The 72,089-nt window shown below is 43.7% G+C and overlaps 2 protein-coding genes across 2 annotated transcripts; both read right to left on the bottom strand.

Annotated features, from left to right (window-relative positions):
- Positions 1-24,919: 24,919 nt before the first annotated feature.
- On the bottom strand, positions 24,920-26,944 carry LOC147863029 (BTB/POZ domain protein, putative (DUF177)). Its single transcript, XM_087321731.1, has 2 exons — positions 26,350-26,944; positions 24,920-25,523 (listed from the first exon to the last, which is right to left on the bottom strand). Exons 1-2 carry the CDS (start codon positions 26,898-26,900, stop codon positions 25,103-25,105), a joined length of 972 nt encoding a protein of 323 aa, XP_087177857.1. The 5' UTR covers positions 26,901-26,944; the 3' UTR covers positions 24,920-25,102.
- A 3,580-nt stretch (positions 26,945-30,524) lies between these two features.
- Positions 30,525-31,577, bottom strand: LOC147863028 (cold shock domain-containing protein 4-like). The gene has a single exon (XM_087321613.1). It carries the CDS (start codon positions 31,510-31,512, stop codon positions 31,051-31,053), a length of 462 nt encoding a protein of 153 aa, XP_087177739.1. The 5' UTR covers positions 31,513-31,577; the 3' UTR covers positions 30,525-31,050.
- Between the last annotated feature and the right edge of the window lie 40,512 nt (positions 31,578-72,089).

The following is a 72,089-nucleotide window of genomic DNA, read 5'->3' as shown; positions in this document are numbered from 1 at the left end:
GGCAAGAGACGAAGTCGATGAAGATATGGTGGACAGACATTATACTCGACCTCATTGGGCACGAGCGACAACAAAGACGCCGGTGAAGATCAGGGAGAAGAAAGAGACCGTGGTAGCCTTGATCGACCACGGCTCGGAGATCAACCTCATGTCAACCGACTTCTACAAAAAAGGAAGATGGCCAATCAATACAAATCACGGATGGAAGATTCGCGCGGCATCAAAGACTACGAAGGACTTGTACGGAGCTTGTCTCAATGTTAAAGTCACGATCGGGGATGTGGAGATGGATCAAGACTTCTTCGTGCAAGAATCGGTGTCGCATCCTGTCATCCTAGGACAACCGTATATCACATCATCTCGGATGGAGACCAAAGTATTCGATAATGGAGCAACCATCGCACGAATAAGGAGTCTTGACTGTTAGGAACTCTATTAAGGCAGAGAAGGAATTAGTACTAAAAGAAGGATTAGTACTATTGTTGGGGAATAGTACTAAGACAGAGAAGGATTAGTACTATGAGAGGTGTCGAACTTTGAGAGAAGGAATGAGTGAGTGAGAGAGAGAGAGAGAGAGAGAGAGAGAGAGAGAGAGAGAATGATGATGCGAAAGATATATGTATTATATGACGGAAGATATACAACAGTAGTTAGAAGGCTTAAGACTGGCGTTGAACCGATTTGGTTCGAACTAATGCCTTGCGCCTCCTTTTATAGTGTCTTCAGGAATACTCCTGAAGTTTCTAGAATGTTCCAGAGAAATCTGGAATATACATCAATTTCCCAATAAAACCTAAATGAAAATAATATCCTTCAAATTACAATTCATAACCTAATGGTAAAGTCTCGACCCGTGTAACAAAAGGTTATGGGTTCGAGTCTAGTTATGACACTATCCCCCCTTTAAAACGACGAGTTTCACGAGTCGTTTTGGATTGAGGACCCGGTTTCTCGGGATATCGTCGATGGAAGTCTTCTAGAAGAGCACGAGCATTGGTCACATTCTCGATCGGTTCCCAAGTACACTCGCTGGGACTATATCCTAGCCAATCGACTAGATAGTAGAGCTTGTTGCGAACAATCTTGGAATCGAGGATGGCAGCGACCTCATACTCAGGTCCATCTTCGAGCTCGATAGGAGGTGGAGGTTGTATAGTACGTCCTGGGATAGTGCTCTCGTGATAGGGTTCGAGGAGAGAACTATGAAACACCGGATGTATCCGAAGTTGCGGAGGTAGCTCGAGACGAAAAGCGACATCATTAATCTTCCCGATAATACGGAAAGGACCTAATCGCCGATAATCCAACTTCTCACATGGGTGAGTAGTCTTGATGTGTCGTCGTAGCAGCCACACCCGATCTCCAATGTTAAAACTGGATGGAAGTCGATGACGATCTGCGTAGTCCTTGTGTGATTGTTGAGCTTGCTGGAGTTGAGTAGATAAATCCGCTTGTATCTTGCGTAACCGCTCCAAACGATCCTCCGCGCAAGGATTTGTGGACACTTCTGGGGTTTCAAGGACACACCACCGGGGATGATATCCCGTATAAGCGTAGAATGGCGTGACTTTAGTCGATGCGTGGATAGCGTTATTATAGGCAAATTCGGCGAACTGAAGAATATCTGCCCAGTCATTCTGATGATAGTTGAGAAAGCACCGCAGATACTGCTCCAGTGTTTGATTTGTTCGTTCGGCTTGACCGTCGGTTTGTGGGTGGTAGCCGGAGGAGAGGTTACAAGTGACCTTCAGCATTTTAAAAAGGTGCTTCCAGAATTTTGACACAAACTGGGGTCCACGATCGCTGATGATATTATCAGGGAGTCCATGATGCCGACATACTTCCCGCATGACAATTTCGGCGGTGTCTTCACTAGATATTTCTTTAGTACATGGTAAGAAATGAGCCATCTTCGTATATCGATCCACCACTGTGAGAATCGCACTGAATCCCTTAGAGACTGGAAGATCTGTAATGAAGTCAAGAGCAATGGATTGCCATGGCTTGCTTGGAATTGGTAATGGTTCTAATAAACCATATGGATGATGTCTTGGCATTTTCGCTCTGCAGCATGTATCGCAAGTCCGAACAAAATCTTCGACAAATTGTCGCATACGGGGCCACCAGAATGATCGTTGTACTAAATCTAATGTTTTAGTACTACCAAAATGTCCTGCTGTATATGTGTCATGGCAGTTTTGTACTACTCGAAGGCGGCAAGAACCATTAGGAACATACAAAAGTTCTTTAAAGAAGAGTAATCCATCACAGTATTTGAATTGCCGATAATCCGTACCTGGTGATTGTGATTGTGAACATGACGCTCGAGAGGGGTCAATTTGTGCTAGTATAGCTTGGGCGAAAGCGTCAGTCTTCAAGTCCTCACGTATAGTATTGGTAATGTCGGAATCCACGGGCATGTCAAAGACCTGTGCTGCTTGCAGTCGTGCTGGACCCAAGATTACTTGCTTCTGGTTATCGAAAGCTGGCTCACCGGGACGTGGTGTTAGATACGAACGCCGTGATAATGCATCTGCCTTCCCTTGGTGCTTCCCCGGACGATATGTAATTTTGAAGTCGAAGCGTGTGAGGAAGTGGGCCCACCGAGCTTGACGTCGATTCAGTACACGAGCATCTTGAAAGTAGGCAAGGTTCTTGTGGTCACTGAATACAGTGACCTGATGAGGAGATCCCTCCAGGAAATGCCTCCATTGCATAAAAGAATCAACTATTGCTAATAGCTCTTTATCATGAATTTCGTAGTTGATTTCGGCGGCGTCAAACTTACGGGAGTGGAAAGCCACAGGATGTAGCTTCTCGTCGTTACCCTGTTGTGACAGAATGCTCCCCAATGCGAAATCCGATGCGTCAGCTTCGATAATGAATGGTTTTTCCGGATCCACATGACCTAAAATTGGAGCTGATGTAAACGCCTTCTTAAGACTCTCGAAAGCCATGTCCGTCTCTTTAGACCAAATGAATGATTGTCCCTTCCTAGTGAGCTGTGTGAGAGGCAGCACAATTTTTGAGTAATTTTGTATGAACTTCCGGTAAAAATTTGCAAAGCCTAGGAAGCATTGCACATCCCGCACTGAACGCGGAGTGTGCCATTCTATCACCGTTTTGACCTTGGCTGGGTCCATAGATATGCCTTCTGAGGAGATGACATAGCCGAGAAACTCCACTTGGTTGCTCCCGAAACTACATTTCTCTAACTTTGCATACAGACCATGTTCTCGAAGTCGTTTTAGTACTAATAGTACATGAGAATCATGTTCTTCTTGGGTCTTTGAATAAACCAGTAGATCATCCAAATAGATGATCAAAAAATCATCCAAGAGATCTCGAAATATATCATTCGCCATGTGCTGGAAGACTGCCGGCGCATTAGTGAGTCCGAACGGCATGACCGTATACTCGAAGTGCCCATATCTGGTGCGAAACGCGGTCTTCCATTCATCTCCTGGTCGGATCCGTACGAGGTTATATGCTCCTCGTAAGTCGATCTTCGTGAAGAACCTGGCACCGTTGATCCGTTCTAAAAGACTTGAGATAAGGGGAAGAGCATACCTATTTCTTACTGTGACCTTATTCAAGCCACGGTAATCTACAACGAGTCGAAGCGAGCCATCTTTTTTCTTGACGAAGAAAATGGGTGCGCCGGCTGGAGATTTCGAATGCCGAATGAAACCGTTCTCCAAATTCTCCTCTATATAGGCTCGAAGGACTTCTAGCTCGGTTGGTGACAAATTGTAGATCGGCCCCCATGGCGGCTCTTTTCTCGGTTGTAAGTCGATGGCGCAGTCGTACGGCCGATGATGAGGAAGTGTGTTGGCTTGTACTTTATCGAACACATCAGCATACTGACGATACTTCTCGGGAAGTTGAACGGTGGACTCCTCTTTGGTGGTGCTGGAGGGTTGTACTGATATTGCGAAGAGAAACATTTCCTCCTTGCGCCCTTCCTCACGCAACTGACGTAGCGAAATGGTTGCAACCTTCTGGGTAGATCCTTGGGTTTGTCGCAACCGGATTTCCCTTGTCCTCCAATCTATGTCTGGGTCATGTAACTCGAACCATGGTAATCCTAAAACTATGGGATGTTCTGGAATACTAATAATATTAAATGATACTACACATGTTAAGTTATCTAGGACAATATTAACGGGTTCCGACTCTTCTATGATATTACCAGAAGCAATGGGACGACCATCAATGACTACTACTGAGGCCGGACATGGGAGCTTTCTGAGAGATATCTGATGAGCTCGGGCAAAATTCCTATCCATGAAGCAAGAATTAGCTCCGGAATCTAGAAGGGCTAAGGTATGTACTGGAGGGGTACTTTTAGTACTAACTGCTACTTGGGCTACGAACACATCACTAACTTGCTTAGAGGGAATGGAACCACTAATGGGCTGCACAGATCTAGGGCTGTCCAACCAAACGGCTCCTATTTTGGCTGGACTTAGTCGTTTAACTCTTCTTCTAATTGGCTAAGGACATCAAATTTGTTTGCGAGATTCGGACTATTAGTACTATTAGGACTATTATGACTATGAGGATTATCAGAGATTCCTACTGAAATTGACTCGGGTTTAGTATAGTCAGAACTAACAATGACTTGGTTTACCTGCCTTCTTGGTCTATGGGGACAGTTTATCGCGATATGCCCTGGTCCACCGCAATAAAGGCATAATCGGTTTGTTCGGCGTCGTTGCTTTTCCTCCTCCGATAGCGGCCCACGACGACGTGTAGTGTCAATTTCCATTGGAGTTGGAGTACTTACTGGAGGCGCATTATGTGACTCCCTTTGAAAAGGTTTCGCTACCACTGAGGCATAGGTAGGCTCGGATCTTGCCCTCGGCATCTGAAATTGTCGTTCCGAACGTCGCTCGAAGAGGCGGTTGTCACATCTGACCGCTCGACTGATTGCTTCTGTTAATGATTTTGGCTCTTCAGGGAATGTCAAGAGTAAATCCTTGACATCGTTGCGTAGACCATAGCGGAACTGCTCCATCAATGCTTGATCATCCCAGGGGATATCGGCGGCGAGTAGGCGGAAATCTGCAGCATATGCGGAGGCTGGACGGTCACCTTGGCGTAATCGCCGGATTTTGTTGATTGCAGTCCTTATGCTGTCAGTATCTCCAAAACATGCTTTAAACTCACTTATGAATTCTTCAAAATTATTTAGTACTGGAGATTCCTTTTCTAGTAGCGGAGCGAACCATGCTAATGCTGAGCCATTTAACAACGTGCCTACTAAACCCACTCGTGATGCATCGGTGGGATATCGGGACGGATGCATTTGAATAACTAACCGTACCTGGTTAAGAAACCCTCTAAACTGCGATCGCGTTCCATCGAACTTCGTGGGAAGGCCAATCTTGGGTTCTTTATGAATCCCTTGTGCTCCGTGCCCTTGTTGTTGCATTGCTACGATGGTTGCTTCGAGTTGTTGCACGCGTAACGCAAGTTCCCCATGCTGTTGTTGCGTTTGCTGCTTTTCTAAGGAAATTTGCTGAAGATCCCCCAACAAGCGTTGATTTTCTTGTTCCAAAGCATGAAACTTCTCTTTCAAGCATTGAAATTCCGAGAAAACGGATTGATACTCTTCAGCGCTAACGGTGGCCATGGGATGAAGGAAAAGGGAAATAAGAGACTAGTAGGAAAGGAGGGAGACAGAAGGAAGAGGGAGACTAGTAGTCGAAATCGGTTCAAACTGTCAGGAACTCTATTAAGGCAGAGAAGGAATTAGTACTAAAAGAAGGATTAGTACTATTGTTGGGGAATAGTACTAAGACAGAGAAGGATTAGTACTATGAGAGGTGTCGAACTTTGAGAGAAGGAATGAGTGAGTGAGAGAGAGAGAGAGAGAGAGAGAGAGAGAGAGAGAATGATGATGCGAAAGATATATGTATTATATGACGGAAGATATACAACAGTAGTTAGAAGGCTTAAGACTGGCGTTGAACCGATTTGGTTCGAACTAATGCCTTGCGCCTCCTTTTATAGTGTCTTCAGGAATACTCCTGAAGTTTCTAGAATGTTCCAGAGAAATCTGGAATATACATCAATTTCCCAATAAAACCTAAATGAAAATAATATCCTTCAAATTACAATTCATAACCTAATGGTAAAGTCTCGACCCGTGTAACAAAAGGTTATGGGTTCGAGTCTAGTTATGACATTGACAACCAAAGATTGGTCCAATTCCTAATGGTGCGAGCTAATCATGAAAGAAATCGAGGTAGTCTTGGAAGCGAATCCCCGGATTTTTAGAGTGGACTATTCAAGCATGGGGCACAAATAGGCCGAGCAATCACAAGTCCCCACAAGAAAGTAGAGCGCGTGGATTGCAAGGAGAAGCAACATGTGTCACACCTAGTGGCGCATGTAAACTAGTACTACCCGACAAGAAGGACAAGCATCGGATACAAAACTTCGAGAAGATGCTGAAAGAAGAAAACATAATAGAAGAAGAAGAGTTTGTGACTCTTATTTTGGAAGAAGCCTCATTTAACAACACCATCGGTGAAATCGAGGACGTCGTGGACTTGAGCTATCTTCACGATCATCACGTGATTTCGGTTAGCTCCATCAACATGTACGTTATCATTGATGAATATCATCGAAGCATCTTGATGAAGGAAATTGACATCAACACAAAATATAAAACCGTGGATAAGAAGGTCAAGCAAATTGCAATTCCACTACCGGAAGATAGCTGGCAAAAGATGAAGGAAGTCGCTAACAATCCAAGCTTAAGAGATCCGAAGACAATAGATCATGTCTTCACTAAAGAGACGAAGGGAAAGCTACGAGTTGGAAGGGAGGATTTCCTTCTCTCTGAAGAGGTGCGAAAGTTTCGCAACATGCTTGATGTCATGGCAAGACTCGAACCCATGACTTTATGCTACATGGGTCGAGCTCTTACCATTACATTAGGAATTGTATTTTGTAGGATATTATTTTCATTTGTACTTTATCATAGAAAATTGATGTATATTCCAGATCTCTCTGGAACATTCTAGAAGCTTCAAGATTATTCCTAAAAACACTATAAAAGGAGGCACAAGGCATTGTTTTGAACCAAATTGGTTCAACGCCAGTCTTAAGCCTCTTAGCCGCTTGTACTTATCTTTTCACATAATATATAGCTGCTGTCATCATCTCTCTCATTCTCGCTATCTCTCTCTCTCTCTCTCTCTCCTCTTCTCACTTCCTCTCTCGGGAATCTTACGCAGTCCCGTCCTCTTAGTACTAATAGTATTGCTGTTCTTAGTACTAATTCCATCTCTGTTTTAGTACTATTCCTGACAGTTTGAACCAATTTCTCCTCTAGCCTACTTGTCACTCTCCCTCATCCTCCTACCCTTTTCCCTATACTATGGCTACTGTTAGCGCCCAAGAATACCAATCCGTTTTTTCCGAGCTACAGTGCCTAAAAGAAAAGTTTGTTGCCCTGGAACAAGAAAACCAACGGCTGATAGGGGATCTGCAACAAATCGCTCTAGAAAAACAACAAACGCAACAACAACATGGGGAGTTAGCGTTACGGGTACAACAACTCGAAGCAGTGTTGCAACAACAAGGATCCAGTCCCCAAGGATTTCATAAAGAGCCCAAGATTGGACTTCCTGTGAAATTTGATGGAACGCGTTCGCAATTCCGGGGATTCCTTAATCAGGTACGCTTAGTCATCCAGATGCATCCTTCCCGATATCCCACTGATGCATCTCGAGTCGGCCTAATAGGCACGCTACTTAGCGGCTCAGCCTTGGCATGGTTTGCTCCGCTTCTAGAAAAACAATCACCCTTACTTAATAACTTTGAAGATTTTATTGGTGAGTTTAAAGCCTGCTTTGGAGACACCGACAGCATCAGGACGGCGATCAACAAGATCCGGCGATTGCGTCAAGGCGATCGTCCAGCCTCTGCCTACGCGGCGGATTTCCGCCTACTTGCTTCAGATATACCCTGGGATGATCAAGCACTAATGGAGCAGTTTCGCTATGGCTTGCGAAACGATGTCAAAGATCTACTTCTAACTTTCCCCGAAGAACCAAAGTCTCTTACGGAGGCAATCAGTCGAGCAGTTCGATGTGACAACCGCCTTTTTGAACGGCGTTCAGAACGTCAATTACAGATACCACGCTCTAGGCCAGAGCCCACTTACGCCGCAGTCGCGGCTAAACCGTTTGCACGAGACACACCTCAAGCAAATACTTCGACACCGATGGAGATCGATACCATGCGTCGACGCGGTCCGTTATCGGAAGAAGAAAAGCAACGACGACGTGCCAATCGATTATGTCTTTATTGCGGTGGACCAGGACATATCGCCATCAATTGTCCCCATAGGCCAAGAAGACAGGTAAATCAAATCGTCGCCTGTACTAAACCCGAGTCAATTCTTCCCTTTGGAGTGTCTGATAGTATTAATAGTACTAATAGAGTGTCAGATAGTATTCATAGTACTAATAGCCCAAGTATCTCAAATAAATTTGAAATCCTTAGTCAATTAGATGAAGAGTTAAACGATTGAGTCCAGCCAAAATAGGAGCCATTTGGTTGGACAGCAGCCCTAGATCTGTACAGCCCATTAGTGGTTCCATTCCTTCCAAGCAAGTTAGCAATGTGTTCCTAGCCCAAGTCATTGTTAGTACTAAAAGTACTCCCCCAGTACCCGTCCTAGCACTTTTAGATTCCGGAGCTAATTCCTGTTTCATGGATCGAAATTTTGCCCAAGCTTCTCAGATATCCTTAAGAAAACTTCCTTGTCCCGCATCTGTAGTGGTCATTGATGGTCGTCCCATTGCTTCCGGGAATATTGTAGAAGAATCAGAACCCATTCAAGTTGTCCTAGGTAGTTTTGTGTGTATAATATCATTTAATATAATTAGTAGTCCAGAGCATCCCATTGTCCTAGGATTACCTTGGCTTGAATTACATAATCCAGCCATAGATTGGAGAACAAGAGAAGTCCGATATCGACCACCCCAAGAATCAACTCACCGAGTTTCGACCATTTCACTCCATCAACTACGCGAAGAAGGACCCAAGGAGTCAATGTTCCTATTTGCCATATCAGTACATCCTTCTAGCACTATTAAGAAGGACTCCTCAATACAACTTCCGGCAAAATATCATCCTTATGCCGATGTATTTGACAAGGTAAAAGCCGGTACCCTTCCTCATCACCGTCCCTATGACTGTCCCATCGATTTACAACCAGGAACCGAGCCACCATGGGGACCAATTTACAACTTGTCACCCACCGAGTTAGAAGTCCTTCGAGCCTACATAGAGGAGAACTTGGCAAGCGGGTTCATCCGTCATTCGAAATCTCCGGCCGGTGCACCCATCTTCTTTGTCAAGAAGAAAGATGGCTCACTTCGTCTTGTCGTTGATTACCGCGGATTGAATAAAGTCACCATCCGGAATAGGTATGCACTTCCTCTTATATCAAGTCTTTTAGAGCGAGTTAATGGTGCCAAGTTTTTTACTAAAATCGACCTACGAGGAGCGTATAATCTCGTGCGGATCCGACCGGGAGATGAGTGGAAGACCGCTTTTCGCACGCGGTATGGGCATTTCGAGTATACTGTTATGCCGTTTGGCCTAACCAATGCACCCGCAGTCTTCCAACACATGGCAAATGATATATTCAGAGACCTCTTGGATATCTGTTTGATCATTTATCTGGATGATCTGTTGATTTATTCGAAGACCCAGGAAGAGCACGATTCTCATGTACTATTAGTACTAAAGCGACTCCGCGAGAATGGTCTTTATGCCAAGCTAGAGAAATGTAGCTTTGACTGCAAGCAAGTGGAATTTCTAGGCTACGTCATCTCCTCAAAAGGCATCGCCATGGATCCAGCTAAAATCCAAACTGTACTAGAGTGGCAAATTCCACGGTCGGTACGAGATGTACAATGTTTTCTAGGCTTTGCTAACTTCTATCGTAAGTTTATACAGGATTACTCGAAGATTATTTTACCTCTCACACAACTTACGAAGAAGGGCCAAGCATTTCTTTGGTCCATCGAAGCAGATATGGCTTTCCGGCATCTTAAGAAAGCCTTTACATCAGCACCGATTCTAGCTCATGTGGATACAAGCAAACCATTCATCATGGAGGCCGACGCATCAGATTTCGCCCTCGGTAGCATCCTTTCTCAACAAGGCGATAAAGAAGAGTTGCATCCGGTGGCTTTCCATTCGCGCAAATTCAATGTCGCAGAAATCAACTACGAAATACATGACAAGGAGTTATTAGCCATCGTGGATTCATTTGTACAATGGCAGCATTTCTTAGAGGGCTCTCCACATCAGGTCATTGTCTTTAGCGATCATAAAAATCTTGCTTATTTTCAGAACGCTCGCGTACTAAATCGACGGCAAGCTCGGTGGGCGCAATTCCTCACGCGTTTCAACTTCGAAATCACATATCGACCGGGGAAGCAGCAAGGAAAAGCAGATGCACTATCACGGCGTTCATATCTTGCACCTCGTCCTGGTGACGCAACATTTGATAATCAAAAGCAAGTAATCTTGGGACCAACACGATTGCACACGACGCGGATTTTTCACACCCCGATGGATTCACGGATTACCGATGACATACGTGCAACCTTGAAGACGGATAGTTTTGCTCAAGACATCCTGGCGCACATTGATACTTCTCGGGCATCCTGTTCTCAGTCTCAACAACCAGGTATTGACTACCGACAATTCGAATATCATGATGGTTTGTTATTCTTTAAAAAGCGCGTATATGTCCCCGATTGCTCCTGTCGCCTTCAAATCGTCCAACATTGTCACGACACCCATACGGCGGGACATTTCGGTAGTACCAAGACGTTGGAGTTAGTGCAGCGATCTTTTTGGTGGCCCCACATGCGCCGTTTTGTCGACGACTACGTTCGGACCTGTGATGCTTGCTGCCGAGCAAAGATGCCACGACACCATCCATATGGCTTGTTGGAACCTTTACCAATTCCAAGTAAGCCATGGCAGTCTATTTGTCTTGATTTTATTACAGATCTGCCGGTCTCGAAGGGGTTCGATGCTATCCTAACCGTCGTCGATCGATATACGAAGATGGCACATTTTGTGCCATGTACTAAAGCCATCACTAGCGAGGAAACCGCCGCTCTTGTTATGCGTGAGGTATTTCGGCATCATGGCCTACCAGACAGTATTATCAGTGACCGAGGCCCGCAATTTGTCTCCAAATTTTGGCAGCATCTCTTCAGGATGCTCAAGGTCTCCTGCAACCTCTCCTCCGGCTACCATCCTCAAACTGACGGACAGGCGGAACGAACAAACCAAACGTTGGAGCAATATCTCCGGTGTTTCCTGAGTTATCAACAGGACGATTGGGCCGAGATTCTCCACTTTGCGGAGTTTGCGTATAATAATGCTATTCACTCCTCGACTCGGGTCTCCCCATTTCTCGCTTATACCGGTTTCCATCCTCGCTGGTCGGTGATCGACACTCCGGAGCTACCTACCAACCCTCGTGCCGAGGACCATTTGGAGAGGCTACGCAAGATCCAGATGGATCTCTCTACTCACCTTCGTCATGCTCAACACACACAGAAGACTTATGCGGATCGTCATCGGATTCCCTCCTCTTTTGCCATCGGAGATCGAGTATGGCTCTTACGTCGTCACATCAAGACTACTCGACCGTGCGACAAGTTGGATTATCGACGACTCGGTCCTTTCCGTATTACGGGGAAGATTAATGATGTCACCTTCCGCCTGGATCTCCCTCCGCAGCTTCAGATACATCCGGTTTTCCATTGTTCTCTTCTTGAACCTTATAAAGCAAACACCATTCCCGATCGTGTGACACCACTGCCGCCCCCGCTGGAGTTGGACGCCGGCCCGGAGTATGAAGTTGCTGCCATCCTCGATTCCAAACTTGTTCGCAACAAACTTTATTACTTGGTCGATTGGCTCGGTTATAGTCCGAGCGAACGTACTTGGGAACCCGTCGAGAATGTTGCCAATGCACAAGATCTTCTTGCTGATTTCCACCGAAAGTATCCAGACAAACCCGGTCCGCAGTTAGCGCCGACTCGTTCCACTCGTCGTCTTTAAGGGGGAGATAGTGTCATGGCAAGACTCGAACCCATGACTTTATGCTACATGGGTCGAGCTCTTACCATTACATTAGGAATTGTATTTTGTAGGATATTATTTTCATTTGTACTTTATCATAGAAAATTGATGTATATTCCAGATCTCTCTGGAACATTCTAGAAGCTTCAAGATTATTCCTAAAAACACTATAAAAGGAGGCACAAGGCATTGTTTTGAACCAAATTGGTTCAACGCCAGTCTTAAGCCTCTTAGCCGCTTGTACTTATCTTTTCACATAATATATAGCTGCTGTCATCATCTCTCTCATTCTCGCTATCTCTCTCTCTCTCTCTCTCTCCTCTTCTCACTTCCTCTCTCGGGAATCTTACGCAGTCCCGTCCTCTTAGTACTAATAGTACTGCTGTTCTTAGTACTAATTCCATCTCTGTTTTAGTACTATTCCTGACACTTGAGAGACATGGGAAGGCTTTCACATTTTTCCCACAAGAAATCGGATGTGTTGATCCAAGGGCAATAGAGCCGATGGTTGGAATTTGAAACCGATACCGGTTCCGAGAGCACACCTACCGAAGTTGATCGTGTCAGGAACTGCACGCTCCCTATGCGCAACGCTCGGCCACAACCGAGCTTAGAATCATACACAAAAAACGGGAAACGAAAAACACACAACACAAAGGAGAGAAGAGTACACAGGATGTTTAACGTGGAAAACCCTGAGAGGGAAAAACCACGGGAGTCCACAGACTCCAAACTATCACTATATCACAATGATTACAATAGTGAGCTCACGGAGGCAACGACCTCGCGCTCACGACCTTCGCCACAGGCGGCGGTTACAACAGAGGCAACGACCTCTTCCTCTCTCTCACTCTCTGTACACTGTTACGAGCTCTCTCTTCTTGCACCAACAAGAATGACAACAACACCATAAGTTTGCCCTAAGTCATATTTATACTAATATGACTTTCCGGCTATTTACAAATATAGCCCCAATGGACTCTCAGAAAACATATTTACGAATATGTCTCTTCATCCGGTGAACACTCTTCACCGGGTCTGCACCATCCGGCTCTCCGTAGCCGGGTACTCCTCATCCGGTTCTCACTGGGTCTGCACCATCCGGCTCTCTATAGTCGGGTACTCCTCATCCGGTTCTCACCGGGTCTGCACCATCCGGCTCTCCGTAGCCGGGTACTCCTCATCTGGTTCTCACCGGGTCTGCACCATCCGGCTCTCCGTAGCCGGGTACTCCTCATCCGGTTTCGGCCGAGGCCGAGTTTGCTCATCAGCACTGTTCTTCTCCCTTCCCATCCGGAGGGACCTGTCTCCCAACAGATCGAGCTCTTAAAGGAGAAGGTGAATATGGGAATTCTGAAACCGTCGAATGCTCCTTATTCCAATAGGTGGTTCACGGTGCCGAAGAAGAATGGATCATTGCGATTCATCCAAGATCTTAAACCCGTCAACAAGGTGACAATTCGAAATGCCGGAATCGGTCCGAGCGTGGACGAATTTGCCGAGGCGTTTAAGGGCTGGTCCATCTACTCCATTCGCGATCTCTACTCCGGATATGACCAATTCCAATTGGCGATTGACAGTCGTGACATTACAACCATCAGGACTCCGATCGGGCTTGTGCGGATGTGTACCTTACCTCAAGGCGCAACGAACTCGGTGGCTCATATGGTGAATGATATGAACAAAGTCTTGAAGGATTGTATCCCAAACATCACGATGCCATTCTTGGATGATATTACGATAAAAGGATGTTCGGATGAGGAGAAAGATGAATCGAAAGATAAGGAAGGGTGTAGAAAGTTCGTCGCGGATCATATGAAAGATTGCGAGAAGGTGCTTCAAAGGCTCGAAGATGCGAATTTGACATTTTCGGGAGAAAATCCGCTTGAGGGCAACCGAAGATCTTGGTGGTAGGTCACTTGTGTGGAGCATACAGCCGGAAGCTTTCGCCATCCAAGGTGAACGCGATCCAAGATATGAAAGAAGAATGAGTAAACCAAACGGAGGTTCGAAGGTTCCTTGGAGCATGCACGTTTTATCATATCTGGATTCCGCACTACGCCCATGTCGTCGAGCCTTTATAGGGGTTGCTAAAGCAAAGAATGAAGTTCGAATGGCGAGACAACCACACGAACGTGATGCGAAGATTGAAGAAACTACTTCTTGAAGCTCCAGCACTAAGAAAGGCCGACTATACCAAAGGGAGGCCAATTTATGTAACTATAGATACGAGCCCAACCGGAATCGGGTGGGTCATCAACCAAGAAGGAGAAGATAATGCGCGGTATGCCATCCGGTTTGGAGCAAAGGTTCTCAACGAACGACAACAAAGATACGCTCAAGTCAAGCGGGAACTTTGGGGTATTGTGTCGGTAGTGAAGACAGACAAAGACTACTTGATCGGGTCGGAAGTAATAATCGAGACAGATTGTCTCCCAATCCTCAGGATGATCTCAGGATGTGCGACACCAGATCTAGCTATGCTAAGGTGGATCGCTTATATCAAATCTTTAAACCCAGAGATCCGCCATATTGCAAGGAAGAAGAACACCATGGTTGACATGTTGTCGAGGGCAAGATTTGAGAATGAAAGTGACATGGTTTCGGAAGATGAAGATGTCACCCTCAACTTCTTCAAGATGGCGCAATTATCGGCGGAAGACAAGGACACACTAACCCTCCATGCCTTCAACGAGGATGAGTACGAAGGAGGAGGGTCTACGATCGGTAGATTCTTAAGAACAATGACGACGGATGCTTCATTGAAAAAGGAGGAGGCTCTACGAATCCGGAAGAAAGCTTATCGCTACTTCTTGAAGGGAGGCTTCATTTGGCGACACCCAAAAAGGAGGACGGGAATACCACGCCGAGTGGTGTTGAAGAAAGAAGAGCAAGTGACGCTGATGACCAAATTCCACGAGAGCAAGTGACGCTAATGACCGAACTCCACGAGAGTGCCTGGGCAGGTCATAGAGGAACATGGGCAACATTCGAAAAGTTGAAGGAAAAGTACTAGTGGCCAAGCATGTACAAAGATGTACTCCATTTCGTGTCCACGTCCAAAACTTGCCAACTACATTCCAACATACGTCATCGTGATGAGCTACGACCGACATACCAGCTCACCATACACTTCAAATGGATGGTTGATCTGGTCTCGATGCCAATGGGAGTGGGACAAATGAAGTACTTAGTGCTGGCAAGAGAAGACTTGACAAATCAAGAGGAACGGCGGCCAACAAGGACGCCAAAAACAAAGTTACAATAGAGTTCAATGAAGAGCCAGATAGTGGCAAGAAAGGAAGAACCGGAATACAATCCGGATGGAAGATGACGAGGTTGGTATTCCGACCCGAATGGAAGCCGAACCGAACGAGAGTTGATCAACCGGGTCCGACCCAACCGAAAACCGGATGTAAATTGACCCAGTTGAAAGTCAATCGTCTGAGTCCGATTCGGCCGTATGCGAATACGGACGAAGGCCGACCAAGCCGGAAGTTGATTGGTCGAGACAGACAGAAGTTGAACCGGCCTAGACGAAGGTTGAAGTAGACGAGCCGCGACACCCGGTCGAGGCTAGTGAGGATAAGGAAAGGCAAGCATGAGACGAGAAATGATGATAAAGGAAAGTTAGGTGACCAAGGAGATGGCCGAGATGAAGGTGGAACATTCATGAGGCTTAAACGATTATCCTCAAGAAGAGAGACAGGTGCCATGATAACAAGTCATGGTAAAGCAAAGAAAAAATGAATGATATGGTGGATTGAGTGGCAACAATGATTCGAGTACAAAGAAACAGACATGCTTGACGTTGAGGAGTCATGCTGATCACTATTGCCGAAATCTCACATTCTCTCTTCTTGGCACGTACCGAAGGACATGCGGTTTGGCTGGGGGTGGATGTCGTGAAGATTTTCGGCAATGGTATGAAAATTGCATAAAACATGTGACATCGAGTACGAAAACAATAATAGTGAAGATATTATTTTATATTAGCTTAATATCTTGGTGCGGGAAGATGGAGTTCTTGAAGAGCTTTCAGATGCACTTTACTACATAAGAAACAGACATCTAAGTGTCAACTTATGTGGGTTTGAAGTTTTGCAAAAGAAAAAGAGAAAACGAAAACTGTGAAATATCCCACATAGATAGGAAAGTTTAGGCTCTAGCTATATAAGCAGATTGAGATCCATCATATTTCATCTATGTGTTAAGAGCACAAAAAAAATAGTTCCACGTGAGCCACTTTTGTTGAGATGGACATATGTGGCTAAGTCGCCGGATGTGGTTAAGTGCATGAACCAACCGGTGAAGAAACTCAAACCAGTCGATAACAGGACTAGAAACCGGATAGAGCCGGCAATCAGTGACCGAATGGATCCGGCAATTGGTGACCAGACGAAACCGGCGATTGTGACAGCATCCGGTGGCCGGAGAACGGCATCCGGCGGCATCTGGCAATGGAGCCGGTGAGCCAGTTCAGAATAGGCGATGGAGCTGGTGAGCCGGCGGCATTCGGCATCGGAGCCGGTGAGCCGATTTTGAACCGGCGATGGAGCCGGTGAGCCAATACGGAGCTGGTGACGACAAGCAGCGACTAGATGAGCTAGTGGCATCCGGCGACGGAGTCGGTGAGCCAGTTCGGAGCCGGCGACGGCAAGCAACGACCGGCCGGTGACCGGCAAATGACTCGGGATGCGGATTGGACCGGACCAAACGGATGCAAATCGGACGGATCAGTCGGGTCGGTTGATCGCGGTGCATGGTGCCTTTAAGATATTTGGTCCAAAAGCCTAATAGTATTTTGTGCATAAAAGAAATAGATGTAAACAAGACTTGAACTTAACACCTCCAAGAAAGGAAGCAATAGGCTTACCATTACGCCAAACCATTTCTTTAGAGAGTATGTTTTTATCATTATAACTTTACAGGTAAATTCTCATACATGAGAGCTAAAATGAGTGACGTGGTTATCATGCACCACATGTAATACATGAGCGCCAAATGGCAAACATGCATTTTATGCATGTCTTGTACCCTCAAATGCATGAGGGCATCTATAAAAGAGGAGAGGAAAAAGATGAAAGGGGATTTTTATCAAGCAAGCTTTGTACTTTATATCAAATTTAATATTAAGATGAAAATTCGTTATCCAATTGATGTATTAATCAAGAAATTAAAAGTAAGAAATTTGATATCCAATTGATGTATCAATCTTGTTCTTCAAATCTAAAGTCAAGAGTTCAATCTTAACCTCTCTCTCAATCTAAAGTCAAGCGTTTTATCTTATCTCAATCTTTCTTAAATCCTTTCTCGCTAAAGCTTGTGCAAACTTCGAGTCCTTCCAGTCCAGAACCTCGGCGGTTCCGCCTCACGATCCGCACGTAGTGACAGATCTTCACGACAGCGTAGTTGGTGAGTTGTCGGCTAGTGGAAGCTGACTTGCGTATCTTCTTCCGGCATTCTTCTTCATGGTGGCCGATTTTTCCACAATATCCGCATTTGACCGATCTTTGTCGGTTCGGACCGGAATGGAAGCTCCCCCTTCTTCCGAAGGTTCCTCGATGGCATCCATCTTGATGCCGAAATTGCGAGTTGTTTTCGTAAGTCAGGCCTCATCCGCCTCGTCCTTGGCCGAATCGGCCTCTTCTTTCACGGCCGCGTCCTCCTCCTCTGTTTGAATGCGTGTAGAGCATATGGCCTTCTGAGGCGTTGCTCCTCATTCGAACATGATTCTCTTCGACCAATAACATGGACTGAAGATCGAAGAAGGAGGGCAGATTCTCTCGTGCTAGTACGGTGGTCCTCATCGCACCGAATTGTGGTGCAAGGCCACCGAGACATACTTGCACCATCTCGTCATCCTCCACATTTACGCTTATTGAGGCGAGTGAATCACAAAGCTCCTTGATCTTCAAGGTGTAGCTCGTGACGGACATATCCCTTGGTTGGATATTATTCAACTCTTGGCGGAGTTGAAGCTTTCTCGTGGTAGTGTTGGCAGCGAAAATCTTTCGTAGATTCTCCCATGCTTCCTTCGGCGTCTTGGCTTCTCGAATGTACCCGAGCATGTGGTCGTGAACACATGTCGCCAAGCAATACATCACTCGGCTTGCCGCTTGCTCCCACGTTGCATAGTCAGCGTCTTTCGGGTTAGGCCGATTTTCTTGTGCTCCTTTGATGTAGCTCCAATAGCCTTGGCCGACAAGGTATTGGTGCATCTTGTACTCCCAAGATGCAAAGTTGTTGTGATCCAACTTCTCGCTAGGGAGAGCGCTCCCCATTTGAGTATTCATTGTCGATGTAGATTTCTTCCTTCGTTTCTTTTCCTTCTCTCTCGAACACGAGCTATGTAGTCGCACTATGATAATGATGAGTCGGTTCTTCTTGAACGTCGACGTAGAGCACAACACGCGATCACGATGAGGCGAGTGGTCTAGATCGAGTTACCAAATCGCTTTGATACCATGTAAAGAATCAGATATGATTCTTGTGTGTGCTCTATGACATGATTTAAAAATACTATATGCTTTAGAGAGAGAGGGTATACATTTCATAATTGCACTCCTTTTAGAGTTTGGTTTTACATGGCTAACACTTATGAGGGGGCTAAAAAGTTTGCTAAGACAATGAAAAATGATCTTAAGTCATGAAAGACTCTTTATTTGAATGACACAACATTGCGGCAATAGAAGCAATGATATGAATTCATTGTTTGCATTACAAGATACTAATCTTGGTGAAACTAATCACCTTAAGTCACCAAACACTCTTGATTTGAATGACACAACATAGCGGCAATAGAAGCAATGATATGAATTCATTGCTTGCATTACTGGAAACTCTTTTCGACTTCAAGTGCTCAACATTAAGGAACAAGATCTTTTTCTTTTTCTTTCTTTTCTTTCTTTTGTGGCACCCAATTATATGTGATAGCGTGTATAAGACAAAGGATAGTTATACACAATATGGGGGCTTCACCAAACCGATTAGATGGAGTTATGAATCATAATATATTATATAGATCAAGGTATCTACAAATTGGAGAGAATGACTCAAGAAATTAAGAAAAAAGATTGAGAAGATGAGTAAGAAATAAGAATGTTCTCATATTCCACTATCAAGAGAATACAAAGGAGATAAAGTCCACTAAAACCAAAGACCTTCCTCTTCTACTAAGACACCTCTTCCTAAGACTCCTCCTCCTCTATTAGGATCCTCTCCCTATTGGTTCCCCCACTTCTTCTTTTATAATTTTCTTCTTCTTCCTCGTTCATGCTATTTTTAGAAGCTTTTTATATCCTATTTTTAGTTAAGACCCAACGACCTTCTAATCGTCATATCTCCCTCCTTAGAGCTCCGAATTTAGTGATTTAAAATGCTATAGATAGCTCTCTTTACAAGCTTTCTAATCCCTATTTAAACATAATATTTGGGTGAAAAACGAAGGAGTTATGACTATTCCTTTTTTACTGTATGGTCCGCTTTTTCTCTTTTTACTTTTCTCTTGGTCTCTTACTTTTACTTTTGACTTCTTCCTAAGGTCTTGGTTCGTGTTCTTAGCCTCCAAATGTGAATTATCCATACTTTATATTCTTCTAATGTTCAATGGCTTAGCTTCTAAAAACACTTTCACATTTAGCCCCCCCCCCCCCCGCTAGAGGCTAAGCCATTTATGGCGAAGCACTTAACGGTAGTACTTAACAAACGAAAGCTCTCTCGCCAATCTCTTGGCTATAGACAATGAGAGAGATATAATAGAAAATAAAATAAAAAGATGTGAGTAAAACCCCCGCTAATCGGTAGGAAAAAAACTCACACTTCTAAACGCACACGCACGCACACGCACATTGACAATTGCCATCACCATCTTTGTCCTTGTCAACACAAAGAAAGAGGTTACTACAATTATTATGTCTTTGTCAACTCTCCATACACAAGTAGGGCCATGGGATACATAGCTCTTGATAAAAGTAAGCATGTCAACATATGAATGAATCTTTTGAGTGAGCGAACCTTTTGCACAAATACCTTCAAAGCTTCGAGACTTGTTAGAATGATTATCTTTTGAAGTACGTTGATCTTTGAATCATCCACATCTTCTTGGCACAACACATTGTTCACACTACCTTGTTTTGTATAAATGACCATTTGATCTACAATCTCATCTCGGAAAGGAAGTGAAATTTGATCTCGTTTGGTCGAATCATTCAAGGGTTTGAAATTGATCTCATTCTTCTTTGGAACCAAAACTATAGGTGACACACTTCAAATCTTCCATCTTATAATTGGAACTTTCTTGTAACCATGCGTTGAACTCTTGCATAAATTCTTCCTTTTGTTCAACACTCAATTGCCGAAGCTTTGGGGAAATTGATACACTTTCCTTCAAGTTGATGTGGTATTTGTTGCAAGCTTCTCCTCTTATCCCAAAACACTTGATGAACACATCCTCCACTATGCTTGTCCAATGCACCACTCCACTATCTACTACAACCACCCTTGCTGAAGATGACCTACTAATAGGAATTCCCACTTTGTTTACTACAAATTCAGAAATCAAGCTTTACCTTAACACCACTATCAGCCAAGGCATCTTTGATGTGAAACCCTTTGATGGAGACCGGGATGGTTGGACATATGTCCTTTCGATCTTCTACTCACATGATCCCCACGTAATGCACGGTCTTCCTACTTTGGTGAATACTTGCAAGCTTTCCCCACTCCTTTCGTAATGTGGGAGATAATTGGAGAAGTTGTGGCCATGTTATCCTTGGTCCACTCGATATCAATTCATGCTTCCGATTGAAAGCTTCTACACCTTCTCCCATAGGAATATCCTCCATCTTTATCTTCCATTTGGAGTGTCTCCTTCTCAATTTCTCCCCTTCCTCATTCTCCTTAGACTTCTTCTTTTCTCTCGAGGCACTAGATTCTCCATCAACTTCTTTCTCCTTTTGCGAGGCTCTTGTCCTTTTCACATGAGCTACTTCACAAGCACTATCACTATCATCAATAAAATTAAGAAGATTCACATTATGAGGAATTGTAGGAACCTGAGTCATATGAAGTGTTATGGATTGGCCTCCTTCGACTCCATTGTTGATAGGTCGTTGTCCATTCCGTTGCACTTCATACATGTCTCTTTCCATACCTCTTTGTTGTCGATGAGGACATCTTGTTGAGATGTGTCCCTCCTCTTGACAAGAATAACAAATTACACCTTGATGCCCGCTAGAGCCACCACCATCGGGAATAGTGTTGCGAATTGCTTGGGATTGTTGCAAGCGGGCCATCACTTCATCAAAGCGCCCATTCACCAATGCCATTGTATCTTGTTCACTCTTCACTTGTTCCACTTCTTGGGATATACTTGTTGGGTTTATTGTTGTGGTGGTATACACATTTGGAAACACTTGTCCACCATGCACAATTGAAGATGAGGCTTCAAAGTTGGCACGAGGCATCAAATTTGCACCCAAAGCCGTCATTTGAGGATCCCCCATGGAACTCATCATCTTCACTCGTCGATCATAATCTTGACAAACTTGGAGAAGAGCTTGAAAAGTCGTTGGATCCTTCAAGCTTGCCTCCAAACGGGAATGCATATCAAGGCCCATCTTAAATTGTTCTATCTTAAACCATTCGTCTTCAATGCCACCACGAAGACGAATCCACGTCGTCCACAATTCTTGGAAAATTCTTTCATACTCTATAAAACCAAAAGGTGATTCCATCTTTAGTCGAAAAAACTCTTCCCTGATTTCCGTTGCACTTTTCCATTGAATATATCTTGTACGAAATTGATGCACCAACAATTGATATTCTCCTTGTTCATTTTGCGGAAGAGAGTCATACCAATCTCGAGCACGACCATAGAATGTAGCTACCAACAAGGGCAACTTTTCGTTGTCGGTGATGCGTCCAATAGAGATGGCATGATGCTCAAAGCATGCCAAAAAGGCACCAGCATCTTGTGTTCTTTCACCTGAAAATGCAAATTGCATAGCAAAGTTAATGTAATATATTAACACAATTAAATGATAACTTCTCCTCCTATACGGAAAGGATCGGCCCTCCCTGCAGCGCCAAAAATGATAGCGTGTATAAGACAAAGGATAGTTATACACAATATGGGGGCTTCACCAAACTGATTAGATAGAGTTATGAATCATAATATATTATATAGATCAAGGTATCTACGAATTGGAGAGAATGACTCAAGAAATTAAGAAAAAAGATTGAGAAAATGAGTAAGAAATAAGAATGTTCTCATATTCCACTATCAAGAGAATACAAAGGAGATAAAGTCCACTAAAACCAAAGACCTTCCTCTTCTACTAAGACACCTCTTCCTAAGACTCCTCCTCCTCTATTAGGATCCTCTCCCTATTGGTTCCCCCACTTCTTCTTTTATAATTTTCTTCTTCCTCCTCGTTCACGCTATTTTTAGAAGCTTTTTATCTCCTATTTTTAGCTAAGACCCAACGACCTTCTAATCGTCATATCTCCCTCCTTAGAGCTCTGAATTTAGTGATTTAAAACGCTATAGATAGCTCTCTTTACAAGCTTTCTAACCCCTATTTAAACATAATATTTGGGTGAAAAACGGAGTTATGACTATTCCTTTTTTACTATTTTTTATGGTTCGCTTTTTCTCTTTTTACTTTTCTTTTGGTCTCTTACTTTTACTTTTGACTTCTTCCTAAGGTCTTGGTTCGTGTTCTTAGCCTCCAAATGTGAATTATCCATACTTTATATTCTTCTAATGTTCAATGGCTTAGCTTCTTAAAACACTTTCACAATATGCATTATACATCTCTTCTTTAGGGGAATTGAAGCCCAACTACTTTTCAAGACACACCCTTCGCTCTAATGTTGTTTTGACATACCCGTTATAATGATTACAGCCCTCAAAATATGACGCCACTAATTATAGTAATCCACAATGACTAGAAGCTATTTGTCATGAATCCTGTAATTGATTTCCACAACTTCAAACTTTCAAGAACGAAATCCAATCAAAAGTAGTTGCTCATCATCTTTGGTTAGTGATATGGCAAACTCAAATTCCCAAGTCCAAAAACAAGGTGCATCATCTTCGAGGATGAAGGGCGTAGTCAAATCAATATGAGCCAAAATGAGTGTAGATGCAAATGCTCATTGTGGGGAAGTTTCAGAGTCCCAAGACCAAAACCATAGGTTTGAAGATGAAGGGCTTGGTCAATCAACATGAACCAAAATGGGTGCATATGCAATTGCTTTGAGGAAGTTTTTCCTCGTGATCAATTGTCGCCACAAGTTAATAAAGCCGAATCAAATTGGTGGACCAATTTAGATAGCTCCTCGTATTGGTGTGCCTTTTCAACACTCATGTGTTGCAAAACTCGTAGCAGCCTCTAATTGTCTTGCTCTAGTGCCAATCAAGCTCTAACAAGACACACAATATTGGTGTGCCTTTTCAACACTCGTGTTGCAAAACTTGTAGCGGCCTCTAATTGTCTTGCTCTAGTGCCAATCAAGCTCTAACAAGACACACAAGTATTACATAGCTTATCCAAAACTCCATATGAAAGTTTGCATGGTTCTCACAAAATGTGTGTGTGCATGGACGGGCAAAGCTAATAGAGTAATTTATAAAGAGAAGACATTATTTGTTGAATCACAAAATGAAAAGCCATTGACTTGATGCATCATATAGACACCCCTGTCCTTATAGATTATATAAACATTCAATTATCCAATTAGAAGACAATTTGTAACAATGGAGATCTAAAATATTGTGCAATAGTTTTAATGATATATTCATTACAAAGTCATGACGGCAAACTGTCAGCAACACCCCTTCTTTCAATGGTAATATCAATACTATGGATGTGCTACTTTGAGAGTATCAAATTCAAAATATCATTAATGAAGCTATTAAAATTACTAATCATTTGAATGACTTTTATGTTTAACTATGATTGCAATAATCTCTGCATTAACCCCTAACTCATAACTAAATTAATATACCATAATAATTAATGTAACTCTATGTGAGAAATACAATAATTAATGAGTATTACTTAGAAACCATTCATAACAACTGTACGAGATCATACACAAGAACAATGGGTGTCGTAAAGGTGGCTTTTATATCAATGATATTTCTTCCGCAACACTAGGGTTGAAAATGGGCAGCCCAAGAATTTATAATAAGAGTTTAAAATTAATAAACAAGTTAAAAAGATCAGAAGGCTCCATAGGATTGATTGGTCCTTGGCATTCAAAAGGGCCGTCAACCAATGCCCATCCATTTCACTCTCATCCGAATCAATGAGGTTGAAACCCATACCCTCCATAAGACAAAATTATCGACCATGTGCAATGAACAAACCTTTTCTTTTTCCTTTTGTCTTGTTTCTGATTTTCACATAACCTCATTACACAGACTTCTGAGCCCTATAAACCTCCTCATTATGTGGAAAGCATTAGGTCTCCATTGTATTGTTGTTTTTACTAAACTTTTAAACTATCACATTGGTTTTGTTTTCCTCTTTTCGAGAGACAATAGTGTTAGTTGTGACCATGAAGTACTGCTCTCTTCAGATCATAAGCCATGCCAAATACTTTCAAAGAAGCTATCCATGCTCATTGCTCAATATCCCTTTTAGAGGATGCCCATGCAGAATCCTCTACTCATAATTAAGAAAGTCATTAAAAACCCAATCACATTTTAGATTTCCTAACATTTCAGGAAACTCGACAACAAAATATTTGACAAGTAGCAACAAAAGAAACAGAAGAAGACATCTCATTCACTTCATCACTAGGGGAAATCTCCTAATTTTTCTCAGATTTTACAGTATAAGACAACTTCTGCATTTGGGGGAACATAAATCACACATTGTGATTCAGGCTTTTGTATACAAACAGTTGCCATTCTCATGGCTGGCCTTAATATCAGCTTCAAACAGCACTAAGTTGCACCCTCACTTTCTAGTTTCTTTTTAAGCTCTCTCAATGGGTCCCATATCGATTGTCTATTCTTTTTATGTGCACCCAAATCACATTTGCAAGAGTCTTGGTTGAGATTGATACCACAATCAATACATTTACCTTTGCAATGAAGATCACATAAGCATTGCAATGGCATCTCAAGATGCACGGTATCACGAATATATTTGGATATATCTATGGATTTATCCGTTCTTGGGAAGTGAAGCTTATCATCAAGATCTAGATCCAAAACATCTTCCAAGTCAATTTCTTCATCTGGCATCATCGAATCACCTCCTAAAACAACCCCTAAACGAGTTTTTGTCGGCTCAACAACTGGATTCTCGGTCAGCAAAAGGCTAAATTCTCCAAATACCCTCTCACCGACAGGAGTCCCACATCTAGTTCATAGAGAGTAGTGGTAGATGTAAGCGCTGGTAATAGGTAAACAAAACTAGTTTCTGATAGCTTAACAGTGCAAGCAAATATAAAGAAATCTATTGATCCATGAAAAACATAAAGATATACCCAGCACACAACTACTAATTCTTCAAATCAAGGGAGCGAATGTGTGGTGTATGCAAGGAACATGTAAAGAAATGCACTGCCACATAACATCCTCTATTTTAAAATCATTCTTCCCTCACCTGATGTTTGAATTACAAAATCATGAAGCAAGCTCATGCGCCTTATGCCTATTAATGCAAGGGCAACACAAGACATGCACTATAATATGTGTATTAATACCACAAATTTAGGTAGCAAGGTGGAAGTAAATAATAATAAAACGCATTGCCGCATGTGACATGTATGAATTAATATCATGATTCATTATTGTGAACACATTGAATGCAAGATAATGCAAGGATTCAGAGAGATATGAAGTGCATGTCCCTGCACTACAGGTACCAATGCTATGAATCAAGTGAATGTAGGCATCTTATGATTGATACTGCAAGGATTCATACAGAAATACATAATATCACATAAGAGCACCCAAGCATCGATACCACAAAGGGAGTTTGTGAATGCTTCATGGGCTGGATAATGCAAAGGCACAAAAAGAAACATATCACCATCCAAGCATCAATAAACACAAAACAAAATAGCATATGCATCGTGTATGCTTGATAATTCAATGACACATAAAAGAAAGGCATTATCTCTTACATGCTTTTACAAGACAGAAGTGCAAATGCTTTGTTTTAACATGTATGTGTGCATTACCTGCAGCAATGGAGAGCTATGGATGTTTTAACAATACCATCAAGTCTGAGGTCCCTTCCTTCTTTGGAAACATCTATAGAAATACACACGGGTGTTGTGGAAGGTGCAGAGTTCGAATCTGGTTTGATTCCCATCGACATAGCCACAGACCGAGACAATTCAGAAGAGAAATCCTCCATTCCTAATGTCTCAAGATCCGTCAAATACTCATAGTGCTTCTGTGTTGAGCTCCTCCTGAACGTTATTGTATTTGGAATAGGCATCCCTTCTTCTCTTTCTATAGCATCCTGCGTAGAAGAAGAGGAAGAAGAAGATGATGATGATGATGATAATGATAATGAGGAGGGGGAGTAAGAAGATGAAGAAACAGAGCTGCAGAAATGAAGAAGGGGGGAGAAAGAGAAAAAAATGGCGTCTTTGCGAAGAGGGGTGCATCTTTTGGAGGGGCTAGAATTGAGGCAGAGAAGGAAGGATGAGGGAGAAGGAGCGGTTGTTCGTCTGGGTTGAAATGAGTAGAGGGGTTGTGGCGAGAACAGGGGCAGCGACGCCATGGCCAGATTCTAAAGCTTTAAACTGTATACAGGTAACAGAACACACTCTCTGTTTCTTCTTCTTCTTCTTCTTCTTCTTTATATGCATATTTACAAAACTAGGCCTCTCTATTTCTCTACACTCTCTCGATCTCCTGTGCTTGTTGTGTGTGTGTGTGTGACTCATGATCCATCCATTGTGAAAGAAGGGCCCCGTGTTGCTGATGTGGCGCAAAATGATTGGTCGGAAAAACAACATAGTGCTGATGTGGCAAAACTGAATGGTCGGAAAACGGCGTCGTCCTGATGTGCAGGTGACCCCATGGTGTTGCCAACGTGGCGGTAAAATAAATGGTCGAAAAAAGGTGTGTGGTGCTAACGTGGAGGCGAACCATTGGCAGCAAGGCCGGCCTAGTTTCCAAAATGGAGATAAATTGATCATTGGTTCCATGAACAACAATGGTGTTATAGATTAGACGTGGTAGAAAACTATTGGCATCATCACAACATCATAGTAGCAAAGGGGGCGTTTGCACGGCATAGAAGGAAAAGCGGTCTACTGCTGACACATTACAAAATTTGTGTTGGTTACGGAAAACTTTTGAACTATACTTAGGCTTTGAGACGATACTTGATGATTCAACGCATACAGGAGCTCATGATGGTAACTACTTGGTTCCAAAGAAAAACATGAAGGGTTGTCCTTATTGTAGACGTGACAAGGTATGAAGCATTCCTTGAGATTGCATGCCTAGCCAAAGTCAATCATATTGGGCTTTCATTTCATAGCACTTGCTTGGCTACGATTACTTTCTCTCGAGTCTCTACACATGAGATGGTTACCTTTCCACGTGATTATTTATTTAGGGATGGAGCGGAACTCATAGAGAGAATATGGCATTGGGAGTGCAAAATTCATACATAACTCATGAGTTGATAAACTTACAAAGAAAAATAATTATCCCTTTCTAAGTAATGGCTCAACATTAAACTGATTGAAATGGAGTTCATTGTGAGATTGTATAAAAATGTGGCTACTAGCTAGAGTGAAGTAAATATTGATGCATTATTGACCACTTTGGGCATTAGATATACATAAATTGTTCCGTATATGGTCTGTGCGGAGTCATAAAACTAGTTGTTGATGCTTTGAATGATAGACATTGAATCACTTCTTATGGGAAACTAAAGCAAAATGTCATTCACATCAATCAAACAAAGTGGGAAGTCTACAGGATCATCAACACATATCCAATTGCATTGATCATCAAACTTGCATCATATAAGATTCAACAAGCCATCACTCATCATCATGCTCACAACTACGGATTAGCTCAATTGAAAGTAGACCTTGGAGACATTTGAAACCCTTCACAAAATATCACGAGGAAGTGCACCTCATAGGGTTATGTAGGCATATATTGCATCATAATTGCATTGATTACTCACAACCTTGTCACAAAAAACATGTCTAGGAAATCCCAAATCCCACCTTCAAACATGCATTAGCATTAGCAACCTATCTTGCATCTTCCATGTTTATTATGCAATATTTTTTCCTTTGCCAATGTCACACTTTATTATCATGTTAACCTACCATCACATCATTTACTAAGGGTATCCCACACACAACATGGTTGAAGTTTATGAAAAGGAAAAAAATGTTGTCCCTTCAACTCATTACTATGTACGGAACGTTTTGAAATGCAAGACTTTTGTTTGAGCTTGCATATGGTAGAGCTTCACTAAGTTTAGTCCTTTCAGAGTTATCCATATGGGATATATATAGTGTGCACATGTTACTAGTCATCAAGAGAATGTATAAGATCACATGTAATATTTGGGACGACTGTATTGAAGGGAACTGTAAATACCTCCCCAAGAACTATTTTCGAGCAACATAGGTCATTGAATACAAAAAGATTATTTGGAGGAAAGTAAGGTTGTGTTGAACATCCATTTCAATATTTGGGAAAAGTCTTTCATTCCCTGTCAACAATACTTGTGGACCATGGTTTCCGATAATAATATACAGCATCTAAATTTGACTTAAGGGAGCATGTGTAGAATCAATGTATACTTCAATAAATTCCTATCCCATTTCATGAGGTTTTGGATATTATATTAGAGCCTACTCTTAAAATGCTTTCTAAAGTCAAATAATATATTCTTCATGGACCCACCATTCTTATTATAGAACTTCACCTTCCGAAACATGACTATACATGCTGCAATGTGGCAAATACATGCAAGACATCTTCGGCCATTCTCTGATTTCTCCGCAATCAAATGTCATTGGCCTTTAAAGGCTAATAATGGTAGCATCTGATTTCTCCACAATCAAATGTCATTGGCCTCTAAAGGGTAAGAATGGTAGCATCTGATTTCTCCGCAATCAAATGTCATTGGCCTCTAAAGGCTAATAAAGGTAGCATGCACGCATAGGCTTACAATTAGAAACACCAATACTCTGGCAATGCATAAAATCCTTGTGAATAAAACAGAAGCTATTTGTCAGTCAGGTTATTGCATCATTGTTTCAAGCAAAATCAAAATTATCACCCAAGACTTGGTGTCTGAAGAAGCAGGATATCACAGAACACCATGTGGAACAACAAAGAGCAGGTTGCTCCAAAGAAATGTTTCAAAGAGAAAAACAATTTGACGTACATAAACTTACACCCAAGAACTTGCACTGCCAAACAGAAATATCAAGACTCTCATGGCAACAACGTGAATGGAACCAGAGATGCTCTATCCACCATGTCAGTTAACTGAAATATTTACATAGAGAAGCATTAGTGGAAATTTAGTTTACATCACCACCCACATAGCATTCACGGGTATATGTAAGAGATGCATAATCCTCTCTGAATACTCACTAGTACTACTACATACACACCTGATTCACCTTCCCTCTACACCTGTTCAAGTTAACCAAAATATTGAAATCCATTGGAAATTTCCAACATGTGCACATTCTTCATATGTGTAACAAAATCCAGCAAACAGTAATCCAAACTCACTTCAATAATTATAATGTCAAATTTGTTTTCTTGAGCCCCAACCATTTCAGAGATGACAGGACCAAAATATATTCCAATTACTCTCACCACTATCGAATAAGAATGTTATATCTCTTCTAAAACAAAAATACATCTCGAATCACCAAGCTGCTCAAGCATCCTTCACATGTAACAGGATCTACTCGAAAAGAAGTTAACAAAATCTTTTCTCAAGACAAATTACATTCTTTTAAACATTTAGAGGCATATGCATAACACAATGTTCTTAGACAGCTGAACGTAATATAATATCTTTATAGAAAAGTTCAGGTCAGTGAGGAAACTTTACAACAAACAATGGTGAAGCATTGCAGAAGGAGACAATCCATTCTGAAGAGTAATTAAAGACATGACGAATAAGAAATAAACAAGAGTATGAGAACAAATATCTTCTATAGTTTTCAATTACTCCCAAATAAAAGCTGATAGTATAATTTCCAAGCAAAAAGAACAAGACTTTGAGACAAATCTCACATATAAGTTGCCAATTACTCCAAACGACAGTTGACAATGTAATTTCCAAGCGAAAGTTACACAAATAACTTTAGTACATATCAAGAGGATGAAGGGAACAAGACAATAATGAGAAATCCAAACTGTGTTCAAAATTTTCAGGGAACAACAACCAGAAATACAAAGGAGAATACCAGAGCTTTTTCTATGAATCACATCAGTTCAACCTCTCCCACACATATCAGAGAGAGAGGGGAACCTACAGAGAACATCTCGTCCAGCTATGGCTTCCTCGCCCGAACCAGATCTGGAATGAGAACCAGAAATTACACGACAAAAATGGCACGCAGGAGTCTGAAAGATAAAAATTATCTACTCTTCCCTCGAGGTGTGCCTGCAGTAGAGATACGGAGACAGGGAATTAAAGCTTTGTAGTGAGGCGATGGAGATCCACCATCGTGAACAGAAGAAGAAACCCTAAAGATGAAGCTTGAAGGAGCGATGGATGGCCACCATGGGAGTGAGATTAGGTAGAGACGTGGCGAAGGAAATGACGAAATACAAGGCTTCGTGCAAAGATAAAACGACAGGGAGGGGGAGTAGAAGTAGAAGGAAAGCCCTAATTTTGCACACCTAATGGAAAGGCGTCAGATCTAGTAACCGCCACTGCCGCCGCGGTCGCCACCTCCTCCTCCTCCGCGTCCTCCGAAGCCTCCTCCACCTCTCCCACCTCGACCCCTTCCTCTCCCGCCGCCGCCGCCGCCTCCTCCTCCATAACCTCCGCCTCCGCCTCCTCCGCCGTACCCCCCTCCACGGCCTCCACGCCCACCGTACGATCCATAACCGTCCCCTCCACCGTCGGATCTGGAGGCTCCTTTCACAGGAGCGCCGTCCGGGCCCGTGACCTCCACGGCCTTGGTTCTCCCATCATCGCCTTGCTCGATGAGGAACTCCACTTCCTCTCCTTCGGCGAGGGATCGGAAGCCCTCAGCGAGTATGGAGGTCTGGTGGACAAACAGGTCTTCGGTGCCGTCGTCAGGGGTGATGAAGCCGAAGCCTTTGGTGATGTTGAACCATTTGACCTTGCCAGTCTTCTTGGCATGGTCGGAAGACATGGCGATGATGGGGGTAGAGATGGCGTGCAGTCGATGCAGGAAGTGAAGATGAAGATGATGGTGATGATGATGACGAAGAAGAAGAAGAAGAAGAAGAAGAAGAAGAGTGCGACACGATGAAGATGAAGAAGAAGAAGAAGAAGAACTGCAGAATGTTTAGGGTTTGTCGAGAGAAGTAGCTAAAACTTAAGAATCCAACGGCTCCCCTTGGCCCACCACCACCCAATCGGACGGCGATGCTTACTTTTACCTCAATCTCTATGTCCTCTCTTTTCTCGTTCACATACATATATATATATATATATATGTATATATATATATTATATGTATATACATGTATGTATGTATGTATGTGGACATATGTATATGTATATACAGCTCGTGACTAACTACTACCAAATACTTAAGAGGGCAAGTGAGGGAATCGCGGAGAGGGACGGTGCAGGTCGCACCGCTGATGGCGCGTTCGATCTCCACCGTCCAAGATGGATAAAAAGCTGACAGCGTCTATCACCAAGAGCCCGACTCTCAGACAGCCTCTGTACGCAAGAGCCCGACTCTGTCAAAAGGAGCCCCGTTGTTTGACAACCTCTGTCATCAAGAGCCCGACTGACTCATGGAAGGGAGCCTGACTTAAAAACAAACATCAAAAACTCCAAAAAATGGTAAGTGTACAACAAATATTTGCCATGAAAATGATCATAAAATTTCTCAAATAAAACTAAAGATTCAAATAACAAGTCTTACATAAAATATTAAAACGTCAAATGTTGACAACCCTAAAATGAAATATGAATATACACGTTACATATTAAGATTAGGGCTCATGTCGGGATGATTGCAAGATGCAACCACAATTTTTACAACATGTAACATTCGAGTCCCTTGAAGTCAAGGTCAAACCATCGCAACACAAACACCGAACCTTCTCATGGTCACCTATTGGCAATCGCCTCCTAGCCCAACTTGCACCTCTTTATAGTTTTCGGAAGTGGGATTTGGAAGTGTTTGGGGAGTTGCCAATAAGTTCTTGCGAGATGTCTATTGTTGCACTTCTTTTGGCATCGATTTGTTGGTTGCGACTTATTGATCTGCCATCTTCTTCATTGGTTGATTTTGGTGCACCAACGCGATACACCTTCTCAGCCACATCTTCCAATGTTTGTATACCTTCGAAAATAGTTGCACGGTCGAAGGTTCCTAACCCTTGCTCAAGACATTTAAGTGCTTTCACGACTGTTTGTATTTTGGACTTGAATGATTCAATCTCGGATGTTGTGGGGTTTGTCTCCTCGACTCGTTCTACCTCTGCCTCCACTTCTATTTCTGTATTATGGTCTATTCGCATTTGGGTCGCGTGATCTATAAAAGGCAATGAGCCACATAAATGTGGCATATGCCTCTCAATAATCATTCGGATGCCGAGTAAATGCTTACATTTACTCACAATGTCTTGGCAATCACAATATGAGCATTGGAGTGAGACATTATACCATAGAGTGGGAGTCTTCATGCTCAAGATTCTAAACCAATATCGGGCCTTGTCGACAATTTCCATTATGGAAGTATCATCAACATACCTTTCCAATATTGTCTCCACTTCTTTAAGTCGGGACCTTTGATCCCTACAATTCGCACGGGGTGCAAACCGACCACTCACATATTTCTTGTCGTTGCTTGTACCACTCTATTACTGTTCCTCCTATGCAAGTGCCAATTTCACTATCCCCGATTAAGACATGCAGAAGGTCGGTAATTGATCGGTTTATTCTTCCTCTCAAGGCAATATACTTGATAAACTACCAATGTCTTTCCACAATATTGGTAGTGTCAACGTGTCCATAGTTGAACATTCTACCAAACTTGGGCCAGAGTTTCCTCCACACACATGTCAAACCACACCATCCTCCTTCTATATATTGCCAAACACCGGGCTTGTTTGTATATTCTACCTTTAACTCCTCACACATCGCATTGAATGTGGATTCAGTAATGCATTGCATTAGTTGGCACATTCGTTGATAAAGATGGCTTCTCTGAGTTGCACTTACTTTTGGCAACAAGTTGTCCACCCATGACTTTTTGGCGTGAAACTGACACAACCAAAAGTGTTGTCGGCGTACTGTCGACTAGAACACTGTCTACCCACAGTCCTTCGGGGTAGGCGTCAAGGGATTGCGTTACAAGGGATAGAGAGGCGTACTGCGTACGTCCATACCTCACTTGTTACTGAATGGTACGTATCTACAGGGCGTGAAGGTTCCTGGCTACAATCGAAGGAACGATGCATAACTACGCTAACATGCTTAACCTTACGTTTCCAGTTATGCACTTCTTAATAGCGTATAACCCTCACTAATTATCACATTGGCACTTACATAGTAGATCAGGGGAGATAGTACTATATTAGAAAAGAACTCTCAAAACAACGATAACCCTTTACACAAGATTTCTGCCCTTTATATACACAGGGCGTCTCGTCGGTTACGCTCCTCGTGTGAACCGTTACATTCGTTTCTTACAATATTTTAATTTATCCCACGTTATGTCCGGTGGTTACTATTCTGACGGACAACACCTAGCAAACTTGTGGGACAGTGCCATGGCACGTCGAACCCGTCCGTCTATTCGTCATCCAAAGTGTCCAAGATGTTTGGCTCTGCCCGTGTGTCGTGGTCCGAGGGTGGCGTGAGGGTCGTAGGGGCGTCGCTGTTTGGCTCAATTGGTGCTGCAGTTTCCGCTCTCTCTTCTTTGCCGAAGGTCGGCTGGGCTTGCTCTGCTGGTGCTTCTTTGGGGACCACCTTTTCCAGCTCTGTCGAGGGCTCTTCTTGGCATGGTTCCCCCTCTAATAGCCGCTCCTCTGTTGTTTTGGCACTCGTTTGATTGCCCACCGTCGTGACTTCAGGCCCGTCATTGGTCGGGGACTCGGTTTTCTCTATGGCGTGATTGTCCGGCACAGTCATTGCCTCCGCTTTTTTTAATTCTTCCACCCTCTGAGTTTCGATGCCCATGTCCATCAATTGTCGAAAGGTCTCTTCCTGGCTTTCCGTGAACTCCTCCATCAGCTGTGTGAGTTCCTATGAGTGTTGATTGGCTACCTTGTTGTCCTTTCGGCGGTTCTCCTTATCCGTGCAGTATGTATGTAGCTCCACGGCCTACGTCGCCCATCCGGCCCATCCTTTGTCCATAGCCGCCTTTGGCTGTGTATTAAATTTCTCGTGATTGGCTTGTAGGATGGTGCGGATCCGGTCTGTCATCAAGGTGGCGTGTACTTGGGACTCATCTAAAGCTTTCGTTAGATTCTCTATTTTACGCTTATTTGCCACCACGGCTTCTTCGTAAAGACTCTTCATTTTGGCCCATAACTAGGACTCCTTTAAATGAAGTTCCTCAAGCCGTCCCATCTCATTGTTTGGGCATACCTGGACTTCATGCGTCTCTACGCGCTCATGTACCAGTTGCTCGTCGTACCATGCCTTCTTTTTCTTCGCGAGCTCCCATAATCCCGCGATTGCAGCGTCCTTCTTGTTTGCCTCTTCACATAGCTTTTCATATTCCTCCTTCGTTCTGTTATGCATTGCGACGTCCACTTGGAGCTTGCCTTCCAATGTCTTGACCACCGGACGGCCTTTCGCCCTAACATCTGCTTCCCTATCCGAAGACTGGCGAAGTTCCGCTCGGAGCCGATCAATCTCTGTTTCAGCCATTTGAGTAGCTTTCTTTGCTGTGGCCACTAGGGCTTGCTATGCTTCGAGGTCTTCTCGTAAGGTGTTTGACGCGTTATCTGGGATGGTCGTTGCCGTCGTCGTGCTATGTTCCAACTGTGTAATGTGTTCCTTGGCCTTCTGGAGTTGGTCCTGTGTCAGTGTTATTGTTTTCCAGGCATTCTTATTCTTGGTTGCTATATCCTTGGCGCCTATGCTAACTTTGGCCAACTCGTGGTGTACTTCGACGAGGGTCATATTCAAGGGAGGTAGCTCAATGCCCATTCGGTGTATTCCGGCATTCCGTTGTCTGCCTACCTTGGCAAGCGGCCCCTCATCCTCACTTTTCGTCGTTCTTGTTAGTGCCCACTCGATCATTTGTTGTTCTGCGTGCTCTTCGGCCATCCGTTGAGAGACTTTTATTTGTTGTGTTGGCAAAAACCCCATGAGTTTGTAGGTAGTTGCAAATTGTAATAGTGTGCCGAACTCATGGGTTGTATCCATACTGGCCGGATACCTTAAGACTTCGCTCTCGGCTGTGAGCACGCCCTTGCCACGTTGTGATTGAGCCGTAATGATCGGTTGTGGCTCACAGATTAATTCCAATGTGGTTGTATGCTCTGTAGTGGCGATGTTTTCGACTGGGGCCATTGTATCTTTTACCAATCCCTCCCTGTCTTTTCGATCCAATCTTCGCCATTTGGGCCTGGGACTGCCTTGGGCAGGCTCTTGTTCCTCTGTTGCTGTGGAGGTTTGTGTCTTGGCGCACCTGGCCGGTGGCTCCGGCTGTATCGTTGGCTTGGTGGTGCGGGGCGATTGTGCCTCTTCTTCCCATTCGGTGGTGGCTAACTCCGCTAGCTGTCGTTTTGCGGATTGTGGCGGAGGCGTCTGTTTGTTGGTTGGGGGGGCGGGAAGTCTGCAAGGGGGAAATAGCACAATAAGATATTGTTGAATGATTGGCCGTAGTTTCTTAACAGCCTGATACGCATATAGTCCTTCCCGTAATGTCGGCCCCGTGATTACACCCCAATCGACAATGTGCCTGTCACGGACACACCAAGTGCGAACTAAGACGAAGCACGGATGATGAGGCTACGACGGAGCGATGACGGAATGACACAAGAGCATAAAGATAGAGATGAAGATTAAGGAGAGAAGATGGGCGAAATGAGAATACTAGATTGATATGTCCATGACTGGCGTTGTTCACCTTGAATTCCTTCAAGGTGAACTCAACTATTTATACTAAGTGGCATGCATACCTGTTGCACGCATGTGATACAATAGAGCATGTAGGTAGTAGGTACGCATGCATGTGCCAAGTGTTAATAATACAAGGGAGAAATTATGCACATAATGCTAGCTAAAACCTACAATGAGGAAGTATATACATGATTATATGCTAGATGTGTGGTTAACACATAACACTCGATTATAACATGGTCATGTCAAGAGTTTGAATCTTGACATTATCCCCCCTTCAACGATGCCTTCCCAAATCGTTTATCGGCTTAAGGGGATATTGTTGATGAAAATCTTAGATCACCTCCAAAGCATTTTGTAAATCTTAGACAAGGAGTAACCCTTCCACAAGATGAGGTATTTAACACCAACGGGCATGAGCAACCATGTGTGGTCCTCGCCTAGAACTGGAATACAAATATCAACGGGTGTGAGTGACTGTCAAGACTGAGAGAGAGAAAGAGAGAAAAAGAGATAGAGAGATAATTGAAAGAGAATTATTATATTGAAGCGTAAAATGGATTACAAAGAATAGGCTACAAAATGGCATTGAACCAATTTAGGTTTGGGATGGGTGGTAGATCCCTATTTATAAGTAATAGAGAACATTCTAGAATATTCTAGGTTATCCTAGAATGTAGAGTAATCTAGAAGATCTCTAGAGTATTCTAGAAGGTTCTAGTGGTATAGAACAATGTAGAATATTCTAGGTCATTCTAGAATGTAGAGTAATATAGAATATTCCTATGATATTAGATTTCATATTCTAGAGACTATACATATAAGAATAGTAATACAATGGTTAAGGATTTGTCATGTGTACAACAAGGTCGTGGGTTCAAATCCTTTTGAGTCATAATGTGAGTGTCATGATCCTTTTGATGCATGATGTGAGTGTTATCATGACACTATCCCCCTTCTTCGACGACATGTCTCACGGGTCGTAGGGTTTGTATTAGGACCTGATTTACAAGGATATTGGCGATGAAATGCATTGACGAGTTCTGCAGCATTGGAAAGATTTGCGGCAGGTTCCCAAGTTCGATCATTGGGGGTATAACCTAGCCAATCGACTAAGTAATACAGCTTGTTTCGCACGATTTTAGAATCGAGAACGATAACAACTTCAAATTCAGGCCCGTCCAAGAACTCGACAGGTGGTGGGGGTGTCATAAGTCAGCCCGGAATTGAACTTGTAGTATAAGGTTCCAAAAGGGATACATGAAACACCGGATGAAGATGCATGTGCGGAGGGAGGGCAAGACGAAATGCAACATCACTTATCTTACCAGTGATCATGTAAGGGCCAAAACGTTGGTAATCCAATTTACTGCAAGGTCGAGTGGTCTTGATGTTGTGTTGGAGAAGCCATACATGATCCCCAATGCGGAACTTTTTTGAGGAGTCTAGACGATGACGATTGGCAAGCCTCTTGTGTGTAAATTGAGCATCGTGCAAATTGTGGAGAATGTTAGCTTGAATTTCTTGGAGGCGACTAAGACGATCCTTGGCAGCAGGGTTGGTAGGAACTTCTGGATGCGCATTCATCGTCCACTGAGGATGACAACCCGTATTTGCGAAAAATGGGGAATATCCTGTAGAAGAATGGGCTGAGTTGTTGTAAGCGAATGTCTGGTTGATAGTTGATGAAAACAACGAAGATATTGTTCCAATGTCTGGTTGGTACACTCTGTTTGGCCATTTGTTTCAGGATGATAGCCCGAAGAAAGCTTAACTGAAATGTGGAGAAGTTTGAACAAGTGCTTCCAAAACTTTGAGATGAATTGTGGACCACGATCACTAATAATATCATCCGGCAGACCATGATGCTTAAATACCTCCCGCATAACGAGCTCAACCGCCTCTTGACTTGTAATCGACTTTGTACATGGCAAGAAATGTGCCATTTTCGTAAATCGATCAACCACTGTGAGAATTGCATCAAAACCTTTTGAAACTGGGAGATCAGTAATGAAGTCCAAGGATATAGACTTCCAAGGAGTTTCCGGAATGGGAAGTGGTTGTAGTAAGCCATAGGGTCGGTGACGAGGATTCTTTGATAGACAACATATATCACAACTCTGAACATACTCCTCAACAAAATGACGAAGGCGAGGCCACCAATTGTGTCGAGAAATTAATTCTAGAGTCTTCTGAACTCCAAAATGACCAGCCATTGGTGAGTCATGGCAATGTTGCAAAACTTGTAGCCGTGGGGGACCATCAGGAACATACAATAAATTTTGTCGCAATAGAAAACCACCATGCCAATAGAACTGACAATAGTCATTACGAGGATTTTTCGACCGTGAGCAAGAAGCACGATCCGGGACGATATTATCCAAAACATCCTTGGTGAAATCATCAGTGGCCATATGATCTCGAATGGAATCAAGAAGAGTGGAATTTTCAAGAGTTGTTATGGCGTTAACTACCATTAATCGTAATCGATTAGGACCCAAAAGGATTTGTTTTTGATGCTCAAATGCAGGTTCCCCTGGACGAAGTTCCATATAAGAGTGCCGAGAAAGAGCATCTGCTTTGCCTTGCTGCATCCCAGGGCGATATATGATGATAAAATCGAAGTGAGTCAAAAATTGCGCCCACCGGGCTTGTCGCCGACTCAAGACTCGAGCATTTTGGAAATAAGTCAGGTTCTTATGATCATTGTAGACAATGATCTGCTGAGAAGAACCTTCTAGGAAATGTCGCCATTGTTGAAACGAATCCACGATTGCAAGAAGCTCTTTGTCATGGATCTCGTAGTTGATCTCTGCAGCTTCAAACTTTTGTGAATGAAAGGCGATAGGGTGTAGTTGTCCATCATCTCCAGTTTGCGAGAGGACACTCCCTAGTGCAAAATCGGATGCATCGGCTTCGAGGATGAAGCGTTTTGTTGGGTCGACATGTGCTAAGATAGGTGCTGTTGTAAATGCTCGTTTTAAGCTTTCGAATGCCTGGGCTGCATCTGAACTCCATATAAATGGTCGATCTTTATGTGTGAGCTGAGTAAGCGGAAGCACAACCTTGGAATAATCTTTAATAAATTTTCGATAAAAATTTGCAAACCCGAGAAAACATTGCACATCACGCACTGGAAGGGGCGTTTGCCACTCTAAAATTGCTTGTACCTTCATGGGGTCCATAGCAATACCATTTGACGATACAACATACCCCAAAAATTCCACTTGATTCTAGCCGAAACTACACTTTTCTAATTTTGCGTAGAGACCATATTCTCGGAGTCAACGCAGTACCTGACGCACATGTTCATCATGCTCCTCTTGGGTCTTTGAGTAGATTAAAATATCATCTAGGTAAACTATAGTGAAGATATCAAGAAAATCTCGAAAAATATCGTTCGCCATATGTTGGAAAACAGTAGGTGCATTCGTGAGACCGAATGGCATCACTGTATACTCAAAATGTCCATAGCGGGTGCGGAAAGCTGTCTTCCATTCATCCCCCAGGCGAATCCGAACTAGATTATATGCTCCACGAAGGTCCAACTTCGTGAAATATTTTGCACCATTGAGACGTTCCAAAAGATTCGGGATTAATGGTAGAGCATATCTATTCCGGATAGTCACTTTGTTTAGCCCTCGATAATCCACAACCAATCAAAGAGTCACATTCTTCTTCTTAACGAAGAAGATAGGTGCACCAACAGGGGATCTAGAATGCCGAATGAATCCGTTTGCCAGATTCTCATCAATATATTCCCGCAAAGTTTCTAGCTCTACAGGGGAGAGATTATAAATTGGACCCCATGGAGGTTCTTTCCCTGGTTGTAAGTCAATAGGGTAGTCGTATGGCCGATGCTCCGACAATGTATTGGCCTTCACCTTATCAAAGACATCTGAAAACTCCTTGTATTTCTTTGGTAGTTTAATATCCGCCTCACGTGAAGTGGATGATGGAGTTGCTATTATTGCGAAGACGAACATGGCCTCGTTCCCCCCTTCCTCCCGCAACTGTCGTAAAGAGATGGGCGATAACTCCGGGGATCTATTATCACATGTAGGAGAGAGGGATGCAGGGTTTGTGCTTTTTTCCCGGCTCTCCGCAATTGTTCTTTTCATCCAATCAATCTTCGGGTTATGTAGTTCAAACCAGGGGAGACCTAGAACTATTGGGTGTTCCGGACTACGAATAATGTTGAAAGAGATTATGCTTGCCAAATTGCCAAGAACTATCCTAATTGGCTCGGACTCCTCGACTATATCTCCTGATGCTATGGGATGTCCATCAATGACTCCTACGGCTACTGGGCTGGGAAGCTTATTCAAGAGGATGTTTTGTGACAAGGCAAATTCACGATCCATGAAACAAGAGTTGGCTCCATAATCTAGAAGGGCAGAGGCTAGGACTCGATGACATGTAGATGTGGTAAGCTCGACTTGTGCTGAAAAAACTCGACTCACTTGATTTGATGAAATGGAACCACGACTAGGAACTAACTCTACATAGCTAGGATGGTCCAGCCAAATGGCTCCTATTTTGGCCGGACTTACTCGTTTAACACATCCTCTAATTGACTCAAGACATCGAATCTATTCTCATGGCATGGACTATGAGGCTTATTTATGTTACTGCGGATCTTCAGGGAAAGTAAGAAGAAGATCTTTGACATCATTTCTCAAACCTTGGCGGAATTGATCCATTAAAGCTGCCTCATCCCAAGGGATATCGCATGCCAAGAGACGGAAATCGGCTGCATAAGACAACGCGGGACGATCTCCTTGTCGGAGCCTTCGAATCTTGTTTATCGCTGTCCTAGTGCTGTCAGTGTCTCCGAAACTAGCTTGAAACTCTTTAACAAATGCCTCGAAATCCTCCAGCAATGGTGATTTCTTCTCGAGAAGTGGTGCGAACCATGCTAACGCCGTACCGCATAGCAAAGTTCCCACTAATCCCACACGAGCAGCATCAGTTGGATACCGATTGGGATATAGCTGAATAACTAGACGAACTTGATTCAAAAAGCCTCGAAATAAAGACCTCGTACCATCAAACTTAGCAGGGAGGCTGATCTTTGGCTCTCTAGGGGAGTTCTGAGCTCCCGACGCTTGCTCACGTAATGACAATATAGTCGCCTCGAGTTGATGAACCCGTTGTGATAACTCTTCATATTGTTGAGCTTTTTCGGCGCTCACGTGTTGTAGATCTCCAAGTAGCCTTTGATTCTCATGCTCTAATGCCACAAATTTATTCGTGAGCATGTCGAGCTCAGAAAGAACACGCACGTATTCTTGTTTGCTCACGGACTCCATAGCTTACGAGAGGAGAGGAGAAGGAAGAAGAGAACTTGTTAGGATTTGTGGAAGACGAAGAGATGAAAGGAAAAAAATTGGTTCAAACTGTCAAGACTGAGAGAGAGAAAGAGAGAAAAAGAGATAGAGAGATAATTGAAAGAGAATTATTATATTGAAGCGTAAAATGGATTACAAAAAGTAGGCTACAAAATGGCGTTGAACCAATTTAGGTTTGGGATGGGTGGTAGATCCCTATTTATAAGTAATAGAGAACATTCTAGAATATTCTAGGTTATCCTAGAATGTAGAGTAATCTAGAAGATCTTTAGAGTATTCTAGAAGGTTCTAGTGGTATAGAACACTCTAGAATATTCTAGAACATTCTAGAATGTAGAGTAATATAGAATATTCCTATGATATTAGATTTCATATTCTAGAGACTATACATATAAGAATAGTAATACAATGGTTAAGGATTTGACATGTGTACAACAAGGTCGTGGGTTCAAATCCTTTCGAGTCATAATGTGAGTGTCATGATCCTTTTGATGCATGATGTGAATGTTATCATGACAGCGACCATGTGCGGTCCTCACGGGGAGCATGAACACCAAGGGGCATTAGTAACCATGTAAGGTCCTTGCCGGGAACTGGAACGGTCCTCGCTGAGAGTTGGAACACGAACACCAACGGGCATGAGCAACCATGTTGTCCTCACCGAGAAATGGAACACGAACGAGTGAGTGACCATGTGGCCCTTACCGGGAACAAGAACATGAATGGGAGTAATCGACCATGTGCGGTCCTTACCAGGAACTGGAACATGAACAACGACCATGTCGGTCCTCACCGGGATTTGGAACACGAACAATAGTTGGAGTAAGCGGCCATGTGTGGTCCTCACCGGAGACTGGAACACGAACGGGAGTGAGCGGCCATGTGCGGCCCTCACCGGGAACAGGAACACGATGCGGCCCTCACCGGGAACTCGAACACGAACGTGTGTGAGCAACCATGCGGCCCTCACCGGGAACTGGAACATGAACACCAATGGGAGTGAGCAGCCTTGTGCAGCCCTCATCGGGAACTAGAACATGAACACCAACGGGAGTGAGCGGCTTTGTGCGGCCCTCACCGGGAACTAGAACATGAACATGAACGGGAAAGAAACTAAAAAATAGAGACAATGAAGCGATGTTGATGATGGTACGGTGACGATGGTAACTCTAGATGTAAGGGCGATGACGGAGACGGGTGATGGTTCTAGTTGGAAGGTGAACAAACTGTCACGGATACACTAAGTGCGGACTAAGACGGAGCACAGATGATGAGGTTACGACGGAGCGATGACGGAATGACACAAGAGCATAAAGATAGAGATGAAGATGGGCGAAATGAGAATACTAGATTGATATGTCTGTCCATGACTGGCGTTGTTCACCTTGAATTCCTTCAAGGTGAACTCAACTATTTATACTAAGTGGCATGCATACCTGTTGCACGCATGTAGGCAGTAGGTATGCATGCATGTGCCAAGTGTTAATAATACAAGGGAGAAATTATGCACATAATGCTAGCTAAAACCTACAATGAGGAAGTATATACATGATTATATGCTAGATGTGTGGTTAACACATAACACTCGATTATAACATGGTCATGTCAAGAGTTCGAATCTTGACAGTGCCCTTCGAAGGTATCGATTATGACGCCTGCTTTCTATTTAGGCATCTCGTACGCGTTAACGTGTATGCACCCAACCTCCAATAGGAACTTGGCGACTTCCCGAAAGAAGGGGTTTGGAATGTCCTTCGTTCTTAATGCCTTTGCCGATACCGAATACTCCCCAAAATATTTCTCGAGAGTTTCTGTAGGGGAAATATCGAAGTGTTTTCCCCTATTCGCGGACAGTCCTAATTTCTTCCGGATGGTGGAGTTCATCATTGTGTCCACGTTGAGTTTCTTGGCTATCTCCAGCGCGTCAGGGTGCGATGGTGCTTCCGCGACCTTGATATATCCCTCAAATCCTTTTTCCATGAGCCACCTGTGTAAGGCTGCAGAGATGGCGATCGACATCATGGGGAAAGGGGGGAAGGGTCAACTAGGTGAGGTTCGCAAGCCGTGGTGATTGGGCACTCTCGTGGTATGGTGGGGAGTGAGGAGAGCGGGAGGAGCGAAGAGAGCAAGGAAGGTTGAAGGCGGAAGTCTATTTTCCGTGATGTGCAGAAAATCATCTGTAACCTTCTTTTTGTTCCCTAGGGTTTATTGGCTTGTGTGACATCGTGGTGTCGCGTGTTCTTGATCTTGAAGTTTGTGCATGCATAAAAGCCCTTTTTAATAGTCGTGACTGTCTTCCCCCCCCCCCCCCCCCCCCTTTTTTTTAACGGTACAGTAGAATATTACTGTTACACTATATTACAAGTAGGTCCCAGATATTAATTAATCGTGGGACCCTTCAGCCGCGTCATCTACGACGTGAAACGGGTTTGGTGGCATAGGTCCCAAATAAGGTTTTAACCTGAATCCCTTCACTTTTTGGCATAGTATCTCTCCAGCGAGGGTCCCTAATTGGAAAGTGCTTTTTTCCGCTGCAACTATCTAGTATGGTCCCGTCGAGCGAAACTGCAACTTTCTTGGCATTTGACCCATGTGTGTTTGAAAGACCAACACGGCCTTCCCGACTGCGAAGTCCTTCTCCCACGTGACCCGATGTTGATTGACAAATGCTTTACACCGTCTCTGTTCCTGCTCAAGTATGGTCATACTACTGAAAGGAATACGGTTTCCTTTGCTATGCTCGGCCACAACTCAGACGTCGGATCAAGCACAGAAAACAGGGATGTGGTGAGATGTATCTACACACGAAAAAACAGTAAAGAAGAAAAGTGCACTGGATGTTAACGTGGAAAACCCAAATCTGGGAAAAACCACGGCAATACTCAAACTGCAAAATATCTCTATATCAAGATTACAACAATGGGGCACAGAGGCAACGACCTCTTGCTCCCTCGCTTCGCCACCAGGCGGTTACAACAGAGGCAACAACCTCTTCTTCTCTCTCTCTCTTCTCTGTACATAGTTACGCTCTGAATTATCACAACAATGATAATAACACAACCAACTCTACATCATCCTAATATTAAGTTTGCCCTAGGTCATATTTATACTAATATGACTTTCGGGCTATTTACAAATATAGCCCCAGTGGGCTCTCTGGAACATATTTACATATATGTCCCTTCCATCTGATGAGAAGTTCTCACTGGGCCTGCAACATCCGGTTCTCATCGGGTCTTCCATTGCCGGGTACTCGTCATCCGGTTCCCACCGGGTCTTCCGTTGCCGGGTACTCCACGAGTTGCTCATCAACACTGTTCTTCTCACTTCCCATCCGGAGGGACCTGTTTCCTAACAACTACGTACCCAAGCTTCGCCTAATTCAAGGAGTTGTTGTAATCGTAGCTGCTCAGACTGGCCTTCTGCTAGTCGTTCTCATACTTGAATCCGCAAACTGGGCACTTGAAATTCGATGGGCATTACAGCTTCTAACCCAAATGCCAACCAGAATGGCGTAGACTGTATGCTAGTGTTGTAACTGGTCTGATACGCCCACAAGGCATTGTGCAATTTAGTATCCTAGTCCGTTCTATTCTCATTCACGATCTTCTTCGGTATCGTCTGCAAGATTTTGTTCGTAGACTTTGCTAGTCCATTCACCTGTGGATAGTATGGCGTGCTTTTCTTATGAACGATTGCGTAATGGTGTGTGAGCTCGTGGATGACTGAATTCAGAAAGTGGCTCCCTTGATCACTGATAAGCTCGATGGGGCAACCGAAACGACACCAGATGTATTCATAAAGAAATTTCGCCGTTGATGCCGTTGTGTTGTCTCGTAGCGCCTTTGCTTCCACCCACTTAGTACAATAGTTCGTGGCTACCAAAATATATGTATTGCCTGTTCGTGTTACTGCCGGCTTAAAAGGACCGACAAAATCAAGACCCCACTTCTGGAATGGGTCCAACGGAAGAACGGGTTGGTGTGGCATCCTCGCGCCCTCCGTGGGTTGACCCAATCGTTGACATAGATCGCACTGCCTATAGTAGAGGTGCACGTCTTTTTGCATGGTGGGCCACCATAGACCTGCTTGGCATATTTTTCTGGCCATAACATCTCCCACATAGTGCCCCCCTGCCGTACCGTAGTGGATTACCTGGCCGATGTTGGATTACGAAGTCAAACTCTTGGAGTAGTAGCATCCATCTGTCCAGCTTCCCTGTTAGTGCCTGTTTTTCCACCAAGTACAATAACGTCGCGTGATCTACGTGAAACGTAAATTTTCATCCTAGTAAATAATGCCTGAATTTGTTGATGTTGTATATCATTCCCAACACCCCCCGTTCTATTGTGGAGTAATTTCGTTCCGTAGTAGATAGCTTACGACTAGCATAATAGACAAGTCTGTACCAATTCGGTTCCGTGAGCTGCATCAACGTGCTGCCTATTGCTATATCTGAAGCATCCACAAAGACATGGAATGGTTTCGCCCAATCAGGTGGTTGTACGACCGATGCTTGAGTTAACATTATCTTGAGTGCGTCATATGCTTTTTCTTTAGTTGCCGTCCACTTGAAGGGTGTGCGATGCACATTGGCGTGTAACGGGGTAGCAAAATCCGCCAAATACCGTAACATACGGATTTGCCCCAAAAAACGGCTGAGCGCTTTGGCAGTAGTTGGAGTTTTTGCTTCAATTATCGCCGTAATTTTCTTAGGATCCACTGCTATCCCCTCCTTGCTTACGATGTGGCCAAGGAGGGCTCCATTGGTAACGCCAAATGCGCACTTTGTTGGGTTCAAGCTTAGGCGTGAAGTACGACAACGTTCCAAACAGAGTCGGAGATGGGCCAAATGTTCGGCTCCTATTCCATATACCGCAAAATTGTCAAGAAAAACTTGCATAAAGGTGGGTACTCCCCAAAAATCTCTATGATCGTTCACTGGAAAGTAATTGGCGCCGTTTTTAGCCCAAACATCATGACCACTGCTATGTAAACCCCCCAATCCGTGACGAACGCAGTCTTGTCTTGGTCGTCAAGATGCATGCATACCTGATTGTACCTGCTGAAGCCATCTAAAAAACTGTACATGTCATGGCTTGCGACCGCATCTAGTACTTGTCAGTAAAGGGTAAGGTGAATGCATTCGTGATTGCCACGACATTTAACTTGCGATAATCTACGCAAACACGGATTTTGCCATTTTTCTTTGGCACTACGGTCTTAGTCACGTAGCTTGCTTTACCGACCGGATAAATCTTGCCTTGAGAAGTTTGTCAATTTCCTCTTTCACGCGAGCCGCATAATTCAGGTTCATTCGATACCGCCGCTGCTGTACAGGTTTCGCGTTGGTGGATAAGTTGATCTTGTGTTGATAAAACTTTGGGTCCAACCCTTTCATATCTTCATGGGACCGTGCAAAGTCATCCTTATATTCTTTGAGCAGTGCTATCATTGCCGCCTTCTGACTTGGGAGTAAGTCTTTCGCAATCGAGAGTAATCGAGGATCCGCTGGTGTTTCGACATTGATTTCTTCTAATGATGAGGCGATGACACACCGCGAGATTTCCATTTCCCGTTCGAACAAGGCACGTGCTATGCTTAACTCCATGATCGATTCTGGGTCCAGTTCGTATGCCTCCTCCTTAAGCGTTGTAGTGGGGGCATATTCCGTGGCAGTTTCTATTATGTCAATTTCGAATAATGGGACGACCCGTGGGTGATCATCAAGGTACGCTTCTAGCTCCGTATCCTCCACTCCTTCTAGCATATTTATGTCTTCCGTGTATAATGGTGTTATGCCCTTGGTGAGTGGTGCCGTTTCTTGGGTGGTTACGCGGATTTTGCTCCGTCCTCGTCAGAAACTAATGCAATTATGCCGCCAGTTTTGTTTTATGTCGGCCGAGCGTAACCACGGCCTGCCAAGCAATATTGGGTATGCTCCTAGGGCGTCTAATGCGAGTACAACCGCCGATATTTCGAAATGATGGCCACCAACAACAATCCCTAATTTCCGAATCATCCCTAACGGTCTGACAGAACGAGTGTTGGCCATGCGGAGCCAAAAAGGGCACGCTTCCCAATCTGGGATTCCCAATCGTGCGCATGTGGTTGTATTAATGACATTGACACCTGATCCCCCATCAACGATACATCCCGTGATTTCCTGTCCCTGTAATACCAGCTTAATGGCTAGATTGTGATGATCGATGACTGTTGGATTGGTACGAGTCTCCACAAAATTTGCTGAAACTTCTACTCCAGGCATGCCCGTCATGCGATTTTCAACTGCTTGGTAGAATCGTGGTACTAGTCGGAGAAGCTTCTCCATGGTCATTGTTATCTCGTAGGCGGCCAATGCTTGCCATATGGAGTTCAGTGATGCCGTGTCCTCCTCTATTGGCGAACTGGTGCGTGTGGACTCCTGCTTCATACGCTCCACGTTTACAGAATTTGCTTTTTCTACCCAATCCTTGGTTGCTTTGCGTATCTCATCTTGTTCAGTCCAGTCCGCGTTCTTTGCTTGTTGCCGTGTGGTGACCTGTTGTACTTCTGCCGCGATTGTATTCACGGCGGTCTCTTTGCCTTTGCGGTGTGGGCACCGCATCGCGTAATGTCTAGGTTGTTGGCATACAAAACAATGTACGATGGACTCTCCTCTTTCCACTACTGGCGGTGTATTCGTATCCGCAAGTGCAACTTGCTCCTCCCGATTTTGCTGCGTTCTCCTGTTATTCCGGGGTGGTTGACGTTGGTCCCGGCATGACTCCTGACGTTGGTCATCCTCCAAACTCTCGTCATAACGTTGTTGGTCCCTATACTGTTGGTTGTTTCCGTGTGAGCGAGGCCTGTTGAATCCCCCTCGATTGTTTGCCGAACGGCGATTGTCGTAACGACGCCCCCCTCGATTATACTGATTAGCATTCCTATATTTGTCATCCTCCCGATCTTCTTCCTTGGAATATGGGTCGTTGTTACGACGATTTCGGAATGGGCGCTCTCCGTGTTGATATTGGTCTGCATACCGAAAGTGATCCTCTTGCCATTCTTGACCATTCCTGCGATATTGCCGTTGTGGTTCCATGCACCATACAACGGGTGTCGATCTATTAAGCATATTGTAATCACATTGCTCCACTGTGTGCGCCTTTGAGTGGCAAATAGGGCAATGCATTCACATGTTGCATTCCACCGCGGAATGCCTCGAGTTTAAGCAGATTGTAGATTGAATAGCCTGGTGGAAGCGATGTTCCTCGTTGTGCGGCAATGCTTGACATAACGATGACATGGAAAATCCTTCATCTTCCGCTTCCAATTCGAGAGTTAATGCTTGCTCGATAACCATATCGGCTATTTCCCCTTTCCCACTATGCGTGTTAAGGGATTACTTTTCCGGCGGACAACACCTGGCACTTGACTTCTAATCAAGGGATTGTGGGTTCGTCCAACCAAGCGTGCCAACAGTGTCGTTGGCGTACTGTCGACTAGAACACTGTCTACCCACAATCCTTCAGGGTAGGCATCAAGGGGTTGCGTTACAAGGGATAGAGAGGTGTACTGCGTACGTCCAGACCTCACTTGTTACTAAATGGTACGTATCTACAGGGCGTGAAGGTTCCCGGCTACAACCGAAGGAACGATGTGTAACTACGCTAACACGCTTAACCTTACATTTCCAGTTATGCACTTCTTAATAGAGTATAACCCTTGCTAATTATCACACTGGCACTTACACAGTAGATCAAGGGAGATAGTACTATATTAGAAAAGAACTCTCAAAACAACACTAACCCTTTACTGTTTGGCGGGAGATCCTGGTTCACCAGGCAGGTAGGGTTGAACATGAGCCACTTTCCCAAGATCTCGGAGTGCATAGGCATCTTGCATCATCAAAGCCCAATCAACCTTAGTCATGACACTCCCGATTTTTAACCTATTTGCCATGTGATGGACCTCCTTTGGTATCATAAAGAACCGATAGCTAACAAGCTCTAATGGATTAGCCTTGGACTTATGATATGCTTCCTTACGCATGCTCATTCGTGCCACATGTCTTGTACACCCAACATCAAATAGGTCATCTTTGCAACAACTTATGACATTGGGGTGTACTGGCAAATGGTACACATCTGACCTACTACATGGTACATGACCACTATGAGGTCCATATATTGAAATGGTAACTGTCTCATTGTAAACACCGTCATTCATTGTAACGTCCACATGGAATGTGCACCCACGGTGTGCACCTACGTTGTCGAGTGGAATTAGATGCAAGTCGAGATGTCCCAACATGATGGCAACTATACCTAGTCACATGCATACCCTTCTTGACTCCTTTCCTTAAACGTGTGTGGTACTTGGTTTGCAAATCTATGAGTGCATCATCTAACTGGTGGGTTTCTACCTTGATCACTTCTATGGGTAGGGTCTTGTTATATTTGGCCATGCTTGATCCCAAACCTTCTATCGGGTCGACATTCGATACCATTTGGCAACCACAACTTGTAATGAGTGCTTTTACGTACTCTGGTTGGATGCCATAATCACGTACATCAGTCGCATAAACTAGCTTTAACTCTTTAAGAGTCTTTGAAAACGTGTGATGGGATGTGTCACCATGTGATGCTAATACTACTTCCCTCCATTTCTTGACGTATAATACTTGAAGATTAGGTGATGCTTTAAGGTAAATTGCACTCTCATTCCCGAGTATGAGACGACACTTCATGCGCCTCCATGCATGAAGTGAAAGAGGTGCTCCCCTCGCAACATCATGTAATGATTCCAATGTTACCTTAACTTGTCCCAATAAATCTTTAACCATCAAATTATACGTACCTCTTGAAAATGCAAAATACCTAGGGGAACAATACATGAAGGGATCGACAACCTCATCCTCATGATCGGAATCTGATGACTCAAAAGGAATATCCAATTCGTCCTCAGATACAAACGATGCATTGGACGACCATGACGTATCCTCCAATTCATCTTCCGACATGGTGAAGACACCATGATGCATTGTGCTCTCCATAGCAAATACAATATGGTCGAGAATGCTAGTGATTGAGGTGAATGAAGTGAATGTGAGAGATTATGCGAATGAATGAATTCAAATAATTCACATGAATGGAGTGGATTATTTCAGCTCTTCTTCAATGAATTAGTTCGAGAATGTTTAGGGCTATTAGTGAACGATCGAGAATGAGGGTGAATGAAATGAGTGCGAGTGATTAATAGACTGTTAAGGAAGGGAATGAGTTCAATCCTTAGTGAATGAGTCTACCTCTTAGTGCATGCTACTGAATTTGGTGAATCAATTTGCTGTAGTCATTAGTATGATCGTTGAAACGCCATCATTACACGTAGTTGGGCAATTGGCTATTAATGAGTCGGGCTCCCTCTTTTGTAACGAGTCGGGCTCCTCATTAATTAGTCGAGCTCATTAATTAGTCAGGCTCCCTCTTTTGTAACGAGTCGGGCTCCTCGTTAATCAGTTGGGCTTCTCATTAATTAGTTGGGCTCATTAATTAGTCAGGCTCCCTCTTTTGTAACGAGTCGGGCTCCTCGTTAATCAGTTGGGTTTCTCATTAATTAGTCGGGCTCCCTCCTATAACATTGTTGTACATTGCTTTGTCTACCTTCTCCATTATTGACTAGTATTGCATTATTGTACATTGCTTTTGATACCTTCTCCATTATTGACTAGTATTGCATTATTGTACATTGCTTTTGAATAAGATTCACTTTGGGTCACACACTAACTAGAATGAGATTCAAATTGAGTCATATACAACCAGAATGAGATTCAAATAATAAGACTCACAACCAGAATGTACATCAAATTGAGTCATATACAACCAAAATGAGATTCAACTATTGATTTGATATTACAAAAAGGTTGGCAATCCGCATGAGATAGTACATCGAGATCATATGTTTGATGTTACAAAGTACAACATGCTAGTGATTAAAATAACCCTATGCCCAGAGTCCTTCGTGTCCATTTTGCCATAATTTTCCGAAGGAGCTCCACGTCTTCGAATCCAAACCATTGCTCCTTACCCTACACCACAAGATGCCATCAACCTAAGCCCTTCCAAAAACAAATGCTCAAATTCAATTCTCATAAATCTTACAAATTGATCAGACTCAAATCCTTGAATGAACTCCTCGACCAACATACGAATGGTTTGCATCACGTAATACCCACAATCCGTCCCATTAGGTTGTGTTGGGATATGCAATACCTGGAACCGTTCGTTGTTGATGATGCAACGGTCATGTGTGGCGCTAGAGATATGTCGTACATCCAAATCACCCAATGTATTCATGCCGGCAGTCGGATGATTATTTAGTGGATCACAAAAAACAATTGGGCTTCTCACCTTGGCATCGAGACCTATAGGAGTCTGTCGCATCTTCAACCAAAGCACCCAATGCCCTGAGTGCAATATTGGAATGAAGACATATTCCCGTTCAGGGACCCGAGTGAGTATGTCTTCACCCTTATCACTTTGGCCTTCTAGTTGTACCCATAGTGGATCCACAATATGAAACCGCTTGTTGATCTCGGGGGGCAATGAGTACTCCATCCATAAGTGGAAGAGGGTCATCATCCATGTGGATGCCATCTCCCCTACAGTGCACAACGAACATAGTTCTACCTCCATCAAAAAGACCGCTAGATCTAGTCGTCCGCAAGCCACCTGAAACCTGTTTATTAGGCAAGATTAGTAACTACAAAAAAACATGAAGTTAACTATTGATCTCATGCCCCCACCATAATGGCATACCTAGTGAACTTATTTCTTGTTGTGTTATCCCATGTTTTCGTGATTGTCCCAGGACCAACAAAGGCAATCCCAATGTCCGCACCCTCATCTGTGTTAGATGATGTAAGGAACGACAATTTACCAGGGTCCAATTTTTTCTTGCGGATTTGGATTTTAGGACTCCTTGGTTGTCGGGTTGTCGATTCTAACAGTTGGTCTTGACCACCATCGATCTCGACATGTGCCTTATCTTCTGGCATGGGAATTCCATGATTCTTACATAAGATTCACATATAATCATTCACACACTAGATTTAGACTCACATAAGATGCACACATAATCATAAACCATACTTACATAAGCTTTAGACACAACCACAATCTTCAACTTCAATTTTGCCACCCTATGCTCCTTTCCCTCGTCATACCTGGCCATCTCTTGGCTGACGAATTGGGCAATGAAATCGGCCTCCTTGGATGTTCGAAGTGTGTCCGGAGTGGCTTTGAAGATCTTAATCACTCTTGTCCTCAACTTCCTCATGTGTGATTGGTGTGATCTGTTGTACTTTAGCTCCGGATCCAAAAAACGCTTTATTGATCGTTCGTAGTGGCTAAAGAATGACGTGGTTGTACTCCTCATGGAGGTCAATTGCTCTTCTTCTTCTATCTTTAGCCCTTGATGCAATATTACACGGATGCCATGTGCCTTCTGTAAGTGAGCCTCCATGTCAGCTTTTTTTGCGAAACCATCGTACCTCTTTTCTACATGAATCTCCAACGATACATGTGCGACATTTGATACATGTCGAGTCTCTTCCTGCCTTGAAGAGGGACATAGGGTCCACTACAACAATGGTGTGACATTTGCATTAGAAAAACCCAACATATACTTACTTCAATAATGATTATAAGAATGTACATCAACTCACCATTTACACTGATATCTTCAACACCTGGCCCCACATCATGTATGGGGTTCGTATCCATGTTTGAGTCTTCAGTAATGATGTTTTCAGCATCCATATCGTTGGTTTGGGGCACCTAGCACCCTTTCTTACAAAAACCCTAAACCATCATTCAAGTCAGCACACAAACATCACTATTTATACACGATATATAGTTGAGAAATGATTCAGGCCATACCTCCCTTGATAGGGTATTGTTTCACCCCAATCCGCATCAAAGTGTATGAAGGTCTTGGACCAACTAGCCATCTGTACAGAACACATGCCATCTTCAAAAACCACCAATGGATCTACGATCATATTTGGACATCTAAAAATAACTTAGAATTACTACTGATTGTATCAATCTTACTTTATAAGACATCCCAAACTAACTTGAATGGTTTTTATAAATCAAATTGATGCAAAAAATTGACCCCTTCATTGTAAGGATAATAGTCACATCACTTTCATTGCTTCCAATCGTTAAGCTTTTCAAAAATTAAGAATGCAACCAAATGTAGAGACAAGAAGAATTTATAAAGGGGCTTTAGGACTGTGATTATGCTATGCCCATAGAGAAGCTCATTGTGGTTGCTTTAGTGGACAACTTAAACACTTAACCTATCATACTTCAAACTATGCAAGAGAACAATTACATGACTATGCCATGCTCATAGAGAAGCTCATCATCATATTTTACAGACAATCTAAACGCTTCAAATTATGTGAGAGAACAATTTCATCACGCTTCAGAGTATTGCAACATGGCCAAAATTGGAGAAGACTATTTTTGTCTGGGTTGATTGAATACAAAATGGAGTAGGATACACTATAAGAACATTATTGTTATCTCATGGAGGATTTTAAGTAACATAGTTGCTGTCACATTAGCATGCATAGCCTTCTAAGTAGTTCCTCATTCATAAAAAAACCGAGTACATAGAAACGGTGTGAATCAGCTTAATGGCTAGAAAGACTCGTTTAGGATAGATATCATATAAATTGTTTTCTCCAACAATTCCAAGAGAAAAATACACGGGCATGTCATCTTCAGTAAATAGGATGAGATTTCTGAGCTTTCACAAATTGAACACACAAATCTTAATCAATTCATAAATAGACAATAAATATGATACATACCTCTGGACAGCAGGACAACAGGTGCTCGCGGATAGCAGGACAACAAGTGGTGTACCTCGCTGAAGAACCCTAAACCCTAAACCTTTGGCTACTTATTTGTAAACAGGCAAAAATGACAGGTATGGGTTTTTATACTCAATCCTAAACTAATGAGTCGGGCTCCCTTTCACAGAGTCGGGCTCCTTCTTTAATGAGACGGGCTCCCTAAAAATTGGACTTTTGATGGCACGCTTTTTCACGCTTTTTCTTCCTCCACATTGGACGGTGCAGATTGCACGCGCCCTCATCTAGCGACCTGCATCGTCCCTCTCCGCGATTCCCTCACTTGCCCTCATAAATATTTGGTGGTAGTTAGACACCACGGTATATACATGATACATCTATGTTTGTATGCTCGTGTCTATCTCCTACCAAATCATAAAGAGGCCATGGCGAGGGAATTGTGGGCACGCACGGACGGTGTGCAACACTTAGTTGATGCCACGTGCAATATGCATCGTCTGATCCTTATCCAAAACAAGTGCGCCACTCAAAAAGCTGTCACCAGGCGCTCGACTCTGATATCGCCCGACTTTTTTGACTACAGGGTGCCTAACCGACTCAAAGGCAAGCGCCCGACTCAAATCAACCACCCCGACCGACTCAAGGCAGGTGCCTGACTCAAATTCAGACGTCAAAAACTACAAAAATTTGTAAGTGTAAAAAAAATATAATTTGACATCAAAATCTTACACCAAAATTCTACTAAAAAACCAAAAACTTCGTACCTTAAAACAATAATCTTCAAATTACACAAATTTCTAGCCACAAAATGTTTCTAACATCACAAAATGTCCATAATTCAAGTCCCTAAGCCTAAAGATGAAATTGAATCCGTAAGTAAGTAGAGATTGTGGCTCATGTGGGGATGATGGCAAAATGTAGCCACAATTTTTGCAACAATCAATGTTCGAGTCCCTTGAAGTCAATGTCAAGCGACTCCAATGCAAACATCGAACCTTCTCAATCTCAAATATTGGCAACCGCCTCCTACCTCGACTTGCACCTCTTTGTAGTTTTCCGATGGCGGAATTGGAAGTGTTTGGGGAGTTGCCAATAAGAGCTTGCGATATGTTGACTGTCACTCTTCTTTTCACACCAATTTGTTGCTTCCGACTTATGGATCCTATGCTTTCTTCATTGGTTGATTTCAGTGCATCTAAACCATACATCTTTTGCTGCATATATGTCATTTGTTGTAAACAATCCTCAACATCAGCCTGTTCGAGAGATCCTAACCCTTTCTTGAGCCATTGAATAACTTCCTTGGTTGTTTATATTTGAGACTTCCATGCTTCCATGTCAGATGGTGTAGGGTTTACCTCCAAGCCCAATTCTACCTCAGTATCCACTTCAACGACCCACATAGGGATGGCATGTGCCGCTTAATAATCATCCGAATTCATAGTAAATGCTTAAATTTACTTGCAAGGGCTTGACAATCACAATATGAGCATTGGAGCGAGACATTATACCATAGATTGGAAGTCATCATGCTCAATATTCTAAACCAATATCGGGCCTCATCCACAATATGCATTGTGTTGGTATCAACCACATACCTTTCGAGTATCCTCTCAACCTCTTAAAATCTTGACCATTGATCCCTACAATTTTCACGGGGCGCAAATCTACCACTCACATACTTCTTGTTGTTGCATGTACCATTCTACGACGGTCCCTCCGATGCAGGTGTCAGTTTCACTATCCTCGATTAAGACATGAACAAGATTGGTAATAGATACGGTTTATTCTTTCTCTCAAGGTAGTATAAACACCAGGACATTTGAAACATGTAATATGTCACATTCCTTTATTGATAAATACGTGAGATGTCAAGAATTACCATTTTTGAACAAACATTCAAGAATCTATGATTACGCATGTGCATACTATTTTTAAAAACATCACTCAAAAAGGCAGTTAATATTTTTAAGATTAAAAATTTAACCAATATTTTCTCAATTCATACACAAATTTATCCTAACCTTAGATAAGATGGCATGAATGCATCCAACTATAATTATAATATGCTTCATTGTACATAATATGTAATTCGAATCCAACAAATTTAGAAATACAATTTTATTACTATATTTGTCTCTAAATCTTATAAAGATTGCTATGTCGATTTTGTAAGTAGGATTTTTGGATTAATTAGAAAAATATTCACAAACGAATATCTCACGATATACCACACATGCCCAAAAACCACTACGAACATTATATGTCAATCATACATGAACAACGTGAATGTATTATCATGTGAGCAACGACGTTGACTTAATATTATTGTGTTTACTCGAAACTAAATTACCAAGATTGAAGACAACATAAATCATAGAATAAAGACTAAATCCAATTATATTAATCAAGAAACAATTATAACCAACATTTGTCATACAATCGATAAGTTAAAATCATCTATTCAATGGAAGTTATACTTAACCACATACTTTACAAGTCAACATTTGTAAACATATGATAGACACATAAAGTTCGAGACACCAATAAGATAGATTAAAGAAATTAAAGAAAGTTCTTATATTTCAAAACAATTTTACAGTTACAAATACAAAGTATTATACAATTCACTCCATTAGAAGGCCTAGAACAAGCTGCTCTCCAAGATCACCTGATAGTTGTGTCATATCCAACTTGTTCCTTTTGCTCAGTTGAATCTTGTCTTTGTTCAGACTTTAGTACATCTTCGAGGTCGACCAAGTCCCCTCCTTCTTCGTCTATAGGTTCCATCGGTTCTCTAGAGGTCAACTGAAACATCTCAGTTTCATTTATATGTTTTGCCCCAACCACTTGGTCTTGGTCGGGACAATCCTAGATACTTTGGATCCTCATTTTAATAAAATTTACTTGGGAGGGGTCCTTCTCCAAGGCGACGTAGTTCCTAAACAATTTGAGAGCGCACACACTCGTTGTTCTTGAATAAACAATCATACATGCAGAAGTAAGAAAACAAAGACGAGAAATTCTAATTTATTTTAAGATAGATTGATCACACTTATGAGAATACTTGTTCTAGAGAATAAGTTGAGCACCCAATCATTGGGGTTGGAGAACAACTCGACCAATCGATTAATTAATCGTTGGGGCTTTTGATATGTGTTTACTAGACACTTGTCGCCAGAAACATGGTGCAATTTCTTCGTTACTGCTGGGCACATGATATAATTGACGACGTTCCGCTCATTCACATGTGCCAGAGCCTTCTTCTTTGAAATAGCATCGTAGTACCCCACACATATGCCCCACAGGGCTCACCATTCGCTCGCCCGAGGCACGAGTTATGTTCGTTTTAATCCTATTTGTAATGGAATGGAAACAAGTCAATATCTATGTAGTAAGTACAATAGAAGCCATTATTAAATATATTCAAAAGCCTGACCCATACTATGAAATATTACTATTCGCCATAATGGAGCCATGGTAAACTATGCAAAGTCTTTCACCATCTTTTCTATTTGCGGATATTTATATGGTACATCATCGTATGTGGACCCTGGTATTCAAAATCCATATGGTATGCTCGCGACAGGCAATGTATAATGCCTCTTGGGGTAATATGTCAAGCATATTACCCACATCACCATTATATACACTATGACATATTACCCACATCACCATTATATACACTGTAATACAATTGTTAGAAAGGATCACCCTTGTGCAAAAAACTTTTTACCGTGTCCAAGTCTTCGGGCACCTCTAGCTCTTTTCCTTTCATCATTCGCTTTTCATTTTTGGCTCGTTCCAAATGGGTGATGAATGCACTCAGAATGCCTTCATTATTGTCACCCACTTTTTTGAGCGAGGTGGTTTCTGCAATTATAAGATTTATAAGAAAATGCACATTATCTTAATATCAACTATAGAAGATCTAAACACACTTACCCATTCTCTAAATACCAAGAAAAATTCTTCAAGAGTTGGTACGATGATGTTTTTGGGCATGATTGCTCCACTTCTTCCCACGTAGGCAAGGTCAACTTTTTCATCATCATCTCTTGTATCTTCATATAAACCTTATGGCTAAAAAACATTACACATTAAGTTTAGAATAAAAAGAAAATTAACAAAGTAATCCAATGAAAAACAATCATCACATAGAATACTCACTTTTGAAACTCTATGACCATTTCATCTAAGTTGAACTCCTTGGCGGCCACTCTTAATAAAATAGATATTAATAATCTATCACCTTTTATCCCTTGCAATGACTGCCAAGGAAGCAACTTCATGTTCTCGGCTAATTCTTCTATCACTAAGTCACTTTTACGTGACTTAGACTTTATCTCCCCTTGAGGGTCCAACTTAGCCTTCTTTGATCATTGGCCCTTTATCTCTTTTTGCTCCCACATATTGAAAATTCGATCCTAGAGGTCCCACACCTCCCCTGTTATGAAAGCAAGTTGAAACAATGAGTCATACTTCCTTAGGCCTTTAGACTTTGTGCTTTCGTCAACTGCTATCCCCACTTCAAGCAGACATTGTCGACACAATCTAGGATGCAGCCTAGGACCAAATTTTTGCAAAGTATCAAGGTACTCGTGATGAAAGAACCTCATGCACTCTATACATGACATCTTTTGCCTATAGTCATTATCATTATTGTGGTCCCAAGCTAGCAACTTGGCGTCTTCATGTGTAAGCCCAAGATACACTTTACATTCTGCATATTTGAAGAACGGGGTAAGAGGATACTCCTTGACAAGTTGACGTTGGGCTTCAGTAGAGTGGTGTGCGGAAATAATGGTAGGCCACAACCGAGTCTTCAATAAGGAATAGAAAAGATCAAACTAAAACCGAGACGACACAGGATGTTTACATGGAAACCCTAAATGGGAAAAAACCACGGGAGTCCACGAACTCCAACTATCATTATGAGGGGAGGAATACAATGTGAGACTCAGAGGCAACGACCTCGAGCTCTATGTCTTCACCAACCGGCGGTTACAACAGAAACTCGTTCTGTGTGTGTGTGTCTCTCTCACTCACTGTGTGCACACTCTATCAACAACTCTCATCATTACTAAAGTGATTGCCTTAAGTCATATTTATACTTTTATGACTTTAGGGCTATTTACAAATATAGCCTCGATGGGCTCACTATGAAACATATTTACACATATGTTCTTGGATTCGGTTTGCACCGGATCCATCCGAATTCACTCGATCCGGTTTCTAGGTATCATCCGGAACCCTCCCAGATCCGGTTCCGTCATCCGGCTCGTCCGGTTCTCATCCGGATCCCATATGAAGGGACCGAATTCCCAACAAACTCCCCCTGCACTCCGGCATGGTATTTCTCGTTAATCCGATCCGTCTTCGATACGTGTCTAGCTTGTCGGTTGAAAGCACCTTGGTCAGCATATCCGATCCGTTCTCCTTCATGTGGATCTTCGTCAGCACGAAGTCTTGATCTTCTACCTTCTCCCGAAGCCAGATATCGCGAAGCCAGTGATATCTCTGTTGGATGTGCTTCGTCCGGGAATGGTAGGCTGCATTGTTCACAAGGTGGATGGCACTTTGACTGTCACAGTAGAGCTGGAATTCCTCCTACCAGATCCCTTGCTCTCCGATGAAGTTCTTCATCCAGATTATCTCCTTGTCGTCTTCCACAACTGCCATGTACTCCGTTTCCGTTGTCGACAGTGCAATGGACTTTTGCAGCCGCTTCCCCTGCATAAGTCATGACATATTCGGATGTAGACCGGTTGGTATCCGCATCAGCTGACATATCTAAATCCGTGAATACGTCCAGTTGGGGTTTATTGGAGCCAAAACGGAGGCACATGCTCGAGGTGGCTTTCAGATACCGGAGTATCCACTTGACCGTGCCGACTGACTACTCCGACAACATATGCAATATCCGGCCATTAGACTTCCGACGACAGAGGCATATGGTATCTTCGTCATATCTGACTTCTCTGCCTTTGTCTTCGGGCTCTGCTTTCCGGACAACTTGCAATTTGCCAGAAGTGTCGATCCGACCGGTTTCTTCTCCGACATGTTGAACCTTTGAAGCACCTTTGTCACGTACTTCTCTTGTGACAACCACAACAACTTCTTAGACCGGTCTCGGATGATGTGCATCCCCAAAATCTGTCTTGCCGGACCCAAGTCTTTCATTGAGAAGGTCCGGTTTAGGGCTTTCTTCAACATTCGCATCTTGACTTGGTCTCATCCGACGATCAACATGTTGTTGGGAAGTCAGTCCCTCCAGATGGGATCCGGTCATGATTGAAGAGGACCCGGTGAGAACCGGAAGAGAAGACATATTTGTAAATATGTTTTGAGTAAGCCTATTGAGGCTATATTTGTAAATAGCCCTAAGTTCATATGAGTATAAATATGACTTAGGGCAATCATTGAATGTTGTTGTCATATTGTTGTAGGTGTATAGCTGTTGTATAGAGAGTGACAGAGAGAGAGTGAGAGTGAGATACAAAACGATTTCTGTTGTAACCGCCGGTTGGCGAAGATACAAAGCTCGAGGTTGTTGCCTCCAAGTCTCTGATTGTACCTTTCTCATATAGTGATAGTTTGGAGTTTGTGGGCTCCCGTGGTTTTTTCCCTATTAGGGTTTTCCACGTAAACATCTTGTGTACTCTCTATTGTTCGTGTGTGTACGTGCGTTCACTCCCTACTTCCGATTTTTGCGTTTGATTCTCATTGAAGTGATTCAAGACTCGGTTTTAGGTCGAACAATATTCCGTGCTATTCTCTTCAATTTGGTATCAGAACAAACAACATAGGAAATGGAAGAATTGTTCGGCGGTATGTTGAAGCTCACCGGCTCCAACAACTCAGTGTGGAAGTTGAAGATGAGGGATATGCTCGTGGTAAAAGATCTTTGGTTGCCGGTTCAGTTCGGGGACAAGAGATCGGATAAGATCGATGCCACAGTGTGGGAGGTGATGCACATGAAGACAACGACGTACATCTGGTGCTTCATCGACATGAACCTTTACAACAACTTCAATGAAGAAAGTAAGGCTCATGAACTCTGGGAGAAGATCGGGATCATGTTCCAGAACAAAAATTTTGTTAATTGGGTTTTGGTATTCCGGAAGTTAGTGAGGCTCTGGTACCAAGACGACTCTAGTATGGCGGAGCACATGAATGCCTTCAAGGGGCTAATACACTAAGCAACCTCGTTGGAAGTACCTCTCGCCAATGGGGTACTCGCATTACTCCTGCTCGGTTTCCTCCTAGATAGTTGGGAGACGTTAGTTGTCACGTTGGGCAACACTAGGCTAGACGGAAAACAATTGTCACTAGAAAGGGGTAAAATCAAGCTTGCTAGATGAAGAAGCTCACTGAAAGGATCGGGAGTCCGAAACCGATTTGAAGGCCTTGGTTACGGAAGATGACCACAACCGGGGAAGAGGTTGGTATCGGAGTCCCCAAAACCGGGACAAATCGGGGACGAGGTCGAAGTCAAGGGGGAGGCCTACTTGCTTCTACTGTGGGAAGTCGGGGCACTTCCAGAAAAACTATCAACACTTCCAGAAAGAGAAAGGAACAAGAGACTGAGGCAATGAAGGTACATGCCGAATTGCTGGTGAGCTGTGGCACAAGAGATTGTGTCATATGAGCCAAAGGGGGATTAGAAGACTTGCTGAAGACAACCTCATTCTGGAGGTGAAAGACGTGCATCTTGAGAAGTGCACCGATTGCTTGGACGTCAAGCAAAACCGAACCTCCTTCCGGTCAAGACCACCAATGAGACGGAATGCACCACTAGAGCTGGTGCATACCGATGTGTGCCAAGTGGACATGAAGTCACATGCCGGATCGCAGTACTTCGTGATGTTCAAAGATGACCACAACCGGAATCTTTGGGTCTCACCACTGAAGACGAAGGATCAAGTGTTATCTGTCTTCAAGGAGCTCCACACGAGAGTGGAAAGAGAAACCGACTGGAAGCTGAAGGTGGTTCGAGCGGACAATGGAGGAGAATACCAGGGGCAGTTTGAGGAATACTGCCGGTCGAAGGGAATCCGACTCGAATTTACCATGCCGAAGATGCTGGAACTAAACGGGCTGGCCGAACGGATGAACCGGACCGTGATGGAGAGAGTCTGGAGCATGCTGGCACATGCAAAGTTACCCAAGAAGTTTTGGGATGAGGTGTTGATGACGATGACCTATGTGATAAACAGATCACCCTCAACACCCTTGGAAGGAGACTTACCGCAGAAAGTATGGACCAATAAAGATGTATCTTACCAGCATCTGAAGGTGTTCGGGTGTCTCATATATGTGCATGTTGCAAAGGACAAGAGAGCAAAGTTGGATCCGAAGTCCAGGCCATGCATTTTCCTTGGATTGTGGGATTTGGTCGACAAGAAGGTGTTCCGGAGTCGGGACATAGTCTTTAGGGAAGACAGGACCATTGCCAATTGGGAGTCGGAGAAGAAGATGATGAACCCTGGATCATCCAATGAAAACCGGTTTGAGGACACAAGGACCTACCCGGTTGAAAACCGGATGTTAGTCGGTAACCGGATGACACTCGACGAACCAACCGGATTTGTAGTAGAAACCGAACCGACCGAAGAAGAAGAAGAGGATGCTGAAACCGGAACCGGACAAGATCCCGAATCGGATTTAGATTCGGAACAAACAGAGGAACCGATTGCCAAAGACCAAGGATGGAGATATCTTCTCCAAGAGAGATGAGCCCCCCGGAGATTTCCGGATGCAGAGCACATTGTCGTGAAGATTTCCGGCTACGGTGAGAAAACCGGGAGGGACAAATAAATGGGGATGTGCAACATTGCACATGCACTTGTAAATTTGTATGATGAGAATAAGATAACAAAATGTAAGGGGAAGGGTAATAATCTAAGGTGCTAAAGGTGCACCACGAAGTTCGTAGAGGCATAAATGTGATGTGCCCTTTGTAGAGTAGAATGAGTAGTGTGCATTGAGGGTGAATGTGATAGGAGAGAGAGAGTTAAGGCCCACCAATTTAAGATCAAGGGAGATATTCCCCATTAAAGGAAAGGGGATTTGACTCCCTCTTGTAATGTGCTCACCCCTTACTACTATAAAAGGGAGTGAGGGGTCACTTGTGAAAGGGTTGCCTATTTTTGAGTGTGAAAGGTATACCACATAGTTTTAGGGTTCTTCTTCTTCCCATTTCGGTTTAGGGTTAGGGTTTCGCTTAGGGTTTCCTTATTCATCTTCTTTACTTTACTTATCCGGTTAGGGTTTCTTGTAGTCGTTGGGTTTTGGCCTATGCCGCCATGGTTGTATTTGTTTGTGTTTTCTTAATATAACTTGTTGAGTATTTTGCCTCCATCCATCTCTTGTTCAATCTTCATGTCATATTCATTCTCCTCTCCTCTTGAGCTAAGCTTCCATTTCGTGTCTTATTCCTTCTCCTCAACTCCCTAGTTCAAGACCCCTACGATCCCGCCTCGAATCCTACACGTGCTCGCGGAATATCGTGACAACGTATTGCTGACCGATGAGGGGGAGCCGGAAAGCTTCAAAGAAGCAAACAAAGACACCCACAACCGCAAGTGGTAGAGTGCCATGCAGGACGAAATGGATTCCTTGCATGAGAACCATACGTATGAAGTGACGGAATTGCCAAAAGGAAAGAGGGCACTTTGGAACAAGTGGGTGTACAAGCTAAAACTGGGAGATGTTGGAAACCCATCGAGATACAAAGCCCAGATCGTGGTGAAGGGGTTCCAATAGAAGAAACGAGTGTATTTCGATGAGATTTTTGCTCCGGTAGTTAAGATGACTTCTATTCGGACGATGCTGAGCATAGCGACAAACATGGACCTCGAAGGTAGAGCAACTAGACGTAAAGATTACGTTCCTCCATGGTGACCTCGAAGAGGAGATCTACATGCAACAACCAGAAGGATTTGTGAAGAAAGGGAAGGAGCATTTGGTGTGCCAGTTGAAGGAGAGCTTATACGGACTGAAGCAAGCTCCCCTGCAATGGTACCGGAAGTTCTACTCCTTCATGACCGACCAAGGGTACCACAAGACGCAGGCCGATCACTTCGTGTTTGTGAAGAATTTTGACAGAGGAGATTTCCTGATACTTCTCCTATATGTGGATGATATGCTGATCATCAGACGAGACCAAGGCAAGATTCGGATGCTAAAGAAGGCTCTGAACTGGACCTTCTCAATGAAAGACTTGGGTCCGGCAAGACAGATGTCGGGAATGCACATCATCCGGGACTGGTCGAAGAAGCTGTTGTGGTTGTCACAGGAGAAGTACGTGACAAAGGTGCTACAATGGTTCAACATGTCGGAGGCGAAACCGGTCGGATCGACACTTCCGGCAAACTGCAAGCTATCTGGAAAACAAAGCCCAAGGACAAAGGTGGAGAATACGGATATGATGAACATACCATATGCCTATGCCGTCGGAAGCTTGATGTACGCGATGGTATGTATCTGGCCGGATATTGGATATGTAGTTGGAGTGGTGAGCCGGTTCATGAGCAATCTCGGAAGAGAGCACTGGAACGCGGTAAAGTGGGTACTCAAGTACTTGAAAGGCACCTTGAGTATGTGCCTTCGATTCGGCTCCGGTAAACCCCTCTTGGAAGGCTTCACCAATTCGGATATGTCGGCTGATGCGGATACTAGCCGGTCTACATCCGGATATGTCATGACTTATGCAGGGGGAGCTGTTTCGTGGCAGTCGAGGTTGCAGAAGACAGTTGCGTTGTCAACCACGGAGGCGGAGTACATGGCAGTTGTGGAAGTCGGCAAGGAAGTAATCTTGATAAAGGACTTCATCGGAGAGCTAGGGATCCGAGAGGAGGAATACTGGGTCTATTGTGATAGTCAAAGTGCCATGCACCTTGCGAAGAATGCGGCCTACCATTCCCGGATGAAACATATCCAATGGAGGTACCACTGGATCTAGGGAGAGAGTAGAAGATCAAGAGTTTGTGCTGACGAAGATCCACATGGAGGAGAATAGGCCGGATATGCTGACCAAGGTGATGACAACCGACAAGCTGGACACGTGCTGAAAGCGGATCGGGTTGATGAGACATCCCATGCCGGAGTGAAGTGGGAGATTGTTGGGAAGCCGGTCCCTCCGGATGGGATCCGGTCATGAATGAAGAGGACCCGGTGAGAACTGGAAGAGAAGACAATTTGTAAATATGTTTTTAGTAAGCCTATTGAGGCTATATTTGTAAATAGCCCTAAGTTCATATGAGTATAAATATGACTTAGGGTAATCACTGAATATTGTTGTCATATTATTGTATGTGTATAACTATTGTATAGAGAGTGACAGAGAGAGAGTGAGAGTGAGATACAGAACGATTTCTGTTGTAACCGCCGGTTGGCGAAGATATAGAGCTTAGGGTCATTGCCTCCAAGTCTCTGATTGTACCTTTCTCATATAGTGATAGTTTGGAGTTTGTGGGCTCCCGTGGTTTTTTCCTTATAGGGTTTTTCATGTAAACATCTTGTGTACTCTTAATTGTTCATGTGTGTACGTATGTTCACTCCCTACTTCCCATTTCTGCGTTTGATTCTCATAGAAGTGATTCAAGACTTTGTTTTAGGTTGAGCAACATTCCAGGCTATTCTCTTCACACGTCATCCATGTATAGGAGCAATTTCAGGAAATCTCCTTCGTCAAATTTCTTCACAAACATGCAATGATCGACTTGCATCTTGTGGTACCCTTGGTTGGTCATGAAGGAGTTGAAATTCCGGTACCATTGCCGGGGAGCTTGCTTCAATCCGTATAAACTCTTCTTTAGCTGGCATACCAGGTGCTCCTTCCCTATCTTCTCAAATCCTTCCGGTTGATGCATGTAGATCTCTTCTTCGAGGTCGCCATTTAGGAATGCCGTCTTGATGTCTAGTTGCTCTACCTCGTGGTCCATGCTTGCCGCTATGCTCAATACTGTCCAGATGGATGTCATCATTACTACTAGGGTAAAGATCTCACGGAAATCCATACCTTTGGTGGAAACCCTTCACTATGATCCGGGCCTTGTACCTCGGTGGATTTCTTGCGTCTCTTGGTTTCATCTTGTACACCCACTTATTCCGGAGTGCCCTCTTTCCTTTTGGTAACTCCGTTAGTTCATATGTATGGTTCTCATGTAGGGAATCCATCTCGTCCTGCATGGCAGTCAACCACTTGCGGCTGTGGGTGTCTTTCTTTGCTTCCTCAAAGCTTTTCGGCACCCCCTCATCGGTCAGCAATATGTGCTTTGCATCCGAAAATCTCCAGGGGGCTCTTCTCTCTCTGAGAGGGTATCTCGGTCCTTGGTCTTCGGCAACTGGTTCCTCTGTCTGTTCCGAATCCGAATCCGATTCGGGATCTTGTCCGGTTCTGGTTTCAACTTCCACTTCTTCTTCTTCAGTTGGTTCGGTTTTTGCTTCAAATACGGCCGGTTCGTCGAGTGTCATCCGGTTACTGGCTAATATCCGGTTTTCAACCGGGTAAGTCCTTGTGTCCTCAAGCCGGTTTTCATTGGATGATCTGTAGTTCATCACCTTCTTCACCAACTCCCAATAGGCAATGGTCCTGTCTTCCATGAAGACTATGTCCCGACTCCGGAACACCTCCTTGTCGACTAGATCGCACACCTGGTAACCAAACTCATCATCGTCGTATCCAAGGAATATGCATGCCTGGGTCTTTGGATCCAACTTTTCTCTCTTGTCCTTTGCGACATGCACATATGCGAGACGACCAAACACCTTTAGATGCCAGTAAGACACGTCTTTACCTGTCCATACTCTCTGTGGTGTGTCAACTTCCAAGGGTGCTGAGTGTGATCTGTTTATCACATAGGTCGCCGTCATCAGTGCCTTAGCCCAAAACGTCTTGGGTAACTTGACATGTGCTAGCATGTTTCAGACTCTCTCAATTATGGTTCGGTTCATCCGTTCAACCAACTCATTCAATTCTGGCGTCTTCGGCCCGGTAACCAAACTCATCATCGTCGTATCCAAGGAATATGCATGCCTGGGTCTTTGGATCCAACTTTTCTCTCTTGTCCTTTGCGACATGCACATATGCGAGACGACCAAACACCTTTAGATGCCAGTAAGACATGTCTTTACTTGTCCATACTCTCTGTGGTGTGTCAACTTCCAAGGGTGCTGAGTGATTTGTTTATCACATAGGTCGCCGTCATCAGTGCCTTAGCCCAAAACGTCTTGGGTAACTTGACATGTGCTAGCATGTTTCAGACTCTCTCAATTATGGTTCGGTTCATCCGTTCAACCAACTCGTTCAATTCTGGCGTCTTCGGCCCGGTAACCAAACTCATCATCGTCATATCCAAGGAATATGCATGCCTGGGTCTTTGGATCCAACTTTTCTCTCTTTTCCTTTGCACATGCACATATGTGAGACGACGAAACACCTTTAGATGCCAGTAAGACACGTCTTTACCTGTCCATACTTCTGTGGTGTGTCAACTTCCAAGGGTGCTGAGTGTGATCTGTTTATCACATAGGTCGTTGTTATCAGTGCCTCAGCCCAAAACGTCTTGGATAACTTGACATTTGCTAGCATGTTTCAGACTCTCTCAATTATGGTTCGGTTCATCCGTTCAACCAACTTGTTCAATTCTAGCGTCTTCGGCACGGTAAATTCGAGCCGGATTCCCTTCGACTAGCAGTACTCCTCGAATTGCCCCCAATATTCTCCTCTGTTATCTGCTCGAACCACCTTCAGCTTTTGGCTGGTTTCTCTTTCCACTCTCACGTGGAGCTCCTTGAAGATGGATAGCACATGATCCTTTGTCTTCAGCGGTGAGACCCACAACTTCCAGCTATGGTCATCTATGAACGTCACGAAGTACTATGATCCGGCATGTGATTTTGTGTCCACATGAAACACATCGGTATGCACTAGCTCAAGTGGTGCATTCTATCTTATCAGTGGTCTTGACCGGAAGGAGGTTCGGTTTTGCTTGCCGGCCAAGCAATCATGGCACTTCTCAAGATGCACGTCTTTCACCTTCGGAATGAGGTTGACTTCGGCAAGTCTTCTCATCCCCTTCTGGATCATATGATACAACCTCTTGTGCCACAACTCAACGGCAGTGTCGAATGCTATGTTCACTTCTTCCTGGCATATCTGGGCATGCATAAGATATAACGTTGTCGTGCCTTTCGGCTGCGGATCGTTGCGTGAGTCGGGTGGGAACCACAGAGGTCTTGGACTAGGAGAAAGAAGTTCGTGAGATAGAGATTAATTAAGAGTAAATAGCAAAGAGAAAGATAAGAAACTCGTGAATCACACGAGTATACTATATTAATTGGTACTTAGGGTGTTAAGAGAGAAGTAGATGTATAAATCGTGAATCCCACGAATAATTTTTGTATTGATTAATACTTAATCCAAATAATCAACAACCCTTTACATATTTCTCTCCTCCTTATATAAGGAAAGAAGAGCTAAGCGTGGCTTCATGCTTTTTTTTTTACAAAAAGTGTTCATGTCCACTAAATGTGCATGTGATGCTTTTTTATTTCCTAAGTATAGGGCTCATGCACGCTAGATGTGCATGAGTTATTTTTAGTGTCTCGTGTTTTTTCTTTTTCATATATTAAAGAAATACACGATTTACCTTTTAATAAAGGTATGCATAAATAAAGGTCTTATACATATTAAATCTATATTTAAAACACTTAAGATAATTTAATGTAATGGTAAGGTTGGGGTTTGTCAACGTGGAGGTGCAGAGTTCGAATCACGCCTTGCGCAGTAGTAAATATTTCCTTTCTTTTTACATTTATGTCTCTTTATCCGGCTCTTCCTTGCCGGTATGCCGTTTTCCTCCTTGCCGGTATGCCGTTTTTCCTCCTTGCCGGTATGCCGTTTTCTTCCTTGCCGGTTGCCGTTTTCTTCCGGTTCTCACCGAGCACTCCATTCTCTACCCGGAGGGACAAAAATATAATTTCCACATAGTGTGCAACCTACACTACGACACTCGCCCCCTCCAAACCCGCACATCCTCCGGTATGTGCCGAAGTTCTTGATTCTTCGTATCCGTCTTCATCCGAAGCTTCCTCCGATTCTCCCCTTATGTCGACTATGAGTTGTAATCCACTTTCTTCGCTTCCCGCATCATTGTGGTCTTCGTCCGATTGCTCCTCGTTGTCGGCCTCGACTTGGATCACATAAGGTTTGTCGTCGGTCCGCTTCTTAAAAATCTTCACCCGCTTCCCGGCTATAGGCACTCGTAGTATTGTTCCATCCAACTCGGACAGTCGGTACATCCCGTTGTCGAAGACCTTCCGAACCTCGTACGGCCCGAACCACCTTTTCGCGAATTTCCGCATCGTTGTATGTTGATGGTCCAAGCTACTATCATATACGATCACCCAATCTCCTTCTTCAATCCTCCTCGGTCGTAGTCGGTGCTTTGTGTCGAACCGGCTTTTGTTCCGGAATCGTGCTTCTTGTTGTCGGCGTGACGCTTCCGCTACATCTTTCGGTCTTCCCTCCAGTTGTCGTATCCGGACCGCTAGTAGTTCTTCCCGGCTCATCTCTTCCTTCCACGGTAGTATTGTCCATGTTGCGATTGCGGTTTCCGTTGGCATTACCGGTGCTTGTCCGGTCATGAGTTCTCCGGCATGTAACCGGTCACGGAGCTATGCGTCGTCCGATCCGCCCATAGTGCATACGGAAGCATTTGTGGCCAATCCTTCACCCTCCCGTCGCATGCCTTCGCAAGTGCTTTCACGATCGGACTATGTCCTCGTTCGATCTTCCCGTTGGCCTCCGGATTGTAGGCCGTTGTCAACGTTAACCGAACTCCATGTTTGGCGAAGAATCCCCTAGCTTTGTCCGAGTCGAGTTCTCCCCGGTCCGCAATCACTTGTCCTACGCAGCCGTACCTACAAAACACTTCTTCCAAAAGAAATTGGCACACCGCGGCACACGTTTTCCTCCGAAGCGCTCGACCTTCAACTTGGTTTGTGAGATCTTCTCGAGCTAACACCAAGTATTTCTTTTGTCCAATCCCGGTCGGCATAGCTACAATGTCGACCATCCACTTGAAGTTGATTGTCGGTGAGAATGTCGGATGCAGCTCATCTCGGTGTCGGACCCCGGAGTAGACTTGACATTTCTCGCAGCTTTCTGTGAACTCCGCGACATCTTTATACATGTTCTTCCACCAATATCTTTGCTTGATTTTCACAAAAGTTGCCCATGTTCCTCGATGTCCAGCCCAATCGGATTCGTGGAACTCGGACATTATCCGGTTTCGTTGCTCTTTCGTCCCGACTACTCGAAGTGGTATCCCATCCGGTCTTTTCGGCGTCCTCCATATTAAACCGTTTTCCAAGAAGAACTTTTGGACTTGCCTCTTCTTCCTTCGGATCTCGGCTCTCCTTTCTTTATCATTGGTTGAATCCTCGACCTCTTGTAGCATCTTCCCGACCATCAAGGTTTCCCCCTCGTATTCTTCTTCCCGGAATTCTCGGATCACGTTCACTCGGCATATGTGTTCTGACGCGAAGTAGTCTTCGGAAACTTCTTCATTATCTGATTCGGTTATGTCGTCTTCAAACCGCGCCCTCGATAACATGTCCGCTACCGCGTTGTCCTTCCCCGAGATGTGTCGAACCTCCGGATTAAGTGACTTGACATATGCAATCCACCTTAGCATAGCCACATCCGGTATCGTACAACACCGCATCATCCCGAGTATCGGAAGACAATCCGTCTCGATCACCACTTCAGCTCCGATCAAATAATCCCGATCCGTTTTTATCGCCGACATGACTCCCCACAATTCTCTTTTGACTTGTGCATATCCGCGTTGCCTTTCGTTGAGGACCTTTGCTCCAAATCGGATCGGATACCGCGAACCATCCGAGTCGGCTTGATTGATGACCCACCCGATACCGGTTGGACTTGTATCAACCGTTACTATGATTGGCCGCTCGTAGCTTGGCTTCTTAAGTGATTCCGCCCTCCATAGTGTCTTCTTGAGCTTCCTCATGGCTTTAGTGTGTTCCGGTTTCCACTCGAATTTCTTACCTTTCCGCAACAAGTGATAGAGCGGGTCCGCTATATGTGCATAGTGTGGAATCCATATGTGATAGAATGCACACGCACCCAGAAACCTTCGGACTTCCGATGTTGACTCACATACTTCCTTCATAGCTTGAATCGCATCGATCTTTGTTGGTGACGGTCTTCGGCCGTAGGGTCCACATAGATGTCCGACCACCAATATTTCTTCTTGCCCAAATGCCGATTTCTCCCCGGAAAGTGTTAGGTGCACATCTTCTAGCTTTCGCAACACTTTCTCGCAATCATGAATATGGTCGACCACGAACTTTCGGCATCCCCGATCATCCATAGTCTCATCTTTTTCTTCCACCGCGCATCCTTTCATCGGAATGTCA

This window comes from Azolla caroliniana, unplaced genomic scaffold (genome assembly GCF_043228905.1).
Source record: "Azolla caroliniana isolate FFs.n. ecotype wild unplaced genomic scaffold, voAzoCaro1.0.p SCAF_6, whole genome shotgun sequence".
NCBI classification, from domain to species: domain Eukaryota; kingdom Viridiplantae; phylum Streptophyta; class Polypodiopsida; order Salviniales; family Salviniaceae; genus Azolla; species Azolla caroliniana.
This window is presented reverse-complemented; position numbering and strand designations above follow the sequence as displayed.

Coding starts and splice junctions, on each gene's coding strand:
- LOC147863029 (XM_087321731.1), bottom strand. CDS start 26,900: ATGGCGTCGCTGCCCCTGTTCTCGCCACAACCCCTCTACTCATTTCAA. Junction 25,524..26,349: donor ATAGCTCTCCATTGCTGCAG/GTAATGCACACA, acceptor TCTATGAACTAG/ATGTGGGACTCCTGTCGGTG.
- LOC147863028 (XM_087321613.1), bottom strand. CDS start 31,512: ATGTCTTCCGACCATGCCAAGAAGACTGGCAAGGTCAAATGGTTCAAC.